The sequence below is a fragment of the Oncorhynchus masou genome, chromosome 22 (genome assembly GCF_036934945.1).
Source record: "Oncorhynchus masou masou isolate Uvic2021 chromosome 22, UVic_Omas_1.1, whole genome shotgun sequence".
NCBI classification, from domain to species: domain Eukaryota; kingdom Metazoa; phylum Chordata; class Actinopteri; order Salmoniformes; family Salmonidae; genus Oncorhynchus; species Oncorhynchus masou.
In genome coordinates this window covers 54,957,057-55,029,145 of record NC_088233.1, presented here as the reverse complement: position 1 = coordinate 55,029,145, position 72,089 = coordinate 54,957,057, and the positions used below count along the sequence as shown (strand labels likewise).

At 42.2% G+C, this 72,089-nt stretch overlaps 1 protein-coding gene across 3 annotated transcripts; it reads right to left on the bottom strand.

The window, feature by feature from the left end:
- Nucleotides 1-20,171: 20,171 nt before the first annotated feature.
- On the bottom strand, nucleotides 20,172-58,299 carry LOC135509712 (LHFPL tetraspan subfamily member 6 protein-like). 3 transcript variants are annotated; one of them, XM_064930591.1, is made up of 5 exons: nucleotides 58,020-58,299; nucleotides 52,878-52,932; nucleotides 49,543-50,103; nucleotides 22,418-22,516; nucleotides 20,172-22,270 (listed from the first exon to the last, which is right to left on the bottom strand). In XM_064930591.1, exons 3-5 carry the CDS (start codon nucleotides 49,925-49,927, stop codon nucleotides 22,152-22,154), a joined length of 603 nt encoding a protein of 200 aa, XP_064786663.1. In that variant the 5' UTR covers nucleotides 49,928-50,103; nucleotides 52,878-52,932; nucleotides 58,020-58,299; the 3' UTR covers nucleotides 20,172-22,151. The 3 variants fall into 3 exon arrangements, with proteins under 3 accessions (XP_064786663.1, XP_064786662.1, XP_064786664.1); XM_064930590.1 differs by lacking the exon at nucleotides 52,878-52,932; XM_064930592.1 differs by lacking the exons at nucleotides 20,172-22,270; nucleotides 52,878-52,932 and having other exon boundaries at nucleotides 22,280-22,516.
- Nucleotides 58,300-72,089: the final 13,790 nt, after the last annotated feature.

The following is a 72,089-nucleotide window of genomic DNA, read 5'->3' as shown; positions in this document are numbered from 1 at the left end:
CAGGAAACCTACTGATCGTAACAGTTTGTTGAGGGCTGATAGTTGTCACCCACTTCCCTTGAAAAATAGTTTGCCCTTCAGCCAATTCTGTCGAATCAAAAGAATTTGCAAAAAACAATCTGATTTTGACAGAAATATGGCTGAGACGCAAAGAAAGTTCAAGGAGAGGGGCTACAAGAATGATCAGATTAATATTGCCATTGAGAAAATTCAAAACAAAACGAGACATGACCTTTTTCAAGGTCAGTCTCGCAAAAAGACGCATTCTTGCGTTCTAACTACCCGCTATTCAAAGTGCTCTGAACAAATTAAGGGAATTGTTCACAAACATTGGCACATCCAAAACTCCGATGATAGTCTCGGTAATGTGTTTTCGGACCTTCCCTTGGTCGTATTCTCGCGGGGCAGAAATCTCAGAGACCAATTGGTAAACTCTGATTTACCACCCTAAGATATTCCTGAACAACGTCTATTTGCGCCCCTACTGGATGAAAATTACAAATGTAATGGCTGTGCTCAATGCAATGGCACTTATAAATGTAGATCCTTCAAACACCCACAAACAGGGATATCAATTGTCACGCCCTGGTCTCAGTATTTTGTGTTTTCTTTCTTTATTTGGTCAGGCCAGGGTGTGACATGGGTTTTGGTATGTGGTGTGTTTTTGTCTTGGGGTGTTTCACAGGTATTGGGATTGTAGCTTAGTGGGGTTTTCTAGCTTAGTCTATGGCTGTCTGAAGTGGTTCTCAATCAGAGGCAGGTGTTTATCGTTGTCTCCGATTGGGAACCATATTTAGGCAGCCGTATTCTTTGAGTGTGTAGTGGGTGATTGTCCTTGTTCCTGTTCTGTGTTACTTTGCACCAGTATAGGCTGTTTTCAGTTTTCGTGTTACGTTTATTGTTTTTTTTGTATTTGATTCGTGTTTACTTTGTTTCATTAAACATGAATCGCAGTAGCCACGCCGCATTTTGGTCCGACTCTCTTTCGCATGAAGAAAACCGTTACATCGATCCCAATAAAAGGTGTTATTACGTGCTCCACTAATGCAGTTATTTATCTTATAACTTGTCCTTGTGGTAAAAAGTATGTGGGTAAAACAAAGCGCGAATTAAAAGTACGTATCTCAGAGCATCGTAGCACCATTAGGTGTAAAAACTTTACTTATCCAGTTGCGGCCCACTTCTTGGAGGCAGAGGCCACTCGATTTCGTCTCTGCGTTATATTGGCATCGAACATGTCACCCTCTCTAGGAGAGGGGGTGACCTTGATAATGTATTGTTAAAACGAGAGGCTGCCTGGATCTTTAAATTAAAGACCCTTGTGCCCTTCGGTCTCAACGTAGACTTTGATCTGAAGCCATTCTTGTGATTATTGTGACTTTGCCATTGTAATTGTTTGTAAACTTGTATAGTCAAATTAATCTATGATCGTATGCTATCCATTTGTTTGTATGCTGTTCTTTGTATGACATTTTAATATTTGATTCTTAACCAATGATATTAGGCCACTCCTGGCCATGATTACAGACACCTGTGTCTTTTGACACTATATAAACGAGTCATCCCTTCGTGTTTGTGATTATACCCTGATGAAGACAGCTTGGCTGTCAACGTTGGTATTACATTTTTGCATCTGAGCTCCTAGAGTGTGCGGCTCTATTTTATTTTCAAGTTTCTACTTCGCTAGCCAGCACCTCGTCTTAATAGTTGTGCGTTTCTTTTCTTCTTCTAGATCGTTCTGTGTAATAGCTGCCTGGAGAAGCAAACTTGTTTGCGTATACTCTGTCTCTCACTTTTCTCACAGTAGAGCTTCACTGAGGTGTGAGATCAGTTATGTCCAAAACAGCCTCATTTACTGTTTTTTTGAGGGACTCTTTGTCTGTGTACGACTGTCTCTCTCTCTGTATGTGTGATTCTCACTATCTGTGTTTTTATGGAGGAGCAATCTGCCCAGTCTCTGTTGCCATAGTAAGCGCCATCCATCCCCAGTCTGTTTATACCCATCAACACTGAGAGACCGTGGGCACTGGCTGTAGGTTCTGGAAGGCCTGTGCAACAGAACATAGTGCAGATGGCCCTCTGTGTCTGTGATGACATGGGATGGCCACAGAGTATTAGGCTTTTAATTACAACACCAGATTACATTTTTGGACTTTTGATGACAACAATGAGGTACAAAGTTTAACCGGCCTGGTATTCGTCGATCGGATTCAAGTCCGGGCTCTGGCTGGGCTACTCAAGGAGATTCAGAGACTTGCCCCGAAGCCACTCATTCATTGTCTTGGCTGTGTACATAGGGCCGTTGTCCTGTTTGAAGGTGACAGTCATGAGCGCTCTGGAGCAGGTTTTCATCAAGGATCTCTCCTTACTTTGCTAGGTTCATCTTTCCCTCGATCCTGACTAGTCTCCCTGCCGCTGAGAAACATCCCCACTACATGATGCTCAAACCCCCATGCTTCACCATAGGGTTGGTGCCAGGTTTCCTCCAGACATGATGCTTGGCATTCAGGCCAAAGAGTTCAAACTTGGTTTCTCATGGGCTGAGAGTCCTTTAGGAGCCTTTTGGCAAACTCCAAGCAGGCTGTCATGTGCCTTTTACTGAGTGGCTTCTGTCTGGCCATTCTACCATAAAGGCCTGATTGGTGGAGTGCTGCAGAAATTGTTGTCCTTCTGGAAGGTTCTCCAGAGGAACTTTGAGCTCTGTCAGAGTGACCATCCGGTTCTTGGTCACCTCCCTGACCAATGCCCTTCTCCCCGATTGCTCAGTTTGACCGGGCGGCCAGCTCTAGGAAGAGTCTTGGGGGTTCCAAACTTCTTCCATTTAAGAATGGAGACCACTGTGTTCTTGGGGACCCTCAATGGTGCCTTCCCCAGATCTGTGCCTTGACACAATCCTGTCTCCAGCTCTACGGACAATTCCTTCGATCTCATGCCTTGGTTTTTGCACTGATGTACACTGTTAACTGTGGGACATTATATAGACAGGTGTGTGCCTTTCCAAATCATGTCCAATCAATTGAATTTACCTCAGGTAGACTCCAGTCAAGTTCTAGAAATGGAAACAGGATGCACCTCGGGTGTCATAGCAAAGGGTCTAAATACTTATGTAAATAAGGTATTTCTGTTGAAATTTTTAATGCATTTGATAATTTCTAAACCTGTTTTCACTTTCTCATCATGGGGTATTGCATGTAGACTGTTGAGGGAAAATATTTAATCCATTTTAGTATAAGGCTGTAACGTGAAAAAGTCAAGGGGCCTGAATACGTTCCGAAGGCATTATGTGACAGTAAAACAAAAACTCAGCAAAAAATGTCCTGTCACTGCCAGCTGCGTTTAGTTTCAGCAAACTTAACATGTGTAAATATTTGTATGAACATAAGATTCAACAACTGAGAGATAAACTGCACAAGTTCCACAGATATGTGACTAGCAGAAATGGAATAATGTGTCCCTGAACAAAGGGGAGGTCAAAATCAAAAGTAACAGTCAGTATCTGGTGTGGCCACCAACTGCATTAAGTACTGCAGTGCATCTCCTCTTCATGGACTGCACCAGATTTTCCAGTTCTTGCTGTGAGATGTTACCCCACTCTTCCACCAAGGCACCTGCAAGTTCCCGGACATTTCTGTGGGGAATGGCCCTAGCCCTCACCCTCCGATCCAACAGGTCCCAGGCATGCTCAATGGGATTGAGATCCGGGCTCTTCGCTGGCCCATGACAGAACACTGACATTCCTGTCTTGCAGAAAATCACGCACAGAAAGAGCTGTATGACTGGTGGCATTGTCATGCTGGAGGGTCATGTCAGGATGAGCTTGTAGGAAGGGTACCACATGAGGGAGGAGGATGTCTTCCCTGTAACCGCAGTGTTGAGATTGCCTGCAATGACAAGCTCAGTCCGATGAAGCTGTGACACACTGCCCCAGACCATGACGGACCCTCCACCTCCAAATCGATCCCACTCCAGAGTACAGGCCTCGGTGTAATGCTCATTCTGTTGACGATAAAGGTGAATCCGACCATCACCCCTGGTGAGACAAAACCGTGAATCGTTAGTGAGGGGCACTTTTTGCCAGTCCTGTCTGGTCCAGCATGGTGGGTTTGTGCCCATTGGCAACGTTGTTGCCGGTGATGTCTGGTGAGGACAAGCCCTCAGTCCAGCCTCTCTCAGCCTATTGCAGACAGAGTGAGAACTGATGGAGGGATTGTGCATTCCTGGTGTAACTCGGGCAGTAGTTCTTGCCATCCTGTACATGTCCCGCAGGTGTGATGTTCGGATGTACCAATCCTGTGCAGGTGTTACACGTGGTCTGCCACTGCAAGGACGATCAGCTGTCCATCCTGCCTCCCTGTAGCGCTGTCTTAGGCATCTCACAGTACAGACATTGCAATTTATTGCCCTGGCCACATCTGCAGTCCTCATGCCTCCTTGCAGCATGCCGAAGGCACACTCACGGAGATGAGCAGAGACCCTGGGCATCTTTCTTTTAGTGTTTTTCAGTCAGGACACTAAAGAGGACTTTCTAAGTTTTCAGAACTGTGACGTTAATTGCCTACCGTCTGTAAGCTGTTAGTGTCTTAATGACCGTTCCACAGGTGCACGTTCATTGTTTATGGTTCATTTAAACCCTTTACAATGAAGATCTGTGAAGTTATTTGGATTTTTACGAATTTTCTTTGAATGAGAGGGTCCTGAAAAAGGGACGTTTCTTTTTTTGCTGAGTTTGTGTCTTACTCACAAATCAGAATTTTCACTTCATTTTCATGACGTTCAGACAATAATACTGATCAGTTCATGTGTAAGTCCTCATCCCTTGGGCACATGCCTCTCTACCTTAAATTGATGGATTTTGTTGGGGATTTATTTATGTAACTGATGCACCAGTGTGTCAATCGATTCTAAGATGTTAAAGTATTTTATCCCCTTCACAAATATAATTATTAGTGCAATATTTAATTCATGAGAAAATAGGCCGACTGTTTTAGTTTTCATTCTTATGGTTAATATCTGCCAGTTAATCACTAAACTACCCATGCTGCATAAATAATGAGCAGATGCCATTATACCCTCATTAACACAAGTCTCCTGTGCAGATTTTTCTGTCAAACACATAATCACTTCACCACTTACATTATCTCACATAGCATCCTATTTCAGAGTGCAGACAGCTCACAAATGTAATTTCCTTTGGTAGATTAAACATTCAACAACATCCCCAGCAATTCCTCAATTATACATTAATTCCCCATCTCCTCACGTCCTCAGGCCAACACTGCAGGTATCTAGCCTCTGTGGAGAATGGTGAGAAATAGGGAGGAGGTGGGGTGAAACGTGAGGGAAAGTGTGATGAAATAGTTGGCTGTTGGTGTAACATACGCTGGGAGTCAGGAAGCAGGTCCAGGCGGTGAGCATAATAAAGAATCAATTCTGATGAACAAACATGAGAAGCATACAGAAAGAGGAAACAATACTACCTAATGACTGATGTCAACTGAGGGCTAAATAAAGGGGGCGTAATCTCAGAGTAAATTATGACCAGGTGTGCTTAATGATGGGGAGCAGGTTTTTGTAATAATAGTTGCCAGGGCTAGTGCTTTTCAGCTCCCTTTTTTTGTATCCTGAAAAACTCCCCACTCCTCAACGATTTCAAGCATGCCCATAACCTGATGCAGCCACCACTATGCTTGAAAATATGGAGAGTGGTACTCAGTGATGTGTTGTAATGTATTTGCCCCAAACATAACACTTGGTATTCAGGACAAAAAGTAGTGCTGAGTGGTTAACCGAAATGTTTGGGTTTTTTTGTTCATGAAACCACTAATTGACCGACATTGGTTCAATTATTTGAATTCCATTTTGTTCGGTTTTCTTCTCTGAGCTCGATGTGCAGTTTCTGTAAGGGTGCAGTACCAGTCAAAAAGTTTGGACACACCTACTCATTCAAGGGTTTCTCTTGAAATCTGACTATTTTCTACATTGTAGAATAATAGTGAAGACATCAAACTATGAAATGACACATATGGAATCATGTAGTAACCAAAAAATTATATATTTGAGATGATTCAAAGTAGCCCCTCTTTGCCTTGACAGCTTTGCACATTTTTGCCAATATCTCAACCAGCTTCACAAAGTACTCACCTGGAATGCATTTCACTTAACAGGTGTGCCTTGTTAAAATTTAATTTGTGGAATTTCCTTCCTCCTTGATGTGTTTGTTGAGTTGTGACAAGGTAGGGGTGGTATACAGACGATCGCTCTCGATTTGGTGAAAGACCAAGTCCATATTATGGCAAGAAAAGCTCAAATAAGCAAAGAGAAACAACAATAAATCATTACTTTAAGACATGAAGGTCAGTCAATCTGGAGAATTTCAAGAACTTTGGAGTTTCAGTCGCAAAGTGCAGTCGCAAAAAACATCAAGCGCTATGATGAAACTGGCTGTCAGAAGGACCACCACAGGAAAGAAAAACCTAGAGTTACCTCTGCTGCAGAGGAAACGTTCATTAGAGTTGCAAGCCTCAGATATTGCAGCCCAAATGCTTCATGGAGTTCAAGTAACAGACACATCTCAACATCAACTGTTTAGGGGAGACTGTGTGAATCAGTCCTTCATGGTCGAATTGCTGCAAAAAAAAACACTACTAAAGGAAACCAATAAGAAGAGACTTGCTTGGGCCAAGAAACACGATCAATGGACATTACACCGGTGGAAATCTGTCCTTTATAAGTCCAAATTTGAGATTTTTGGTTTCAACTGCCGTGTCTTTGTGAGACGCAGAGTAGGTGAACGGATGACCTCTGCATGTGTGGTTCCCACCGTGAAGCATGGAAGAGGTGTGATGGTGTGGGAATGATTTGCTGGTGACACTGTTGGGGATTTATTTAGAATTCAAGGCACACTTAACCAGATTGGCTACCACAGAATTCTGCAGCGATACGTCATCCCATCTGGTTTGTGCCTTGTCCCACTATCATTTGTTTTTCAACAGGACAATGACCCAACACACCACCAGGCTGTGTAAGGGCTATTTGACGAGGAAGGAGAGTGATGGAGTGCTGCATCAGATTACCTGGGCTCCACAATCACCTGACCTCAACCCAATTGAGATGGTTTGGGATGAGTTGGGCCTCAGAGTGAAGGAAAAGCAGACAAGTGCTCAGAAAATGTGACTCACCACCTGGCTTTGGTCTTAATTCAAATGTTTCTACATATCTTTTTTTTACATAGGATAAAAGTAGAGACTCACAGCTACAACATGGGATATCATACACTGCATTTTTGAGGAACAATGGGAAAGTGATTTTACTTGATAATTGTAAACTCACTTTTCAGAAAAGGGCCTTTAATTGTTTTGGTACCTACTAGAGAGCTCTACTTTGTCTACACCCATTCAGCATTGTTCACAGCCTCTTAAGCCAGCCCCACCCATCTCTTTTTAAGGATTCACATGTGAGGTCATGTGCCTAACAGTGAGTAGTGTAGTAACGATTAAGACAAATTGGTAGTTGCCTACAATAGGTAAACAAAGTGTCCAGATAAAAATATTTCTAAAATAAATGGCACTTACCCAGATACACTTGTCTAAATTAATGGGTCATGTGAAATAAATGCTTTAACCCACATCAGTGGTGAAAAAAATACTAAATTGTCATACTTGAGTAAATGTATAAATCATTTCAAATTCCTTATATTAAACCAGATGGCACAATTGTATTTTGTTTTTTAAAAATAGCCAGGGGTACAATATACTTAAGTATCAAAAGTTAAAATATAAACCACAACTTCCTTTTATATTAAGCAAACCAGACAGCACAATTGTATTTTTAATTTTTATTGATTGATAGCCAGGGGCACACTCCAACACTCAGACATAATTTACAAAGGAAGCAATTGTGTTTAGTGAGTCTGCCAGATCAAAGGCAGTATGGATGACCAGGGATGTTCTCTTGATAAGTGTTTGAATTGGACAATTTTCCAGTCAAACTGTAACAAGTAGTTTTGGGTGTCAAGGAAAATGTATGGAGTTAAAAGTACATTATTTTCTTACGAGTGAAGTGAAGGTTGCCACAGATAGTAATGTACAGATACTACTTAAGTAGTACATTTAAAGTATTTTTTTTACTTAAGTACTTTATATCACTGCCCAAATGTCTTCACACCAGTACATTACCATACTTTATATACTGTTACACATGCACCTATCACATAGTATTCCATAAGTGAGGTGCACATGTACAGTACATAAACAGATGCATGCGCCATATATTTAAGTGGTGGACACGGTCACATGATATTTTTGTGGTATGTCACAATATCATGTTACGACCACACATATCTATATTAATTTTATATATCAATATTTTGCTATGTCTTGCTAAGTGGATGGTCTCTACAGAAGGTGTAAACGGTCCAGCCAAATGGTTACTTGGATAGTAGCAATATCCGATAGTGTCAATATGAATAAAATATACAGTATGTACAAGAACAATAATGATATCCGTGATAGACAAGGTAGTTATATGCATACAATCAGGGGTAAAGTGGCTGAGCAGCAGGACAAAAGAAATGGTGTGTGTGAGGAGAGAGTCGTGAATCGGGGCACTGCATATAGTGCTGATGACTGGTCCGTATAGCCATGCATGAACAAGGGAATCTATATTCAGAGAGCCTGTTTCTGTCCTGCCCTTGACTTTGGTGCAGGGCATGTGATATCCATAGATTCTTCATAGCAAAACTCCATGATCTTGGACAAAAAGATAGTTTGTCTAGCTGTGTCCAGTCCAGGTGCTGCTTTTACAGGCAGAGAGGAAGGATGTCAGCGTTGTGCAGCAGCTGAAACCTGGTCCCGACAGACCGAATGCTTCTTGGCGACAACACCAGGCTCCAGAGCATCGACGCTGTAAAACAGGGAACAACAACAACAGTCAGAAGACATTACAAACCTGCATAACATCAATTCACCTCCCAAGTTTAGATTTAAAAAAGAACCTCATGCAATGCAACAAATGTTTTTCACCTGAAATGCTTGATCTGTGGCAGCTCTCTTTTTGATGGTGGATTAGAGTCATGCGTGTTCTACTGATTCATTCTGAAAGACAAATTCCAGAGAAATATTTTAGCATTATTATACAATAGATGCGAAATGTCATTCTGAAATAACATCACCACACACAGTTCATACAGGTAATGGTAGCTACTGTAGCTAGCCAGCCATCTAACGTCAGCTGGCTAGCTAACAGCAAGCTTTAACTAGCAGTACAAAGCGATCGTCATAGGTTCAATGTTAGCTAGCTAACATTAGGCTATAACTAGCAATGCAAAATGGCATTCTGAGAGAACGTCACTAACGTTACACACATTTCATACACATAAGTTAATGTTAGCTGGCAAGCCAGCCATCTAACCTCAGCTAACGTTAACTAGCCAGCAGCAAGCTTTAACTTGGGGTCTTTTGTTTAGACAGGTCACGTTAACGTTAGCTAGGTAGCTAAAGGAACTATAATCCCAATCCATAGAGTAACGTTACTAGCAATACAAACCGATTGTCATAGCTAGCTAAAGTTAACCATATAACGTTAGGTTCATTGTTAGTTAGCAAGCCAGCGATCAAACTCCAGCTGACTTGCTAACGGCGAGCTTTAGCTTGCAATGAAAACAACTTTCCGACCAAATTAGGAATGTATAATATCTGTAGCTAGATTCTTACCTGTATACATGGATGAACGCTTCGCGGCAGACTGCAACCTCTTTTATCAGACATCCTGTGTTTCCGTTTAGTTTGCACAGCTTGTTTGGCCCGTTGTGTTCCACTGATTTCAAAACGTGTTATGCAATGAGAGTCAGCATTGCATAGACTACATTCTGGACGACGATCGTGCTTTCACAACTTTTTCCCACTGTCCTTTGTCGATAGTGCCTGATAAATTCAGGGCAGCAATGGTTTCATTTCTCCATGGCTATAATAACCTTTAGGAAAAACAACTGCAGTACAAGCAGCTCAAAAAATAAATGTTTACATTCAAAAAGGCTCTCCTGTGAAGTCTTGACTTGCGACATATGGCTAGTTTCCTGACTCGGTTCACATGTGAGAACTCCTTCAAGACTGTTGGAAAACCATTCCAGGTGAAGCTGGTTGAGAGATTGCCAAGAGTGTGCAAAGCTGTCAAGACAGGAAATGTGGTAATTGACTACAATGAACATAATCCATTGTGTGTCTGTTTAAACTTGACTAGTCTGTGTGGCGCACTGTCTAGTCTGTTTGGCGCAATGTTGCTTAACAAGGCTAAAAATACATGATGTAATGCCGTGTTCACATTGGTAGTTTGAAGTGACTCATCCTATTTATTTGCATATCCGATTAGAATCTGTTATTTTTCCTGCAGTCTGAACAGCCAAAAAGCACATGGAACCGGATATTCCAAGACATAATTCTAATCACCTTCATATGGGTGCTGGAAAAATGTATATTTCAGGGGATGCAGCAGCAGCACCCTCAGCACCCCTTCTTCCCATTGCTATGCCACCACCAATCAGCCTACACCACTGCGCGCACACACTGCATTACTATGACAACTAGTGTAGCCTTGTCAGCAAATGACTGTCTGAACACACACATTAGATTTGGTCACTTGTAACAACTGTTTGGACAATCAGTAGTCCAAATGGATATGAAAAATGGATTTGAGCATTACGGCCTTCAATTTGAACAAGGCTTAAGTGATTGATAATTGGGGTTCAGCAGTCATGAAAGTATTCATTGGAACTACTAAAATTGTGATTTTTGCTACACAGCATAGGCAGCAGCTCCTATAGAGATGAGATGATGACTTGGAATTAAATAATAAAGTCATCAAATAAAACAAATATATATTTGGGGGGAGGTTCTACTAAGCTATATGGAATTGTTTTAAGAAGTTCATAACAAGGATCATTTTGCTATTTGATTTTTAATTTTAAGACTTGTTGAAGTATCCAAAAAATGATCTAAACAAAATTTGATAAAATGTTTTTGGCCTTATTGCTATTATCCCATTAAAACACATTGAATAACAGATTCACTTCATGGAACAACAAATAGTCCCCCCCCCCCCCAAAAAAAAGTTTGTTTGTTCTGAAGTGTATGTTCTATATCTTAGAGATATAAGAAAGATCAGGAAACATGTTTTTTTTAAGTACTTAACCCATTATTTTTGGCATCCAATAGTCTCCATATATACAACGTGGCCATTTAAAGTTTTCAACTGGTACCTGCGGACATTCAGATAATTCTTGCGAGGCCTGTGTGTAGCCAAAACTCTTCGGACACTACAGATAGAAGTTGGCAGATCGTCTGTATCAAGACACTTGTGGGGGTCGTAGAACAAAACAGAACACCATCGTTTTCATGGAGTCTCATCTTTCCATAAAGAGGTCATAATAGTGTGTTAGCCAAACTGTTAGGACGCTACAGATTTTGTGAGAAGACCGATTTTAGGGATATCTCATTGTCTGACAAACACTCCTCCAGCTCTGTCACCTTTCACTGCCGATATGACATAGGGGGACGCAACAAGTGCGACATTGGCAGATGCGGTGGATTGAGACGCATCTAATGCAAAAAAACCCAGATTAAACTGAAAGGTTTTTATGGGGATTTTTTTATGCTAATTCAATTTTCACGGGGGTGGTAATCGACCTTATGGCTTATGTACACTAGCACACAGTAAATTGCCATGTGCCGCTTTGGCCACCCAGCGTGCTGGACAAATATGTCCAGCATATAGAAGCAGTTCGATTAAGCATCAAGAATTCAGCATGGCAAGTTTGTATGAAGGTATTTTTATTAACTTCTCTAGGGTAGGGGGCAGCATTGGGAATTTTGGATGAAAAGCGTGCCCAAATTAAACTGCCTGCTAATCAGCCATAAAAGCCAGAATATACATATAATTAGTATATTTGGATAGAACATACTCTGAAGTTTCTAAAACTGTTTGAGTGATGTCTGTGAGTATAACAGAACTCATATGGCAGGCAAAATATCCAACCAGGAAGTGGGAAATCTGAGGTTTGTAGTTTTTCAACTCTTTTCCTATTGAATACACAGTGTCTATGGGGTCGTATTGCACTTCCTAAGGCTTCCACTAGATGTCAACAGTCTTTAGAAACTTGTTTGAGGCTTCTACTGTGAAGTGGGGGCGAATGAGAGGGGAAGAAGTCAGAGGTCTGCCAGAGAGGCATGAGCTGACCATGTGTGTTCACGTGATGGTTAGCTTGCATTCCAATGCAGTTCTACAGACAAAGGAACTCTCCGGTTGGAACATTATTGAAGATTTATGTTAAAAACATCCTAAAGATTGATTCTATACATGGTGTTTGACATGTTTCTACGGAATGTAACGGAACATTTTGACTTTTCGTCTGCACCTAGTGATCGTGCCTCATGAATTTTGATTACTGGGCTAAACGTGCGAACAAAAAGGTGGACTTTGTCGAACAAATCAAACATTTATTGTGGAACTGGGATTCCTGGGAGTGCATTCTGATGAAGATCATCAAAGGTAAGTAAATATTTATAATGCTATTTATTACTTCTGTTGACTACACAACATGGTGGATATCTGTTTGAGTTGTTTTGGTCTCTGAGCGCTGTACTCAGACTATTGCATGGTGTGCTTTTTCCGTAAAGTTTTTTTGAAATCTGACACAACGGTTGCATTAAGGAGAAGTGGATCTAAAATTCCATGCATAACAGTTGTATCTTTTAGCAATGTTTATTATGGTTATTTCTGTAAATTGATTTCTGCAAAATCACCGGATGTTTTTGAACTACTGAACATAACGCGCCAATGTAAACTCAGATTTTTGGATATAAATATGAACTTTACCGAACAAAACATACATGTATTGTGTAATATGAAGTCCTATGAGTGTCATCTGATGAAGATCATCAAAGGTTAGTGATTCATTTTATCTCCATTTCTGCTTTTTGTGGCTCCTCTCTTTGGCTGGAAAAATGGCTGTGTTTTTCTGTGACTTGGCTCTGACCTAACAATCGTTTGGTGTGCTTTCGTCATAAAGCCTTTTTGAAATCGGACACTGTGGCTAGATTTACAACATGTGTATCTTTAAAATGGTGTAAAATACTTAAAGGATTTAATTTAATTTAATTATGGGATTTCTGTTGTTGATTTCTGAGCTGGTTACATTTTCATCCACAATAAAATATAATATTTGTTCTGTGGTTGAACTCAAATGTGCTGGTTGATAAATGTTTGAAAAGGACATTTTGTTGTATGGGAAGCTCTGCTCAATCCAAGATTACAACCAACCCCAAAAATGGAGGCAGGTGGGAGGGGGAAAGGAACTGGTATGTTGTAAATGGCTATTGTAGCTGGAAATGGCAGATTTGTTATGGAATATCTAAGTAGGTGTACAGAGGCCCATTATCAGCAACCATCACTCCTGTGTTCCAATAGTACGTTGTTAGCTAATCCAAGTTCATCATTTTAAAATGCATTTCTTTTTGCAATTATGTTAGCACAGTTAAACTGTTGGCCTGATTAAAGCAATTTAACTCGCCTTCTTGAGTAACTGGAGCATCAGCATTTGTAGGTTCGATTACAGGCTCAAAATAGCCAGAAGCAAATAACTTTCTTCTGAAACTCATCAGTCTATTCTTGTTCTGAGAAATGAAGGCTATTCCATGCGAGAAATTGTCAAGAAACTGAAGACCTCGTACAAAGCTGTGTACTACACAGAACAGCGCAATCTTACTCTAACAAGAATAGCTAAACGGTTCCATTTTTCTTTCATCAGACCAGAGGACATTTCTCAAAAAAGTTTGATCTTTGTCCCCATGTGCAGTTGCAAACCGTAGTCTGGCTGTTGTATGGCGGGTTTGGAGCAGGAGCTTCTTCCTTTGCTGAGCGGCCTTTCAGGTTATGTCGATATAGGTCTCGTTTCACTGTGGATATAGATACTTTTGTACCGGTTTCCTCCAGCATCTTCACCCAGTCCTTTGCTGTTGTTCTGGGATTGATTTGCACTTTTCGCATCTCTAGGAGACAGAATGTGTCTCCTTTTGAGTTGTATGACGGCTGCGTGGTCCATGGTGTTTATACTTGCGTACCATTGTTTGTACAGATGAACATGGTACCTTCAGGCGTTTGGAAATTGCTCCCAAGGATGAACCAGACTTGCGGGTTCTACATTTCTTTTCTGAAGTCATGGCTGATTTCCTTTGATTTTCCCATGATGTCAAGCAAAGATGCACTGAGTTTGAAGGTAGGCCTTGAAATACATCCACAGGGACACCTCCAATTGACTCAAAGGATGTAAATTAGCCTATCAGAAGCTTCTAAAGCAATGACATACTTTTCTGGAATTTTATAAGCTGTTTAAAGTCACAGTCAAAACTTCTGACCCACTGGAATTGTGATGCAGTGAATTTTAAGCGAAATAATCTGTCTGTTAACAATTGTTGGAAAAATGACTTGTGTCATGCACATTCATGCACACACTTTCGACTTCAACTGTATATATCACTACGTCAGGATATTTAAGCCTCCATATATCCACTAATTCCAATATGTCGATGACATTCGTGATTTCCTTAAGTGCCTGAGGGTGGTAGTTTGTAGTGTGATTTCCTTTTGAATCCGGCGTCGTTTTGCGTATCAATTCATAAACCATGTGCCATGGAATGGGTACATTGAAAATCTCTTCCCAACTATTTTGCAATTTATATGGCACAGCTGTCAGTTTTTTGTTACTTAAATTAAATTGGTATATGTTTTTATTTATCACACTTTTTTTAACCATTTATGTTCTTTAATCGAGGGCCAACATACTTTTCCTCTTCTACTTGCCTCTTCCATTTCTGCGGTAATCCTGCAATTAATTGGCTGTAATTTTGGGTGGAGCAGACATTTCCATATGTCTGCATTTGCTGTATGTGTGACATAACTCCACCGGTCCTATTTATGATATCATTCACTAAAATTATACCTTTAAAAAAAAAATCTTTGAAAAAAATGCTTTTTTATCAATTAGTATTTTTGAGTTTAACCACAATATTTGGTGTATTATTTGTTCTGTCTTTTCAGGTGGATTAACCTGAAATTACAACCAACTTTCTAAGGCTTGTTTAAAAAATAACAATATTTCGGAGATTATTTCCTTTTCAAACAACCAAAAGGGAGCAGGTGTAATCTGAATAAAGGGAAAAAGTCCCTTCTTGAACATAGGATGAGACATTCTTACCAATTTACTAGAGAACCAATTTGGATTTAAGTATAACTTTTGTATGACTTATGCCTTTAGTGAGAGGTCTAATGCTTTAATATTTAATCATTTCTGCCCCCCAGAATTCATATTCGTTATATAAATAGGCCCTTTTAATTTTGTCTTCCTTGCCGTTCCAAATAAAATTGAGTCTTTTTCATTTAAAAAAAGCAGGTCACTATGTGTAGGCAAAACCATAAGCAAATAGGTAAACTGTGATATGACTAAAGAGTTAATCAGGGTGATTTTTCCACAAATAGACGGGTATTTTCCTTTCCATGGTAGCAAGATCTTATCTATTTTTGCTAACTTTCTATACAAATTTATTGGAGTGAGATCATTTCTTTCTTTTGGGATTTGTGTACTGAGTATCCCCACATCTCCATCAGACCATTTAATTGGTAAACTACATGGTAATGTAAAATTAGCATTTTTTTGGTGATCCAATATGTAATATAGTAAGTACATTTATCATAATTTGGTTTTAATCCAGAGAGGATAGCAAAAGTATTGAGATCCTCTATGAAGCCGTGGAGAGATTCTAATTGTGGTTTTAAAAGAAAACATGAATCATCAGGATACAATGACACCTTAGTTTTTAAGCCACAGATTTCTAATCCCTTAATATTATTGTTTAATCTAATTTTAACAGCTAACATTTCAATGGCAATAATAAATAGATATGCCGACAGTGGACAACCTTGTTATACTCCTCTAGACAGTTTTAAACTTTCTGAGATATAGCCATTATTTAAAAGTTTACACCTAGGTTTACTATACATAATTTTAACCCATTTTATAAGCAATTCCCCAAAATTTAAATATTCTAGGCATTTATATGTAAACTCCAGTCATACTTTATCAAAAGCATTTTCAAAATCAGCTATGTAAACCAGGTCTGGCGTCCTCGATATTTCATAGTATTCTATTGTTTCTAGTACTTGTCTTATATTATCTCCAATGTATCGTCCATGTAAAAAACCTGTCTGATTAGGATGAATAATATCTGACAATACTTTATAAATTCTATGCGCCTAGCATTTTGCTAGGATTTTTGCATCACAACACTGAAGTGTAAGAGGTCTCCAATTTTTTTTATGGACTCTTCCAGTCTGCCAGACACTTCCAGATCCGCCAGTCAGCCAGACTCTTCCAGATCCGCCAGTCTGTCAGACTCTTCCAGATCCGCCAGTCTGCCAGACCCTTCCAGACTCTTCCAGATCCGCCAGTCAGCCAGACTCTTCCAGATCCGCCAGTCAGCCAGGATCTGCCAGATCCTTCCTCCTCTCCTGTGCTGCCGGAGTCTCCCGCCTGTCCGGCGCTGCTGCCGGAGTCTCCCGCCTGTTCCGGCGCTGCTGCCGGAGTCTCCCACCTGTTCCGGCGCTGCTGCCGGAGTCTTCCAGATCTGTCCCAGCGCTGCTTCCAGATCCGCCTGTCCCAGGCGCTGCTGCCAGTCTCTTCCAGATCCGGCGCTGCTCGGAGTCTCCCGCCTGTTCCGGCGCTCTGCCGGAGTCTCCCGCCTGTTCCGGCGCTGCTGCCGGAGTCTCCCGCCTGTTCCGGCGCTGCTGCCGGAGTCTCCCGCCTGTTCCGGCGCTGCTGCCGGAGTCTCCCGCCTGTTCCGGCGCTGCTGCCGGAGTCTCCCGCCTGTTCCGGCGCTGCTGCCGGAGTCTCCCGCCTGTTCCGGCTCTGCTGCCGGAGTCTCCCGCCTGTCCGGCGCTGCTGCCGGAGTCTGAAGAGCCCCTCTGTCCCGAGCTGCCCCTCTGTCCCGTGTTATTAAGTAGGGTTGCCGTGGCTAGGAGGTCACGGAAGCGGACAAGGTGGGGGAAGACTAAGGTGAAGTGGGGGCCACGTCCAGCACCAAAGCCGCCACCGCGGACAGATGCCCACCCAGACCCTCCCCGATGGGTTCAGGTTTTGCGGCCGGGGTCCGCACCTTGGGGGGGTACTGTCACACCCTGACCATAGTTTACTTTGTATGTTTTGGTTGGTAAGGGTGTGATCTGAGTGGGCATTCTATGTTGGATGTCTTGTTTGTCTATTTCTATGTCTGGCCTGATATGATTCTCAATCAGAGGCATTTGTTAGTCATTGTCTCTGATTGGGAACCATATTTAGATAGCCTGGGTTTCACTGTGTGTTTGTGGGTGATTGTTCCTGTCTCTGTGTTTTGCACCAGATAGGACTGTTTTAGGTTTTTCGCACGTTTGTTGTTTTGTTAGTTTATTTGTGTACAGTTTCTTTATTAGTAAAATGAAGTAAAATGAATAACAACCACGCTGCATTTTGGTCCGCTCCTCCTACAGACGAAAGCCGTGACACATCCTCTATTGTCCCTAACATCTTTTACTCCTTCGCAACAGTTGTGGGATACACACATACACACACACACTCATACACACTCAACACTTTCCCCCCACACAACCATAGGCTCACATTCTCAACAGTTGTGCCATCCCAGAGCCCAACTCAAGAAAGGTCTTGATTTACAAATGCATTTACAGTTGCAGCTGTATGCAGGCCGCAAGACCGTGCAAAAAAATGGGCAGAAATGGAGAGATTTTATTAACCATTGTCACGCCCTAGATGATGGAGGTCAAATGTACCCCTTTTCCCTGAAACACCCACAACACGGTTCCCCGTATTGACCATATTTCCAAGCATCTCCATGCAGTCAGACTTTTGATTTTGTGACACCAGGGCCACAATAATATACCCCCTCTCTAAATGTCCGAGTGTGACCCCCTCCCCATGGGTTACTGCAGCTAGTAATGCCAGCACTGCCACTGCCTGGGTGGGGGCACCCCACCGGAATCCCCACTGGCTAGGTACAAGGTCATCAAGGTTCTCATGAGCAGCTTTGAGAATTTCCATGTACAGTATGCTCTCCCTTTAGGGGGCTTTGGCTTTGCAGGACCAACCCTGCCAAGCAGGCTCAGAATCTTGAGGGGGCAGTGCTGTTCTTGGTCTCTGACCTCATTTTGGCTGCATACAGACCGCTTACAGCAGGCACATAAAACAGTTAGGGACTTCTCCTTAGTATCTGGGTCATTCATGTGGGTGTCTAGGGTATAGGGTTTTGGACCGTTCCATCAATTTAGCATCATAAATAAATAAATTAGAAATAAATGATTTTTAAAATGTAGTTCCCCATGATAGGACAATAAATAAATTATACATTTAATTTATCTTAGAACAGTTCCACCATGATAGGACAATAAATAAATAAGACGTATAATTCATTATAAAAAGTATATCTATCAACTGAACAATATTGAATGCTCTCTCATACCCCCGCTCACAGCAATACATTGGTTCTGGGATATTTCATTTCTCACTCAACGCCACACTTTCCCAAACATAACAAAAAATAAATAATTATAAACACACACCACACCATCCACACATTCTGTGCTTACTGAGTTTTTATCTTCACCATGTTGAATTAATGCTTGTGTGTTCCAATTAGTTATATTTGAAGATATATAGAAAAGCTATATTTCTTATTGTATTGTTACAATCCATAACCAGGCTAAAATTGTGTTTCATTATTTTCCTCGTCTATGAGGACATCGTAATTTTTAAAATAGCCATGGAGTAGTCTTTGTGTCTCTGAACAACTGGTTATCAATATATAGTTATCGACGACGAGAGCTACTCGTTTCCCTTTTAATCTATTTTCTTTGAAAATTGGATACAGAACTTTACGCCGTTCTGCAATTTCCTTCGGGAACTGATCATCCATGCCGATTTTGGTCCCAGCAAGTATTTTACCCAGACTTTTAACCATTATTTTATCTTTAAAGGAAGAAAATCTGCCAACGATTGGGCGTTCATATCTTTGCCCTCTCTGTCCGAAGCGGTGTACAGAGATCTTAGTTGCACATTTTACATCTAACTAAGATGATTGGTGCAGTATTTCTCAAGTGAAAAAAATGACAAAAATTATTTGGCTCTTGTTGAATGACAACAAACACTTAATTGAACAATTCCTACTATTGAGGAATCCCTACTGTTGACCAATCACCAAGGAAGGGGCGTAGACTTTGGCTTGCCTCGAGAAGTTTTGAGGTGTGCACAAACAAACAAAAACTTGCCGAAGACCAAATGAACAAAAACTTCCCAAAATGTTGTCATAACATATGCATGAACTGTTCCTACCTGTTTCGGATGGGAAGCATGCGGATGCCTTAATGGTCTGGCAGTGGACCAATGACATTTGGAATTGGTGTGTGTGCATGTGTGTGTGTTAACCCTTACCAATGATTTACCTCCAGCAGCATCTGTTGACAGGTTAACTCCCCTCCCTCCTTGCTGTTCTCTTCATAGTCAATCCTGATGGGTTTTAAAGCCCAAATAACAGCCAGTTTATGTTGTTTGAGCTGACCATCAATAAAGATAAACACGACAGATGGTTTTAACACAGATTAACCAAGCATATCAACTCTTTAGAGACAGCAGGAGTGGTAGAGATACTCTGAATGATTGGCTATGAAAAGCAAACTGACATTTACTCCTGAGGTGCTGACCTGTTGCACCCTCTACAACCACTGTGATTAATATTATTTGACCCTGCTGGTCATTTATGAACATTTTAACATCTTAGCCATGTTCTGTTATAATCTCCACCCGGCACAGCCAGAAGAGGACTGGCCACCCCTCATAGCCTGGTTCCTCTCTGGGTTTCTTCCTAGGTTCCTGCCTTTCTAGGGAGTTTTTCCTAGCCACCGTGCTTCTACACCTGCATTGCTTGCTGTTTGGGGTTTTAGGCTGGGTTTCTGTACAGCACTCTGTGACATCAGCTGATGTAAAAAGGGCTTTATAAATACATTTAATTGATTCACCAATAATCTGAACAGATGAGAAACAAATTGCTGTTAAGGCTTCAAGAAAGACCAATAGTCTCATGCCAAGTGCTTCAAATCAGATTAAGTGGAGCTACAGCTTTAGAACTTCTCCACTTCTGAAAGGTTTGTGAATATTTATTAAGACTTTAAAGTAACGATATATTTACAGGGTCAAATCTATTGTTTCATTCAAATGTAATGCTATATAATACAATATACTGTACATCATACACACACAAAAACACAAACATATGACAGACATACATTAAGGGACTTCAACATTCCCTGTTTTATAGCTATACTGTAAATAGTTACTGACATGATAACAGTTAAAAATGATTGCAAGATACCAGTAAGGGTTTATATATTTAAAGGGGTGCTGAACTTTTGGCCTCGTTATTCGGTTTGGACATTAAGAAATGCAGCAGTCATGACTGAAGCCAAACAAGAGTTGTTTTGGAGTGGTGGTTTAATGTGGGTGTCTCATGTGTGTATAATCATTCTGCCACAACAGTACACAGTCACTCAACCTTCTAGATAACTTGAAACAGTCAACCAGGTCTCGAGTCTTCAAGTCTAGGTTAGCTAGTGCAAGCAAACTTATTTCACCAATTAGCTACAGCTCACTGGTGTGACAAAGTTTGTTTGACATGGTTTGACATTGGATAGCCTCTCTGGCTCTAGTTAGGGACAAATAAATGACACAACGTATTGTCATGTTGCACATCTTTTAGCTTTTTTAGAATTTCTCCAATTTATAGTTGGTTTGAGATTTTTAAGTCATTGAAATTGAGCTTTTGACCTTTTAAACTATTGTCCCAGGTACATTGTGTCATTTACTGATGGTCCCTAACCAGCCCCATAGGGATATTGAATGTCAAACCAAATTGAACATTGCATCAGGTTGCGTGCAGCTGCGCTCCAAATTGATGATTACTTGGGTGCTGCCAGCTGTGGGCAGAATTTAAATAAACCCAACCCAAGGAAAACTCTTACTGTACCCTTCATTATGTGACATACAAGCTTTCCTATAATCTTGCAAATCTCCCTTTTGGACAAGACTGACTTTATGACCAAAATTATCCAATTTACACTTGGTAGTACATTTTGACGCTACAATAAATGTTTCGGACTCATATCGACGCCATGAGAATTTGCTTTTTACGGGTCTTTAAGGCAATACTAGGGCAATGTGGGGGTACATAACATATTTATTAAATACAGGATGTAAAATACAATAACAAAGTAATATCAAAAGTATAGTAATTTAATATATCTTTACCACTGGTTGTGCCAGTTACCACAAAGTTATAGTACAGGGACATGACAGAATAGAATAGGAGGAGGAATAGAGAAGCAACCATACAACCCAAGGAAAATAGAGACAGAAACAGATGTTGTTCTTGCTGTCAATGAATACAAAGTATGTAGACTCCACTCTTTTGAAATGCTCTGTTGGACAATGGAGTGTCATTGCGAATGTATTGTGTTGTGTTATATTATTTTCTGCCTTAGTACCAAATGCACCACAAGGTAGTCCGCTCTGCTTCAATTATGATGACAGAGTGCATAACTAGCATATGGCATACAGGCTGTGTTCAAGAGCATCAAAATTGTGATGTTCCATGGGTAAATTGTGACTGACTGATCTACAAATAATATTGAGTAGTTATTTATGATGGTGATTTGTAGATCAGTCTCCACTCGCCTTTAAAGTCAACTGCAATGTCGAATGCGCCCATAGACACTGTCCCCCTGATATTATCCTTTGCTCTGAGTCTCTTCAATTGCCATTGATGACGGGTGTTGGGGGAGGTGGTCATCATGGTGTCTGTGGCTGTCCCGCCTTGATGACATCAGTAGGTGTACTGCTTCTGTCTCTTCCCAGCGAAGCAGACCATCCAGGTGCATAACATCCTGGTCTCGGTGGCTGTCCCGCCTTGATGACATCAGTAGGGGTATTGCTTCTGTCTCTTCCCAGCGAAGCAGGCCATCCAGGTGCATAACATCCTGGTCTCGGTGGCTGTCCCGCCTTGATGACATCAGTAGGGGTACTGCTTCTGTCTCTTCCCAGCGAAGCAGGCCATCCAGGTGCATAACATCATGGCTGCTGATGCCCCTGCTCCGGTACAGTAGAACGCCCAGCCAATCTCACAAGAACCTGGACGCAGACACAGACACAAACACAGCGAATTTGAATCTGAGCCAACATACCATAATATGAGCTGTGACCAATTTGAATGACTTGTTGATTATCAACTTGTGACTTGAATATGATGGTGTTCTTGTGTGGATGTTTGACCCATACCAAGCTCAAACTGGTTGGACCTATTGCTGCAGGTCTGTCGAACTTCGTCACTGTCCCAACCTAAAGGGTAGAGCGCACACCCCGACCCAATCAGCAACGCTGTACAGAGAGAGAGAGAGAGGGAGGGAGAAAATCATTAGAAATGCTTTACAGCATACATGTGCTAAGCTAAGTCATAACAAACTCATACAGTACATAATACAGTGAACAGTGCAGCTTGCATTATTCAAAACCACTTTTGATGTACTGAAGCTAGAAAGATACCACAAAAGATAACATTCCTGAGATGGCACTTTCACGAAGAGCTTACATATGTCACCTCATTTTATCACCCTTCATTTTGTAATGAGACACCCGAGCACCAGCAGACACACGTACACACACAGACACACGCACACACTGGGTTCCCATCATCATCCCTCTCCCCTGGGAACTCTCTCGCTCATATTGATCTCATTCACTGACCTGAAACCTTAAGTTAATCATGTTTTAAACTTTCCATCTCAAAGCTGACTGTCCCTTTCCCCCTCACTTCATGCAGTAACATTTTCTAAATTTCATCTCAAATTTAGTCTATGTTAGCTCCCAGAAGAAGCGCTGACCAGGTATTCTCAGACTTCTATAATAGACTTCTAAGATGTCTATGTTAGCTCCCAGAAGAAGCGCTGACCAGGTATTCTCAGACTTCTATAATAGACTTCTAAGATGTCTATGTTAGTTCCCAGAAGAAGCGCTGACCATGTATTCTCAGACTTCTATAATAGACTTCTAAGATGTCTATGTTAGCTCTCAGAAGAAGCGCTGACCAGGTATTCTCAGACTTCTATAATAGACTTCTAAGATGTCTATGTTAGCTCTCAGAAGAAGCGCTGACCAGGTATTCTCAGACTTCTATAATAGATTTCTAAGATGTCTATGTTAGCTCTCAGAAGAAGCGCTGACCAGGTATTCTCAGACTTCTATAATAGATTTCTAAGATGTCTATGTTAGCTCTCAGAAGAAGCGCTGACCAGGTATTCTCAGACCTGTTGCGCAGCATCTCACTGCCTTCCTGAAGACAAACAATGTATACGAAATGCTTCAGTCTGGTTTTAGACCCCTTCATAGCACTGAGACTGCACTTGTGAAGGTGGTAAATGAGCTTTAATGGCATCAGACCGAGGCTCTGCATCTGTCCTTGTGCTCCTAGACCTTAGTGCTGCTTTTGATACCATCGATCACCACATTATTTTGGAGAGATTGTAAACCAAAATTGGTCTACACGGACAAGTTCTGGCCTGGTTTAGATCTTATCTGTCGGAAAGATATCAGTTTGTCTCTGTGAATGGTTTGTCCTCTGACAAATCAACTGTAAATGTCGGTGTTCCTCAAGGTTCCGTTTTCACTATATATTTTTACCTCTTGGGGATGTCATTCGAAAATATAATGTTAACTTTCACTGCTATGCAGATGACACACAGCTGTACATTTCAATGAAACATGGTGAAGCCCCAAAATTGCCCTCGCTAGAAGCCTGTGTTTCAGACATAAGGAAGTGGATGGCTGCAAACTTTCTACTTTTAAACTCAGACAAAACAGAGATGATTGTTCTAGGTCCCAAGAATCAAAGAGATCTTCTGTTGAATCTGACAATTAATCGTAATGGTTGTACAGTCGTCTCAAATAAAACTGTGAAGGACCTCGGCGTTACTCTGGACCCTGATCTCTCTTTTGAAGAACATACAGTGCCTTGCGAAAGTATTCGGCCCCTTGAACTTTGCGACCTTTTGCCACATTTCAGGCTTCAAACATAAAGATATAAAACTGTATTTTTTTGTGAAGAATCAACAACAAGTGGGACACAATCATGAAGTGCAACAACATTTATTGGATATTTCAAACTTTTTTAACAAATCAAAAACTGAAAAATTGGGCGTGCAAAATTATTCAGCCCCCTTAAGTTAATACTTTGCAGCGCCACCTTTTGCTGCGATTACAGCTGTAAGTCGTTTGGGGTATGTCTCTATCAGTTTTTCACATCGAGAGACTGAAATTTTTTCCCATTCCTCCTTGCAAAACAGCTCGAGCTCAGTGAGGTTGGATGGAGAGCATTTGTGAACAGCAGTTTTCAGCTCTTTCCACAGATTCTCGATTGGATTCAGGTCTGGACTTTGACTTGGCCATTCTAACACCTGGATATGTTTATTTTTGAACCATTCCATTGTAGATTTTGCTTTATGTTTTGGATCATTGTCTTGTTGGAAGACAAATCTCCGTCCCAGTCACAGGTCTTTTGCAGACTCCATCAGGTTTTCTTCCAGAATGGTCCTGTATTTGGCTCCATCCATCTTCCCATCAATTTTAACCATCTTCCCTGTCCCTGCTGAAGAAAAGCAGGCCCAAACCATGATGCTGCCACCACCATGTTTGACAGTGGGTATGGTGTGTTCAGGGTGATGAGCTGTGTTGCTTTTACGCCAAACATAACGTTTTGCATTGTTGCCAAAAAGTTCAATTTTGGTTTCATTTGACCAGAGCACCTTCTTCCACATGTTTGGTGTGTCTCCCACGTGGCTTGTGGCAAACTTTAAATTAAACTTTTTATGGAAATCTTTAAGAAATGGCTTTCTTCTTGCCACTCTTCCATAAAGGCCAGATTTGTGCAATATACGACTGATATGGACAGAGTCTCCGACCTCAGCTGTAGATCTCTGCAGTTCATCCAGAGTGATCATGAGCCTCTTGGCTGCATCTCTTATCAGTCTTCTCCTTGTATGAGCTGAAAGTTTAGATGGACGGCCAGGTCTTGGTAGATTTGCAGTGGTCTGATACTCCTTCCATTTCAATATTATCGCTTGCACAGTGCTCCTTGGGATGTTTAAAGCTTGGGAAATCTTTTTGTATCCAAATCCAGCTTTAAACTTCTTCACAACAGTATCTCGGACCTGCCTGGTGTGTTCCTTGTTCTTCATGATGCTCTCTGCGCATTTAACGGACCTCTGAGACTATCACAGTGCAGGTGCATTTATACGGAGACTTGATTACACACAAGTGGATTGTATTTATCATCATTAGTCATTTAGGTCAACATTGGATCATTCACAGATCCTCACTGAACTTCTGGAGAGAGTTTGCTGCACTGAAAGTAAATGGGCTGAATAATTTTGCACGCCCAATTTTTCAGTTTTTGATTTGTTAAAAAGGTTTGAAATATCCAATAAAATGTCGTTCCACTTCATGATTGTGTCCCACTTGTTGTTGATTCTTCACAAAAAAATACAGTTTTATATCTTCATGTGTGAAGCCTGAAATGTGGCAAAAGGTCGCAGAGTTCAAGGGGGCCGAATACTTTCACAAGGCACTGTATCAAGACTGTTTCAAGGACATATTTTTTCCATTTACGTAACATTGCAAAAATCAGAAACTTTTTCCAAAAATTATGCAGAAAAATTAATCCATGCTTTTGTTACTCTAGGTTAGACTACTGCAATGCTCTACTTTCTGGCTACCCGGATAAAGCACTAAATAAACTTCAGTTAGTGCTAAATACGGCTGCTAGAATCCTGACTAGAACCCAAAAAATTGATCATATTACTCCAGTGTTAGCCTTCCTACACTGGCTTCCTGTCAAGACAAGGGCTGATTTGAAGGTTTTACTGCTTACCTTTACTGCTTATGCTTTGTAGCATTACATGGGCTTGCTCCTACCGGTCTTTCCGATTTGGTCCTGCCGTACATACCTACACATATGCTACAGTCACAAGACACAGGCCTCCTAAATGTCCCTAGAATTTCTAAGCAAACAGCTGGAGGCAGGGCTTTCTCCTATAGAGCTCCATTTTTATGGAATGGTCTGCCTACCCATGTGAGAGACGCAAACTCGGTCTCAACCTTTTAAGTCTTTACTGAAGACTCATCTCTTCAGTGGGTCATATGATTGAGTGTAGTCTGGCCCAGGAGTGTGAAGGTGAACGGAAAGGCTCTGGAGCAACGAACCGCCCTTGCTGTCTCTGCCTGGCCGGTTCCCCTCTTTCCACTGGGATTCTCTGCCTCTAACCCTAATACAGGGGCTGAGTCACTGGCTTACTGGTGCTATTTCATGCCGTCCCTAGGAGGGGTGTGTCACTTGAGTGGGTTGAGTCAATGATGCGATCTTTCAGTCCGGGTTGGCGTCCCCCCCCCCTGGGTTCGTGCCATGTCAGAGATCTTCGTGGGCTATACTCGGCCTTGTATCAGGATAGTAAATTGGTGGTTGAAGATATCCCTCTCGTGGAGTGGGGGCTGTGCTTTGGCAAAGTGGGTGGGGTTATATCCTGCCTGTTCGGACGGAGCCACAGTGTCTCCTGACCCCTCCTGTCTCAGCCTCCAGTATTTATGCTGCAATAGTTTGTGTCAGGGGGCTAGGGTCAGTCTGTTATATCTGGAGTATTTATCCTGTCTTATCCTGTGTGAATTTAAGTATGCTCTCTCTAATTCTCTTTTTTTCCTTCTCTCAGAAGACCTGAGCCCTAGGACAATGCCTCAGGTCAACCTGGCCTGATGACTCCTTGCTGTCCCCAATCAACCTGGCCGTGCTGCTGCTCTAATTAACTGTTCTGCCTGCAGCTATGGAACCCTGACCTGTTCACCGGATATGCTACCTTGTCCCAGACCTGCTGATTTAAACTCGCTAGAGACAGAAGGAGTGGTTGAGATACTCTGAATGATCGGCAATGAAAAGCCAAATGACATTTACTCCTGAGGTGCTGACCTGTTGCACCCTCTACAACCACTGTGATTATTATTATTTGACCCTGCTGGTCATCTATGAAGAATTGAACATCTTGGCCATGTTCTGTTATAATGTCCACCTGGCCCAGCCAGAAGAGGACTGGCCACCCCTCATAGCCTGGTTCCTCTCTAGGTTTCTTCCTAGGTTCTGGCCTTTCTAGGGAGTTTTTCCTAGCCACTGTGCTTCTACACCTGCATTGCTTCCTGCTTGGGGTTTTAGGCTGGGTTTCTGTACAGCACTTTGTGACATCAGCTGATGTAAGAAGGGCTTTCTAAATACATTTGATTGATTGATTGAGAAGGGTAAGTTCACAATCCAGTCTGGTTGCAGCCGTAACTAGACCTTATTTGTATGCCTAGCAATCACAACTATACATTGTTTGAGACACACTTTTATAAGTCTCAGTCACAAACAGCTCCAAAGATCTGTGGTGGACTGTGTTAAACAGGATGCTAGTCTATTCCCAATCTACACACACACACACACGTAGGCATGTGCCCAACACATACACACGCACTCCGTCCTGCTCACATGGAAATGCTGGACACAACTACAGCACAGCGTCCCATGCCATGACAGACATTCCTGCCAGGCCCAGCCACTTCACAGATAAAGAGGTAAACAAGTCATAGATAGGCTCCCTTCAGTTATACCTAGAGATTGTAAATGCTCTACAACAGATCTGTTTGTGGTTCAGTGACAGACCCCAATATAACCAGTGTCACTGTATGTTACTCCTTCCCTCTTCTTTTTCATGGCCCATTGGGACATGGAGATGTGGCTACAACAGTTCATAATATGCTTTAATAATGCAGTTTATTAATATTAATTATTAATATCTTTAATATGCAGTTTATTATATGCGTTTTAAGAGTAGGTTGCTCTGTTTGTGACAACATCCACAGTGGGTTTGTTCCTGTGCTTGGCGAGGTCTGTGTCTCTGTGTAAGGGGAGGTCTGTGTCGCCTACACCACCGACAAGTCTCAACTCATCAGAATGATATGTAGGTTTAATCCTTTTTCCACTTTCAAAGCCAATAAAACACTCAGGATGAAATTAAATTCACATTAAAAAAAAAAACGCTCATAGGTTCAACATGTAATTACACTGAACAAAAAAAGGTGCGCAACATGTAAAGTGTTGGTCCCATGGGTCATGAGCTGAAATAGAAGATCCCAGAAATGTTCCATATGCACAAAAAGCTTATTTCTCTCAGATGTTGTGCACAAAATGTGTTTACATTGCAGTTAGTGAGCATTTCTCCTTTGTCAAGACAATTAATCAGCCTGACAGGTGTGGCATATCAATAATCATATTAAACAGCATGATCATTACACAGGTGCACCTTGTGCTGGGGACCATAAAAGGACACACTTAAAATGTTCAGTTTCATAACAAAACACATTGCCACAGATGTCTCAAGTTTTCAGGGAGCCTGCAATTGGCATGCTGACTGCAGGAATGTCAACCAGAGCTTTTGCCAGATTATTGATTGGTCATTTTTCTACCATCTACCAATGTTGTTTTAAAGAATTTGGCAGTACGTCCAACCGGCCTCACAACCGCAGAACACGTGTATGGTGTTGTGTGGGTGAGCGGTTTGCTGATGTCAATGTTGTGAACAGAGTGCCACATGGTGGCGTTGGGGTTATGGTTTGGGCAGGCATAAGCTACAGACAACGAACACAATTGCATTTTATTTATGAAATTTATTGAAATTTGAAATCACAGAAATACCGTGACTGTGAGGAGTGCGTACTGGTGGCAGAGAGGTCAGGCGCAGGAGAGCAAAGACTGTTACAACGGCACAGTTTAATAATCAAAATCACTGAACAAAACGAACGAATGAAATATATATATATATATATAACACACACGATGGGACAAAAACCCTTCGCACGCCAGACATAACGTGCATAAGCACTTACAACAAACAATTCCGGACAAAGACATGGGGGAAACAGGGGGTTAAATACACAATGTAATTATGGAATTGGAACCAGATGTGTGGGAAGACAAGACAAAACAAATGGAAAATTCAAAGGTGGATCGGCGATGGCTAGAAGGCCGGCGACACCGACCGCCGCCCGAACAAGGAGAGGGCCCGACCTCGGCGGAAGTCGTGGCAGCGACGAGATCCTGAGGTATGTGACCAGCATATCTGTATTCCCAGTCATATGAAATCCATAGATTTATTTAAATTGACTGATTCCCTCATATGAACTGTAACACAGTAAAATCTTTGAAATTGTTGCGTTTATATTTTTGTTCATGGATCTACAGTGCTTTCAGAAAGTTTTCATAAATCATTGTGTTACAGCCTGAATTCAAAATGGATTCAATTCACCCATCTACACACAATATCCCATAATGACAAAGTGAAAACATGTTTCTAGACATTTTTGTACATTTATTGAAAATTAAATACAGAAATCTAATTTACATAAGTATTCATACCACTGAGTCAATACTTTGTAGAAGAGCCTTTGGCAGCGAATATAGTTGTGAGTCTTTGAGTAATTCTCTAAGAGCTTTCCATACCTGGATTGTGCCATTTATTATTTTCAGAATTCTTCAAGCTCTGTCTAATTGGTTGTTGATCATTGCTAGACAACCCTTTTTTGGTCTTGCCATAGATTTTCATGTAGGTTTAAGTCAAAACTGTAACTCGGCCACTCAGGAACTTTCACTGTTTCTTGGTAAGAAACTCCAGCGTAGATTTAGCTTTGTGGTTTAGATTATTGTCCTGCTGAAAGGTGAATTAATCGCAGTGTCTGTGAAAAGCAGACTGAACCAGGTTTTCCTCTAGAATTTTGCCTGTGCTTAGCTCCATTACATGTCTTTATACTGAAAAACTCCCCAGTCATCCTATTACAAGTATACCCATAACATGACGCAGCCACCACTATGCTTGTAAAAACGAATTAATGTGTTGTATTGTATTTGCCCCAAACATAACATTTTGTATTCAGGACAAAAACTGAATTGCTTTGCCACATTTTTTAAAGTAGTATCTTTTAGTGTTTTGAAATAAGTTTATTTCTTCTTTTCACTCTGTCAATTAGGTTAGTATTGTGGAGTAACTACAATTTTGTTGACTCATTCTCAGTTTTCTCCTATCACAGCCATTAAAAACTCTGTAACTGTTTTAAAGTCACCACTGTCCTCATGGTGTTAATCCCTGAGCGGTTTCCTTCCTCTCCGGCAACTGAGTTAGGAAGGACACCTGTATCTTTGAAGTGATGGGGTGCATTGATAGACCATCCACAGAGTCATGTAAAACTTCACCATGCTCAAAGGGATATTTGAAAAACCTCCCTGGTCTTCATGGTTGAACCTGTGTTTGAAATTCATTGCTCGACTGAGGGACATTACAGATCATAGTGTTTAATATTATGATTATTAAACACTATTTTTGCACACAGACCATGTCCATGCAACTTATGCGACTTGTTAAGCACATTGTACCCCTGAACGTATTAGGCTTAACATAACAAAGGGGTTGAATACTTATTGACTCAAGACATTTAAGCCTTTTATTTTTATTAAACATAATTCCACTTTGACATTGTGGGGTATTGTGTGTAGGTCAGAGACCCAAAATCTTATTTTAATCTAGATAGATGTAGGCTTGATTCATGAATTATATTTTGCAAACACCAAGACAAAACAGTTCTCTCATCTACGGTATGGTCTTGGTTATCTTGGAGCTTACCTCTCTGCTGCAGCAGTCAGAGCATGCCAAGCGCTCCTCGTCTATCTCCTGACTGTGGATGCAGGCCCCACATCCTAACCCTGCTGGCCTGACTGCGCAGGAAGCAGAGGACCGGGGGAAAGAGACCGGCTCAGATAGATAAATATTAATCCCCCCTTCCCTCGCCTCGTCAGTGTTGAGGCATGAAAGAGACAGCAAGGGAGCAGGCAGACCATATGGTCACAGAGGAGCAGCCAGCCAAAGCCTGCAGAGGTTCTATTGCCTGCCACATGAACACCCTATTCCCTTTAATTCCCTAAATAGAGGGCCATTTGGGACGAGCCCAGGGACTCACGACTTCAACACCTATAACACCAGAGAGACTATACTCGGAACTCTACCGCAGCTCTGTGAAGAAAGGAGCAGAGAGGGGGTTTAATCCTACAAATCCGACTATTGCAGACATCAACAGTATAGTAGTCAGTGTGCTAGCTGTATTTATGTTATGTTATATTCATTTGTTCCCGGTGTATGTAAACGTGTTCACTACCAAACCACAATGGAGATATTTGTGAGAGACAAAAAAGAGTTTGACTGTGTCCTTGTTCTACTGGAAACCAAAAACAGTGTCAGAGAGAGGAGACGAGTTGGAGATGATAACTTCAGTATGTACTGCTAATATGGTGTTTATAGAGTAGGAGTTGAGCGAGTGAGTGACAGGGGTGTGTAATGATGCAGGAAAGGAATGTAGTGTGAAGTTATACAGATTACAGTGAGGCTGTGACTATGGTAATAGAGGCGGGGCTGGATTCGATACGTGTGAGAGGGAATGGGGAAATTAGGTCAAAACTGACTGAACTTCTGAGCAGCAGCAGCACTACAGAGCACAGCATGTGTTGATGTCCTATATACTACAAATCTCTGAAGTGCCATAGGCCACAAAACAACAGATGAAATATTGCCAGGAGCATATTCTGTGCTTCGATCTGGCACTGTATAAGACTTCTTATACTATCATATGGTGATGGTATCCGTTCTACTAAAGCAAGAGCATTGCTTACAGTATAAATCTTGCTTTATCTCTCTGTGTACACAACACTGACCTAACACTGAGGCCAGGATTCAATACGATCGTGCATTGTCAACAATAAAAGGCAATGTTCCTGTGTTTGGGGAGACTGCATTCAAGGTAAACATTGCAGATGTCAACTCCAACGGTGCGGTCATATATAATCCCGGCCTAAATACCTACCACTGAATAAAATGTTGCAGGTTTAATAGTGGTGGAGTATAATAGAAGTTGTGCCTCAGTCGGTCTGGTATTCCTAACTCCTCTCACTCAGCTCCTACAGATGCTTTATTCAAGAAACCCTCTGCATGGATTATTCATTATTTTTCCTCTGGATATGTGTCTTAGTCTTATTATTATTTATTTCCCCTTGTCTGAATTGACATATCACCCATCGCGGTGCCTTTCTCCATCGTGGTGCCTTTCTTTAGTAGCAGCAATCCCTATACTCATTTGACGTTGGTATTGTCTCCACTGAGTATTTTGTCTGTAGTTCCAGCTTGGGTTTTAATCATACTAAAGGCTTAGCGAACTATATATCAAAAATCTTACATTCCCTCTCTCCCACATCCACTCCTTTGCCTTGGAGACACTGAACAACACACTGCTAATTCCCTGGATTCTGTGATCACAGATTGCTTTTCTCTAAGTATGGCCAATTATAACAAAGGGAAATCTTTGAGTTATAATTGGTCTCCTCCTATTTTGGATGAAATCAAAATCAAATCAAAGTTTATTGGGCACAGATTTGCAGATTTTACTGCAGGTGCAGCGATCTAAAACAATGCACAAATAATCCCCAAAAATGCAAATGAAATTAAGAAATACGAGGACGAGCAATGCCAGAGTCCAGAATATATAAATATACAGTGCCTTGCGAAAGTATTCGGCCCCCTTGAACTTTGCGACCTTTTGCCACATTTCAGGCTTCAAACATAAAGATATAAAACTGTATTTTTTTGTGAAGAATCAACAACAAGTGGGACACAATCATGAAGTGGAACGACATTTATTGGATATTTCAAACGTTTTTAACAAATCAAAAACTGAAAAATTGGGCGTGCAAAATTATTCAGCCCCTTTACTTTCAGTGCAGCAAACTCTCTCCAGAAGTTCAGTGAGGATCTCTGAATGATCCAATGTTGACCTAAATGACTAATGATGATAAATACAATCCACCTGTGTGTAATCAAGTCTCCGTATAAATGCACCTGCACTGTGATAGTCTCAGAGGTCAGTGGAAAGCGCAGAGAGCATCATGAAGAACAAGGAACACACCAGGCAGGTCCAAGATACTGTTGTGAAGAAGTTTAAAGCCGGATTTGGATACAAAAAGATTTCCCAAGCTTTAAACATCCCAAGGAGCACTGTGCAAGCGATAATATTGAAATGGAAGGAGTATCAGACCACTGCAAATCTACCAAGACCTGGCCATCCCTCTAAACTTTCAGCTCATACAAGGAGAAGACTGATCAGAGATGCAGCCAAGAGGCCCATGATCACTCTGGATGAACTGCAGAGATCTACAGCTGAGGTGGGAGACTCTGTCCATAGGACAACAATCAGTCGTATATTGCACAAATCTGGCCTTTATGGAAGAGTGGCAAGAAGAAAGACATTTCTTAAATATATCCATAAAAAGTGTCGTTTAAATTTGGCCACAAGCCACCTGGGAGACACACCAAACATGTGGAAGAAGGTGCTCTGGTCAGATGAAACCAAAATTGAACTTTTTGGCAACAATGCAAAACGTTATGTTTGGCGTAAAAGCAACACAGCTCATCACCCTGAACACACCATACCCACTGTCAAACATGGTGGTGGCAGCATCATGGTTTAGGCCCGCTTTTCTTCAGCAGGGACAGGGAAGATGGTTAAAATTAATGGGAAGATGGATGGAGCCAAATACAGGACCATTCTGGAAGAAAACCTGATGGAGTCTGCAAAAGACCTGAGACTGGGACGGAGATTTGTCTTCCAACAAGACAATGATCCAAAACATAAAGCAAAATCTACAATGGAATGGTTCAAAAATAAACATATCCAGGTGTTAGAATGGCCAAGTCAAAGTCCAGACCTGAATCCAATCGAGAATCTGTGGAAAGAACTGAAAACTGCTGTTCACAAATGCTCTCCATCAACCTCACTGAGCTCGAGCTGTTCTGCAAGGAGGAATGAGAAAAAATGTCAGTCTCTCGATGTGCAAAACTGATAGAGACATACCCCAAGCGACTTACAGCTGTAATCGCAGCAAAAGGTGGCGATACAAAGTATTAACTTAAGGGGGCTGAATAATTTTGCACACCCAATTTTTCAGGTTTTGATTTGTTAAAAAATTTGAAAATCCAATAAATGTCATTCCACTTCATGATTGTGTCCCACTTGTTGTTGATTCTTCACAAAAAATACAGTTTTATATCTTTATGATTGAAGCCTGAAATGTGGCAAAAGGTCGCAAAGTTCAAGGGGGCCGAAAACTTTCGCAAGGCACTGTATATACACTACCGTTCAAAGGTTTGGGGGTCACTTAAAAATGTCCTTGTTATTGAAAGAAAAGAAAACATTTGGTCCATTAAAATATCAAATAGATTAGAAATACAGTGTAGACATTGGTAATGTTGTAAATGACTATTGTAGCTGGAAATTGATTATTTTTAATCAAATATCTACATAGGCATACAGAGGCCCATTATCAGCAACCATCACTCCTGTGTTCCAATGGCACGTTGTGTTAGCTAATCCAAATGTATCATTTTAAAAGGCAAATTCATCATTAGAAAACCATTTCGCAATTATGTTAGCACAGTTAAACTGTTGTCCTTCTTTTGACTAGTTGAGTATCTAGAGCATCAGCATTTATGGGTTCGATTAGAGGCTCAAAATGGCCAGAAACAAAGTACTTTCTTCTGAAACTCGTCAGACGATTCTTGTTCTGAGAAATGAAGGCTATTCCATGTGAGAAATTGCCAATAAACTGAAGGTCTTCGTACAACGCTGTGTACTACTCTCTTCACAGAGCAGTGAAAACTGGCTCTAGCCAGAATAAAAAAAAGAGTGGGAGGCCCCGGTGCATAACTGAGCAAGGGGACAAGTACATTAGAGTGTCTAGTTTGAGAAACAGAAGCCTCACAAGACCTCAACTGGCAGCTTCACCCACAAAACACCAGTCTCAAAGTCAACAGTGAAGAGGCGACTCCGGGATGCGGGCCTTCTAGGCAGAGTTGCAAAGAAAAAGCCATATCTCAGACTGGCCAATAAAAAGAAAAGATTAAGATGGTCAAAAGAACACAGACACTGGACAGAGGAAGATTGGAAAAAAAGTGTTATGGACAGACAAATCTAAGTTTGAGGTGTTCGGGATCACAAAGAAAAACATTTGTGAGACGCAGAAAAAAAATAAAAGATGGCGTGCTTGACGCTATCTGTCAAGCATGGTGGAAGCAATTTTATGGCCATGTGATTTGATGGGGGTGCTTTGGTGGTGGTAAAGTGGGAGATTTGAACAGGGTAAAAGGGATCTTGAAGAAGGAAGGCTATCACTCACTATCATTTGCAAATGCCATGCCCTGTGGAAGGTGCATAATTGGAGCCAATTTCCTCCTACAACAGGACAATGACCCAAAGCACAGCTCCAAACTATGCAATAACTATTTAGGGAAGAAGCAGTCAGCTGGTATTCCGTCTATAATGGAGTGGCCAGCACAGTCACTGGATCTCAACCCTATGTTTACATCTGCTCCTGCCACGCCCTCTACTTCTCATCCTGTGTATCCCTAACCTGCCACCACTCCCCCAGTACTCTCTCCCCGTGTGTGTGTGTGTGTGTGGAGACAGGTGTACTGGAGGCAGAGCAGATCCCCATCAGCTGCAACCTCTTCCATAGTCAAGACCTCTACAAATACTCAGCCCTGCTTCTTCCATGCAGCCAGATCGTAACCTCTGCTCGGTCAGTCTGCGTTTTTAGCCGTTTGTTCATGCTTCGATCATGTTTTCGTGTTATGCCTGGTTTCCCTTGCCTGATGCTGTTTTCCTCTCTGCCACAGTTCTGCCCGCTCTGACTTTGGCCCCCGTCTCCAGTCCCATGTCTCATCAGTCCTGCTACTCTGTCCTGGACCCTCCACTCCACTGCGTCCTTGGATTCCTTTCCGGACCTGATTACCCAGTCCCAACTCTCCTTGCTCCAGCCTCAGCACCTGGCTTCCTGCAACCTGCCCGGCCTTACCCTGGCCTGCACCCCATCTTCCACCTGTGTTTCAATAAATACCTTGGTTACCTCATCCCAATCTCCTCATCTGCTCTTGGGTTCACCTGTTCTGCTCCGCGTGACACCCTATTGAGCTGTTGTGGGAGCAGCTTGACCTTATGCTACGTAAGAAGTGCCCATCAAGCCAATCCAACTTGTGGGAAGTGCTTCAGGGGGCATGAAGTGAAATCTCTTCAGATTACCTCAACAAATTGACAACTAGAATGCCAAAGGTCTGCAAGGCTGTTATTGCTGCAAATTGAGGATTCTTTGATGAAAGCAAAGTTTGAAGGACACAATTATTATTTCAATTAAAAATCATTATTTATAACCTTGTCAATGTCTTGACTATATTTCCTATTAATTTTGCAATTAATTTCATATATTCTGTATACCACCCCTATCTTGTCACAACACAGCTGATTGGCTCAAATGCATTAAGGAAAGAAATTCCACAAATTAACTTTTAACAAGGCACACCTGATCATTGGAATGCATTCCATGAAGCTGGTTAAGATAATGACAAGTGTGAAAAGCTGTAATCAAGGCAAAGTTTGGATACTTAGAAGAATCTCAAAATAATGTTTGCATTTGTTTACAACTTTTTTAGTTACATCATTTCATACATAGTTTTGATGTCTTCACTATTCACAACTGAGTGCATAGAACATAAAAATCATCTGTCCTCAGTTGCAACACTCACTACCGAGTTCAAAACTGCCTATTGAAGCAACGAAAGCACAAGAACTGTTCGTTGGGAGCTTCATGGAATGGGTTTCCATGGCCGAGCAACCGCACACAAGTCTAAGATCACCATGCCAAGCGTCGGCTGGAGTGGTGTAAAGCTCGCTGCAATTGGACTGAAAAGTGGGAATTATTTCTCTGGAGTTGTGAATTATGCTTCACCATCTGGCAGGACAATGGACAATTCTGGGTTTGGCGGATGCCAGGAGAACGCTACCTGCCCCCATGCATAGCGCAGTTGTCAAATAAGAATGGAGCTGCAGGGGATGGCTGCTGTTTTACAAGCTCCTGACCTAACACATTTCAGGTAAGACCTAGATGCCGAAGTAACAACAGTTTATTAATCCAAAAGGGGCAGGCAAAGGACAGGTCAAGGGCAGGCAGGGGTCAGTAATCCAGATAGGTGGGGCAAAGGTACAGGACAGCAGCCCGGCTCGGGGCAGGCGTAAAAGGTCAACAACGGGAAAACTAGGAAACAGGAACAATCGAGAGACAGAAACAGAGGGGAAAATGCTGGTAGGCTTGACAAAACAAAACGAACTGCCAACAGAAAAACAGAGCACAGGTATAAATACACAGGGGATAATGGGGACAATGGGCGACACCTGGAGGGGGGTGGAGAATCACAAAGACAGGTGAAACAGATCAGGGAGTGATATAACCAACTTTGCTATTTTGTTAAATTTTTTCACATAGTTTGTAACGCATTTTGTACATAAATGTTGTTGCTACCGTCTCTTATGACGGAAAAGAGCTTCTGGACATCAGAACAGAGATTACTCCCATCGAACTGGATGAAGATTTTTTATTTCATGAGTCCAACGCAAAGGTATACTGCTTCCTGGAGTCTAGGCCCAAATCCCCTTCATTCGCGTGAAGAAAAGACAAAAACACAGGAGGCAGAGATCTGGGTGACTTGTGAGAATTTGTCGGCATGAGTAAATCACCACTACCCTTTGTATTATTGGCCAACGTGCAATCATTGGAAAACAAACTGGACATTCTACGATTAAAACTATCCAACCAACGGGACATTAAAACTGTAATCTCTTGTGTTTCACTGACACTTTCCCAAACGACGATAGGGATTATATAGAGCGGGCTAGCTTATCCGTGTTTCGGCAGGACAGAGCTGCTAAGTCTGTTAAAATGTGGGGTGGGGGTGTGTGTCTATTTGTCAATAACTGCTGGAGCGTGATGTCTAATATTTAAAAAAGTCGAGGTATTGCTCACCTGAGGTAGAATACCTCATGATAAGCTGTGGAACACATTATCTACCAAGAAAGTTCTCATCTATATTATTCGTAGCTGTCTATATACCACCACAAACCGATGCTGGCACTAAGACCGCAATCATGAGCTGTATAAGGCCATGTGCAAACAAGAAAATGCTATTCCAGAAGCAGGGCTCCTAGTAGCTGGGGATTTTAATGCAGGAAAACTTAAATCCTTTTTACCTAATGTCACATGTGCAACCAGAGGGGGAAAGAAATAAAATAAAAAAACTCTAGACTACCGTTACTCAACACACAGACACATACAAAGCTCTCCCTCGCCCTCCATTTGGCAAATATGACCATAATTATATCCTCTTGATTTCTGAATACAAGCAAAAACTAAAGCAGGAAGTAAGTGACTCACTCAGTACGGAAGTGGTCATATGAAGCGGATGCTACGCTACAGGACAGTTGTGCTAGCACAGACTGGAATATGTTCCGGGATTGATCCAATGGCATTGAGTGTACCACCTCAGTCACCAGCTTCATTAATAAGTCCATTGACGACGTCGTCCCCACAGTGATCGTACATACATTTCCCAACCAGAAGCCAAGGATTACAGGCAACATCTGCATCGAAGTAAAGGCTAGAGCTGCCGCTTTCAAGGAGCGGGATACTAATCTGGTAGCGTGAAAGAAATACCGCTATGCCCTCAGTAGAACCATCAAATAGGAAAAGCGTCAGTACAAGACTAAGACTGAATCCTACTACACCGGCTCGTGACACTCGAACGTGGCTGGGCTTGTAAACTATTACGAACCACAAAGGGAAAGCCAGCCACGAGCTGCCCAGTGATGCATCCTATCAGATGAGCTAAATGCCTTTTATGCTCACTTTTAGGCAAGCAACACTGAAGCATGCACGAGAGCACCAGCTCAGGTCCGGATGACTGTGTGATTACGCTCTCCGCAGCTGATGTGAGCAAGACCTTTAAACAGGTCAACATTCACAAAGCCTCAGGGACAGATGAATTACCAGGACGTGTACTCAAAGCATGTGTGGACACACTGGCAAGTTTTTTCACTGACATTTTCAACCTCTCCCTGGCCGAGTCTGTAATACCTTCATGTTTCAAACAGACCACCATAGTCCCTGTGCCCAAGAAAGCAAAGGTAACCTGCCTAAAAGATTACCGCCCCGTAGCACTCACGTTGGTCGACATGAAGTCCTTTAAAAGGCTGGTCATGGCTCATATCAACACCCTAGACCCACTCCAATTCACAAACCGCCCCAACAGATCCACAGATGACTCAATTGCACTCCACACTGCCCTTTCCCACCTGGACAAAAGAAACACCTACGTGAGAATGCTATTCATTGACTACAACTCACCGTTTAACACCATAGTGCCCTCAAAGCTCATCAATAAGCTAAGGACCCTGGGACTAAACACCTTCCTCTGCAACTGGATCCTGTACATCCTGGATGGGCCGCCCCCAGGTGGTAAGAGTAGGCAACACCACAGCTGATTCACAACACTGGAGCCCCTCAGGGGTGCGTGCTTGGCCCACTACTGTACTCCCTGTTCACCCACGACTGCGTGGCCAAGCATGCCTCCAACACCATCATCAAGTTTGCTGATGACAACAGTGATGATCACCGACAACAATGAGACAGCCTATAGGGATGAGGTCAGAGACCTGGTGGTGTTGTGCCAGGACAACCTCTCAATGTGAGCAAGACAAAGGAGCTGATCGTGGACTACAGTAAAATGAGGGTCGAACAGGCCACCATTAACATCAACGGGACTGAAGTGGAGTGGGTCGAGAGTTAAGTTCCCTGGTGTCCGCATCACCAACAAACTATCATGGTCCAAACACACCAAGAGAGTCGTGAAGAGGGCACGGCAACACATTTTCCCCTTCAGGAGACTGAAAAGATTTGGCATGGGTCCCCATCTCCTCAAATTTCTACAGCTTTACCGTCGAGAGCACCCTGACCGGTTGCATCACCACCTAGTATGGCAACTGCTCGGCATCTGACCATAAGGTGCTACAGAGGGTAGTGCGTACAGTTCAGTACATCACTGTGGCCAGGTTTCCTGACATCTAGGACTTATATACTAGGCGGTGTCAGAGAAATCCCCCCCCCCCAAAATTGGTAAAAGACTCCAGTCACGCAAGTCGTAGACTGTTCTCTCTGCTACCGCACGGCAAGCGGTACCGGAAAGCCAAGTCTAGAACCAAAAGGCTCCTTAACAGCTTCTACCCCCAAGCAATAAGACTGCTGAACAACGAAACTAATCAAATGGCCACCCAGATTATTTACATTGACCCCCCCCCCCTCACATTACAAATGACCTTGACTAACCTGTACTCCTGCACATTGACTCACTACCGGTGCACCCTGTATATAGCCTCGTTATTGTTAAGTACATTTCTTGTGTTACTTTCAATTTTTACTATAATTTAATAAATATTTTATTACCTCTTTCTTGAACTGCATTATTGTTTAAGGGATTGTAAGTAAGCATTTCACGGTAAGGTCTACCTGTTGTATTCGGCGCATGTGACAAATAAAATTAGATTTGAACTGTAAAGTTTGGTGTAGGAGGGATAATGGTCCAGGGTTGTTTTGCATTGTTCGTGCTAGGCCCCTTAGTTCCAGTGAAGGGAAATCTTAACACTACAGCATACAATGACATTCTAGACGACTCTTCGCGTCTAACTTGATGGCAAAAGTTTACAATGAGTGGACAAAACATTAGGAACACCTGCACTTTCCATGACAGACTGACCAGGTGAATCCAGGTCAAAGCTATGATCCCTTATTGATGCCTACTTTAAATCCACTTCAATCAGTGTAGATGAAGGGGAGGAGGCAGGTTAAAGAGGGATTTTTAAGCCTTGAGACAATTGAAACATGGATTGTGTGTGTGCTATTCAGAGGGTGAATGGGCAAGACAAAATATTGAAGTGCCTTTGAACGGGGTATGGTAGTAGGTGCAGGCGCACCGGTTTGAGTGTGTCAAGAGCGCTGCTGGGTTTTTCACACTCGACAGTTTCCAGTGTGTATCAAGAATGGTCCAACACCCAAAGGACATCCAGCCAACTTGACACAAGTGCAGGAAGCATTGGAGTCAACATGGGCCAGCATCCGTGTGGAACACTTGACACCTTGTAGACTCCATGCCTCTGCTCTTTCATCATCCCATATTCCCTGCATGGTCAGGGGAGTTCAGTGAAGGAGAGGCGATGGACACAAACAGGATCGGGGGAGTGCTTCATATGTTGATTGTAAGATCAACGTTCAGTCCATTATAATTTCGCTTGGAGGAGAAAGTCTTGAGCTGCAGGAGAAAGCAGGAGAAAGCACGTAATAAAGAGGAGCGACTAAGAAAAAGTGAGTGGTTGACTTATGGTTGTAGGTTTGAGAGTGAGTGAGGGATATAAATTGTGTGGGATTAGAACGACTGCAAAAGAAGAGCTTTAGAGGAAATCAGAAGTGGGAGAAGAAACAATAGGAAGACACACAGCAAGTGTGTGCCATGTTTGTGTTAACGTCTGTGTTGTTTGTGGTGACTGTGTGGGTTCAGAGCCATATGTTCTGCCAGGTTGTCATGGTGGCACCCGTCCATTTGGCCTTCTAGAGCACCTAAACCAATGACCACACAGAACAGCACAGTAGTCGACCGTCCCACCCCTACACCACCGACAGCACCCTGACCACACAGTAAAGAACAGCAGACAGCCACCAACCCAGCTGTTATAACCAAGGAGAAGAAAACATCTACCGGGGTTGGCTTCTAAACTCAGGACAGTATGTGCAGCAGCAGTGTTGACAGACAGACAGACAGGCAGGCAAGTAGACTCACAGGCAGATAGACGAGATGAACATTAGGAAATATAGGCATTTTACAGCTGTTAATTATGCATCGAACCTGCTCTGCATATTTAACCACCTGACTGAGAGTCAGTGATTTACTTACTACAGATTGAATATGTATCTATGTCTAAATTACTGTTCTACTGTGTGTGTGTGTGTGTGTGTGTGTGTGTGTGTGTGTGTGTGTTTGGGGTCAGGATTATGAATGATGTCTGAGACTAACCTCGCTTTCTGAGACTAATTTTGGCAGCTACAGTGATCAACTTTGTCTGTATCCGTAAGCTATAATGAAAGCCAAAGAATTATAAAAGCCAATATAATGAAAGCAAATTAATTTTCCGTAGGCGGTTGGTCAGACGAGGCAATACCTCTGTTCTCCAGCCTCACAGACGTGACAAAGGAGACTGTTGCAGAGCTTTCAAAGGTCTCTGGGCTGCATCCAGCCTGCCTGTACTGTGCCCCTGAACTCAACAGGCTGGCACCAATTTTGTACACATTTGTCTTTCTCTCTGGAATGAACCCTTTTACTGTGCATTTTACCTGTTAAGATTGTTCTAAACTTCCCAAGTTGTGATGTTTGTTTTACTATCTACAAGAAACTGGAATTTATGCAAATTGTGATGATGCAATATAAGAAAATCTGAGAATCTCCCATTTCCATGATTGCTACAAGTTGGCCTCATTGCTGATGTTTTCATATAAAGACTTGATAAAAGGATGGATTGGAATCTACCCTATTTGTGTTGCGGTGATATCTTCAAACAGTAATGCTACAGTAATTCAGCTCAGGAATGTGGGTATTAGCAAATGCAAGATGTTGTCTGTGGGATATGTTCAGATTAAACAGATCCACAATGGCTAAATCACAGGGATATAAAAACCTGTAATGGAAGATCTTATCAGCACAGCAGATCCGTTTGTTCTTGCCAGCTGAACTGCAAAGCTGAATATTTTCTGGATGTGGTATTGTGAGTGTACCCATAGCTACATCAGCTTTCCTTGCACACATTAATGAATTGACAAGATCTCACGTCGGATAGTGAAAATGAGAGCAGCCAACCAACCAGACCAGCATACTGAAGCTCACCCTAAACACTTGAGCATGGCCTGCCCTCACTTCCTCACAGCTTAGGAAGCAAAAGAAAGAAAAAGAAACAAATCACAGCAAAATATCTACTTAATTCTTATCAAAAACATCATTATACATGTAAATAATGTTCTGATTTTTTTCAAACCAAAATACAGTTATGTAGAATATTCTGTATAACAAAAATATACTTTTTTCCTAAGCAGAATCCACATATTTATATACATTTTTCATAGAAAAATTATTTTTGGGAGAATACACACAATATAGCACTATGTGCACATTCAGATGGTAGCTGGTTTCTGTATTACAGTTCTACTAATTACTTCTACCACTTGACCTATAAGGTCAAGATCACTCCACCCTCTGAGGATACCATAAATCATAGTTGGTGGCAGCATCACGCTGTGGAGATGTTTTTCAGTGGCAGGGACTGGGAGACTAGTCAGGATTGAGGGAAAGACGAACGGAGCAAAGTACAGAGAGATCCTTGATGAAAACCTGCTCCGGAGCAGTCAGCACCTCAAACTGGGGTGAAGGTTCACCTTCCAACAGTACAACTACCCTAAGCACACAGCCAAGACAACACAGAAGTGGCTTCGGGACAAGTCTCTGAATGTCCTTGAGTGGTCCAGCCAGAACCCGAACTCGATTCAACATCTCTGGAAAGACCTTTAAATAGCTGTGCAGCAGGACTCCCCATCCAACCTGACAACGCTTGAGAGCATCTGCAGAGAAGAATAGGAGAAACACCCCAAATACAGGTGTGTTGAGCTTGTAGCGTCATACCAAAGAAGACTCGAGGCTGCAATCGCTGGCAAAGGTGTTTCCACAAAGTACTGAGTAGAGGGTCCAAATACTTATGTAAATGTGATATTCGTTTTTTTATATACATTAGCAAAAATGTCTAAAAACCTGTTAGGTTTGTCATTATGGGGTATTGTGTGTAGATCGCTGAGGGGAAAAAACTATTTAATCCAATTTAGAATGAGGCTGTGACGTAACAAAATGTGGAAAAAGTCAAGGGGTCTGAACACCTTCCGAATGCACTGTAATGTATTAAGAACAAGTTGATTGACAACATCATGAAAGATTGGAAGAATTGAATAAACCACCTTTGGGCTATGATAAAAAAATATTCCTCTTGGTTCAAAATTGCCCCAGTCGGTAGTTTGAACATTAATGCATAGGGTCAGCATACGCAGCTCTCCTTTGCCTAGCTTGAAGTAACTTTATTTGAGCCGATTTCATATTTTGCGCATGCTTATTGCCTAAACATGTTGTGTGGGTATTGCCCTGGGGTAAACTGTGTACATTTGGGTGTCTCCATAACTTGGTGGGCCCTTTGAACAGAACAAAGCTAGATAGTGAGCAAAAAAACAACACCAAAAACAACACCAAACAATTTACCTGATAAATGGACACTTTTGCACCTGAAACAATTTTCCAAGTTTAAATAACATAACACCTTGTTTGCAACATCAGAGTGGAAGAGTGGTAGATTAAAGATGGGTGGTGAGAATGAGAAGAAAGGAATTATATTCTTTCTGAAGTGGATCGGGAGAACCGAGTGGTTGCAATTTGCGAACGACCAGGGGACCTAGAGAAAGTGAGTTCCCACATTTCACCTTCTACTGACAATTCAAGGTTGTGGTACTTTGAATGAGATTTGAATCACATGTATTGTTCAGGAGTGGCATGGAAGGGTTCGTAAGGAATTGATGTTGAGTTGAAACCGTGTCTTAGCACATTGATAATGATGACCACTGGTTTGGGATATAGCCTGGCTATTGATAAAGCATCATCTCGTCATGTTGAAAAGGTGTGTGTCCAGTAGGAGAGTGGTATTGTTTTTCTGACTACTTCATGACAGAATACATCCAAATGTCCATCGACTAGGTGCTTGTTCGAGGTCAATACGGCTGTGTACTCGCCTCACGGACAAATAACAGGCAAGAGCACCTGTCAAGCTGCACTCAGCTCTGCTCACCCTGTTATATAGACAAACAGGATATTTGAATTACACGGTGGAGAAAGAGGGTCAATTAACCAAACACTGGCACTGGAAACATTTGATCCGTTGCCACAGCACATTGGGCATATCAATTATTTAAACTATTTCCTCGAATAGGCTATTAGGCCTTGTATAAAAAAACATTATACAAATAAATGACCTATAGCTTTTACTATAGCTATTCCTGGGATTTCACAAAAAAAGATATGGCCTATTGCAGAGAGGCTTGCATAGTCTATAGCCCGGGGGTAGGGAACACTGTTCCTGAAGTGCCACAGGTCCTGCAGGATTTTGTTCCAACTAGGCACCACACCTGAGCTACAGAGCTAATTGATCAGTTCAGTGATTGACTGAATTCAACACACCTGTTCTTCCAGGTTGGTTAATCAAAAACATGAAGAGCCTGCTTGGCACTCCAGGACCAGGGCTGCCGACCCTTGACATAGCCAGTTGCGCAAGGGAACAGCTGGAAGAGAGTCTTGTGATGTGTAGCCAAAGTAAGAAGTTAAAAATGAGCTAGATATTTGGGATATGGGATAAATATCAATATTTGCCAGTCAAAATGCAAGAAACATAGTGAACAGATTATGAAATGGAAGATCTGCAGTGCGTTCCTCCAGGCGCGTGGTCACCGGGCGCTCAAAGCTCTACCATTGATTAGACCTAGGGCTCCGTTTTTTTATTTGGGATATAACAATGATGAATGTATTATTGTTATCAAGTGAGTACGCAATTATTGTCCATAGGCTGTATAATGCAGTGATATAGGCTATTCTGAGTAACCACTCAAACGTCCTGTTTTGTATCATGCCAAATTAACTACATAGGCCGACAACCTAGGCCTGATTACGCAACCATTTGGATCAGTTTGGGTCTATTCTCGACATAAAAAAAAAAGGTCCAGAAAGGTACATTAGCAGACCACTTAAATGATGTATTCTGTCTGGCTGTAGCCCAGTGTTAAGATTGACTTATAGGAAAATAAATGCTCCATGCCCGTTCTTAATGCTGTAGACTATTTTACATTCAGCAAGCAAGAGGAAGTGACTCTCATCCAATGGGCTATTAGTAGACTAAAGACAATATGTCTAAATAAGTGTCCAACAAACTTTAGCATTTTCCTGGAAGTCCAAAAGAGGAATAATTTGGTCAGCGGAGGGGCCATCTGCGTAATTGCGCAACAGAACAAAGACAGACGGGCTCGAGATGTAGCCTTATAGCCTAGAAGCGGGTGCATATAAGGCCATAATTTACAAGCTCAATGTTAGGCTTAATACTGCAGTGAATATATCCAGTCTATTTTAAACAGTGAAATTATTAATATTTTTATCAGATAAGGAAATCATAGCTAGCCTACACTATGTGCACTCCGAGGCTGCGCTGAGTGCGCTCCCTCCCAGTCCCCAGGTACCAGCTGAAAAGCTACCCTATTGTTCCAGGTTTTTAGGCCCAAGACATGTATCCTACCTAGGCTACAATAACACATTGTACTGAAGAATGGTATTATTGTTTGTAGCCTACAAGGTCAAGGCACATTAGCAGGCCGGTAATATGGTGTATTTGTTCAGGATGTATCAGCAAACAAAAACATGCTAATATAGGGATTACTCGTTGCATTATCAGCGAGATAGTGGAGGAAGTTGTATCCATAGTTTCTGCGTTTCACTTCTTTGCTTTAAAAGCATTTAAAAATGAGGTGGATAGGTTTCTTCTTGTGGAAGAAAAATGACAGTTTACTCCCAAACTCATTTTCAAACAACTAGAAATCCTTATATTAGCATGTTTCTTAGCTGATTCATCCTGAACAAAATGCCCAATCAGGCAGGCTATATGCTATAATGCATAGGCTGTCATTTGCATAGAATAAAATAGACTTTTTAGAGCTACTCTGAGTGTATTTGTGAGTAAATCTGGCCTCAACGCACATCACTGGCATGTAAGAACCAGTGCATGGACCAGAGAACAGAATTTAGGATGACAGTCTCTCAGCAGCAACTTCAATTTTCACTGAGGTGTGAAGTGAGAGGTGTGAATTTCCTTGAATACAATAATGGCAGCAGAGCACCAAAAGCCTACTTCCCCCTCCCAAAGGATGAGGCCTCACACCACTATGCAGAGGCCATAAAAGTACAGTTACCCTCTGTCAAGAGAGAGGGTATTAACCCAGAATACTGGACATTGAGGACACCGAGACAGACTGTCAACCTGTACAAGTCTGGAACAGTAATGTGAAGGGAAACCTCAGACCTTTATTTTCAGCAGGCTTTTCACAGGATCAGAGAGAGAGTGCTACCTATATCTCCCCCAATAGAATCCCTATACTTTAATGACAACAGTTTCTACAGCCTAGAGGGGAGATCAACCATCTCCAGGCCCAGGGACATGTACCAGTCTGTGGTGATCTAAATGCAAAAACTGGACAAGAACCTGACACTCAGTACACAGGGGGATAGAAACCTACCTGGGAGGTGACAGCATTTCCTCCCCAATATGTCACAACTATGAAAAAATAAAAACGGTCACAACTCCTGCAGCTCTGTCGCACGATGGGTCTGTACATAGTCAATGGTAGGCGTCGAGGGGACTCCTACGGTAGGTACACCTATAGCTCATCTATTTGCCTTAGTACTGTAGACTACTTTATCACCGACCACAACTCAGTCTCTCAGGGCGTTCACATTTAGCCAACAAACACCCCTATCAGACCACAATACAATATAATAATGAATATATAAACTATAATAATCACAATCTACTTGAACAGAGCAATACTTATGAAGCATCAAAGCCGAACAAACTGCATGCTGCTAAGAAATGCTATAGATGGAAGGAGGGTATTGTAGAAGCCTACCAAAAAATGATTGGCCAACAACAAATCCAATTCCTCCTAGACAACTTCCTGGGCAAAATATGTCACTGTAATAGTTAAGGTGTAAATTTAGCAGAAGGAAGCATGAACAGTATATTTGACCTAACAGCTAACATATCAAATTTAAATTCAAGCATAAAACCTAAGAAAACTAAACAACAATGCCAAATGGTAGAAAGAAGAGGAAGGGAAGGTCTGCTAAGGTACATAATAGTACATTTTGGTAGATAGAAGGTGCTCTTTGGTAAAAGGGGTAAATTGGTCATCAAAAAGAAGGGAGGACCAAGGCACTCTTCATATAATTAATTAAAATGCCTTTATTAGTACGGCATGTTTTTTTTTTAAACCGGCGCGTTCCGGCTGCATGGCCTTCGTCAGGGAGTACAAAAAATAAGAAAGGCAATGTCCTCTTTTGAACAGCTTTTCCAATTAGCCCTAATTGAAAGAGGGAGTGGTTACAAAATTGATTGGACACATCTAGTAAGAAATACTATACACGTTAAAATGTGAAATACTGTAGCGGTCTTATCATAAAAATACAACTCCAAGCTAGAAGTATCAGAACACTAAAAAGGTAGTTCTAACCTTAAATATGACTGGGAGAAATGTCAAGAATAAGAAAGCTAAATATTCCATAGTACACAGCAAAACATGAACAACAGTCTAAACATAGCTCAGGGAAATTAAGCAAAATGTCCACGAGATGACAGAAAATGGACCCATCATGACCCTATAGGAAGGGATAGAAATCCATACCTTCACTTAAACCCGGGTACTTAGTGGCCTGTAGTTTGTAAATCCAAACACTTTCCCTTTGGTTTAATTGTTTAAGACGGTCCCCTTTTCTAATAGAGGCCAGAATATAATCAATACACCCCCCCCCCATACATTTTGAAGGCTGAAACAACTAAATGTGGAATAAATCAAGGGATATGAATACTTTGATGGCACTGTATGTACCAAAGACATGTTAAATCAGCTTTGTGTTTTTCTTCCATGTGTAATATGTGGTAGTCTATGTATTATACAACGGCACAATCATTATTTAAATTATATATATTTTTTAAGAGCAGATCATGACTGCCGGTGTGACATTAATACTGTCACCTCAACACTCCAGGGTTCCTCCAGAAACCCATTGCTACATTGAACCATTAATGGATCCACCAAGAACCCTTCAACTAACTGAAGGTGCAAATATGAACCATTAACTGGCAATGGATCCTTGAGGATCTCCAGCGATTCTTGAGTCGACATTAATTCTAAGAGGGTACTCATTCTTTCAGCAAAACAAAAAAATCCCATGACTGAAATTTAATTTAATCTCAGATTGATTGTCTGTGGGGCCAAGTTAACATAAGAGATGGTAGCAGCAACATTGGGTACAACAAAAAACAAACAAAAAAACTATTTGGATAACTTTAACCCGCGCTCATCCATCCATCTATCCCCGACCAACCCACCCATTCCTCCACCAATCCATCCATCACTATCCAATTTTCAAATCACTTAAAAAGCAACAGCAGGCTGTGACTTGATGATTTTAACTTACCCCCCAAAAACTGGATGCCCCCAGCCACACGTCCAATGGTCCTGGAGATGAGATCAGATAAGCAGAATCCCATGAGGGCTGTGAGTGCCACCAGGAGCAACAGGCCACAGCCCAACCCGATTATCACCGTACAAATCCTCCATTCCAGACTAGGGATGCCCTGGAACGAGGCGTAGCGTCCACACTGCTCCAGCATCACCGTGGCCTGGCGAGCCTCATCACGCACCGGGTACGAGCACCTCCGGAAGGTCCCGAAGGAGACCGGTTTACCCATCTGGGACCCTAGGAGCCAGTAGGGCATGAAGAAACCCACGCAAGAGGCCGCCGCACACAGGAAGGAGAGCAGGGCCCACACCACCCCCGCACTCGTTAGGCTAGAAGCCATATCTCAGAATCTCAGTGACCAGCCACAACGATGACCACCCAATTTTAACTTTTGTTTTTTTCCTTCTCAGAAGTTCATTGCTTTTTATATGGACATCAGCAGCTGTTGTTGATGGATAATATCCAGGTTAAAACCAGCAGTGTTCCTCGTCCCACCTCTTCTCTGTGTGGTGATCCCTGGTGAGAAAGCGAAAGATAGAGAGAAAAGAAAGGGAGATGGTGAAAGAGTGAGAGGGAAAGAGAGAACGAGAGAGAGAGAGAGAAAGAGAGAGAGAAGAGAGAGGCAGTTGAATATATGAGGTTCAGACAGGAATGACAACTGTACTGCCACTGGATACATGCAGGTGTCCGGTTTGGAGCGTGAAGTAATTTAACTCTGCTGGTCGAATACTGCATAGCAACCGAGCAGTGCCAAAAGCCCTGGTCTGCCCTAGAAAATGTTTGTAAATAAATTAAGATCACCAGAACAATTTTGACCTCTAAAATTAGTGCATTATGATTAAGTTCAATCCCACACTGAATTATTTTAACATTCGCTAAAAATGTAGATATTTAAATAAATAGGGATCCATTAAGAACTACAACATTTGTTGTCACACAGGACCACGTGCTGACAGGCCAACCAGATATGAATTATATCAGCTTTAACATTTTAAGTTACGCCCCCGCAAAGCCAATATAATTTCCCAGTGAGAGGCTAGTTAAGGATCATATCACCTCCACCCACACAGACATTGTCGTGAAGAAGCTGCAACAGCACCTTTTCAACCGAAGGAAGCTGAATACATTTGGCTTGGCCCCTAAGACCCTCGTACAGGTGGACCATTAAGAGCATCCTGTCAGGCTGTATCGCCGCCTGGTATGGCAACTGCACCGCCCGCAACCGCAGGGCACTCCAGAGGGTGGTGCGGTCTGCCCAACGCATCACCGGGGGCACACTGCCTGCCCTACAAGACACCTACAGCACCCGATGTCAAAGAAATGTCAAAACGATCACCAAGAACATTAACCACCCGAGCCACTGCCTGTTCACCCCGCTATCATACAGAAGGTGAGGTCAGTACAGGTGCATCAAAGCTGGGATCGAGAGACTGAAAAACAGCTTCAATCTGAAGGCCATCAGACTGTGAAATAGCCATCGCTAGCCGGCCTCCACCCAGTACCCTGCCCTGAACTTAGTCACCGTCACTAGCTGGCTACCACCCAGCCACTCAACCCTGCACCTTAGAAGCTGATGTCCTACGTACATAGAATCACTGGTCACTTTAAATGCTTACATAGTGTTTTACTCATTTCCTACTCTTCTATCCTAGATATTCTACAGATATAATATTTAGTATATCCGCATACTGTCCATAATGTGTATAAATCATCACGTGTATATATATTTATACTCCGGAAACCAACATTGATCGTCCTAATATTTCTTAATTCCATCCTTTGACTTTTAGATCTGTGTGTATTGCTGTGAATTGCTAGGTATTACTGCACTGCTGGAGCTAGGAACACAAGCAATTTGCTGCACCCACAATATCATCTGTTAAATATGTGTATGCGACCAATACAACTTCATTTGATTTGCATTGCCATTTCGATATAAATGTAGAGTTACCACCCATGACTGCATTTGTTAGTGACAGAGATACGACTGTTGAATTCGTAAATGTGAGTGAACAAGAATAGCTGGACACAGTTTGACAGTGACACAGACATGGTGCATGAGACAACACTTTCCGGGAGTGGAGAAAGCAAGTTGGAAGCCCTTGCTGCGATCATGTGCAACATGGGGATGACAACTTTTCCTGAAAAAAAGACAACGAGAGAGTACATGGACTCTAGAACATGCAGTTGTGGAAAAGTGCTTAAGAACGAGAGGGCTGAAAATGTACCAAGGACAGTGACACAGACATGTGCATGAGACAAAACGGGAGTAGATTTGGGACCCATGCCAAAAAATGACATGCACAGCGAAACAACCAACCAGGCAAGAGAGGGAGATAGCGGCAATAATAGAATACCTGAGGAGACTAAAGAAAAGGTAAACAGCAGCAGAGGAAGAAGAGGAGAGCAGAGCTACAAGGGACTACAAGACACACTATGACAGCAACAATGCAGCCTGAGGTGTGCTGAAAACCACTGCAGGAACACGAGGGAGAGAGCTCAGAAAAGGGCAGAAATGTAACCCCTACAAGTTCACAAACAAACTACTAGGGGACAAAGAAGAGTAGAAGACGGCAATGCCCCAAGAGGGACCACCAGGAGGAATTTGACATGATGGAACCTGGACTGATAGAAGTGAAAGACATCATGAGAATGGCACGGGCAGAGTCAGCACCAGGACTAGGAGGGATCCCATACCAAGTGTACAAGAACTGCCCAAGACTACCAACAAGGCTCTGTAAGCTGTTGAGGGTTGTGTGGAAGAAAGAAAGAAAGAGGCGGAGGGCTTGAAGTCAGCAGAGGGATGATTCATCCCAAAGGAGGAGTCCTCACAAATCTCAAAGCTTCTCTTGAATGTGGAGGGAAATATTTTCTTTGCCATCGTAGGAAGAAGAATGACCAACTTCATGCTGGACAACAAGTACCGGTATACATTAGTGCAGAAGGGAGGAATCCTGGGAATATAAGGGTGCCTAGAACACACAAGTGCACGAACACGGATCATTACAGAGGCATTAGAGAACAAAGGACGCCTACAAGTAGCTGTCCTGTGGCTTGATCTTTCAAATTAAATCACATTTTATGTCACTTTTTTCATAAACAAGAGGTGTTGACTAACAATGCAGTGACAGAACTGGTCAGGAGCCCGCTATCCACTACATTGCCATCTGTACCAACACATGTGGCATTGTTTGTAACTTCTTTTTTAAACTTCTTTTGTACCCAATGTTGCTGCTACCCTCTCTTATGACCGAAAATAACATCTGGACATCAGAACAGCAATTACTCACCAGGAACGGGCAGAAACTTTTTTCCCCTTCTGATGAGCTTGACGTGAAGGACATACTGCTTTCCCCGGAACAGGTGCAAATCCCCATCATTTGCGTGAAGAGAAGTTGGAGAAAAAGAGGACGAATGAAGATTAAACTACAAATGGGGCATTAAAAATTGTAATATCTTATGCTTCACGTGGCTGAACGATGATGTATCAGCAGGATAGCTGAGTCTGGTAAGACAAGGGGGGCAGACTATCTATATTTCTAAACAACAGCTGGTGCACGATATCTAAGGAAGTGTCTAGGTTTTGCTCGACTTATCATAGAGTATCTCATGATAAGCTGTGGACCACACTATCACCTAGAGAGTTTTCATCTGTATTTATCGAAGCTTTCTACATACCACCACAGACCGATGCTGGCACTATGACCGCACTCAATGAGCTGAAATACGCGATAAGCAAACAGGAAAATGCACATCCAGAGGCGGTGCTCCTAGTGGCCGGGGACATGAATGCAGGGAAAATAAATCAGTTAACAAATTTCTATCAGCATGTTAAATGTGCAACTAGAGGGAAAAAAACAGTGACGGACCACCAACTCTCCACACACAGAGACGCATGCAAAACTCTCCCTTGCCCTCCATAATTATATCCTCCTGATTCCTGCTTACAAGCAAAAATTAAAGCAGGAAGCACCAATGACTTGGTCAATAAAAAAGTGCTCAGATCAAAAGCTACAGGACTGTTTTGCTAGCATGTTCCAGAATATGTTCCAGGATTCTTCCTATGGCATTGAGGAGTTTAACACATTGATGAAGCCAATGACTGATAAGTGCCTCGATGACGTCGTCCCCACAGTGACTGTATGTACATACCCTAACCAGAAGCCATGGATTACAGGCAACATCCGCACTGAGCTAAAGGCTAGAGCTGCTTTCAAGGAACGGGACTCTAACCCGGAAGCTTATACGGAATCCCGATACGCCCTCTGACCAACCTTCAAATAGGCAAAGCGTCAACACAGGGCTCATAATAAATCGTACTACACTGGCTGCGACGCTCGTCGGATGAAGCATGGCTTGTAAAACCATTACAGACTATAAAGGGAAGCACAGCCAAGAGCTGCCCAGTTACACGAGCCTACCAGACAAGTAAAACTACTATGCTCGCTTCGAGGCAAATAACACTGAAACAAGCATAAGAGCATTAGCTGTTCCGGACGACTGTGTGATCACGCTCTCCTCAGGTGAGTAAAACCTTTAAACAGGTCAACATTCACAAGGCCAGACGGATTACCAGGATGTGATGAGCTGACCAACTGGCAAGTGTCTTCACTGATCTTTTCAACCTCTCCTTGTCCGAGTCTGTAATACCAGCATGGTTTAAGCAGAACACCATAGTGTTCTTGGGCACAGGGACAAAGGTAACCTGCCTAAATGAAGTGCTTTTGAAAGGCTGGTAATGGTTCACATCAACACCATTACCCTAGAAAACCTAGACCCACTCCAATTTGCATGCCGCCCTAACAGATCCACAGATGATCTCTATTGCATTTCACACTGCCCTTTCCCACCTGGACAAAAGGAACACCTAGGTGAGAATGCTATTCATTGACAACAGCTCAGCGTTCAACACCATAGTGCCCTCAAAGCTCATCAATAAGCTAAGGATCCTGGGACTAAACACCTCCCTCTGCAACTGGATCCTGGACTTCCTAACGGGCCGCCCCCAGGTGGTAAGGGTGGGTAACAACAAATCCGCCACACTGATCCTCAACACAGGAGCCCCTCATTGGTGAGTGCGCAGTCCCCTCCAACACCATCATTAAGTTTGCAGATGACAACATTGGTAAGCCTGATCAACAACAAGACATCCTATAGGGAGGAGTTCAGAGACCTGGCTGTGTAATGCCAGGACAACAACCTCTCCCTCAACGTGATAAAGACAAAGGAGATGATTGTGGACTACAGGAGAAGGAGGACCGAGCACACCCCCACTCTCATCGACAGGGCTGTAGTGGAGCAAGTTGAGAGCTTCAATTTCCTTGCTGTCCACATCACCAACAAACTAACATTGTCCAAGCACACCAAGACAGTCGTGAAGAGGGCACAACAACACCTATTCCCCCTCAGGAGACTGATAAGATTTGGCATGGGTCCTCAGATCCTCAAAAAGTTATACAGCTGTACCATCGAGAGACTGGTTGCATCGATGCCTGGTATGCAACTACACTACAGAGTAGTGTAGCCAAACGTCCTGCCATCCAGGACCTATATACCAGGCAATGTCAAAGGAATGCCCTAAGACACCAGCAACCCTAGTCATAGACTGTTCTCTCTGCTAACGCACGGCAAGTGATACCGGAGCACCAAGTCTAGGTCCAAGTGGCTTCTAAACAGCTTCTATCCCCACACCATGTGACTCCTGAACATATAATCAAAATGGCTACCCAGACTAGCCTCTTTTACACCGCTGCTGCTCTGTTATCTATGCATAGTCACTTTAATAACTCGCACATTGACTCTATACCGGTATCCCCTGTGTATAGTCTCACTATTGTTATTTTATATTTTTTTAACTTCATTGTTGGTTAGGGGCTTGTAAGTAAGCATTTCACTATAAGGTCTACTACACCTGTTATATTCGTGTGACTAATACAATTTGATTTGAAATAGGTAACTATAACAACGAAAAATAACCTGTGCCGTCCTACGGGACGACTTTGACGAGTTCATGATGAGACTCATTGTCGGGGACTACACCCCCAATTTGCAGAGGTTGGAGGTGGGGATTGTCACCAGGTGTACAATATCTGTCCATTTTTGCTGCAGCAATCCATTTCCTTGTGAAGTCAGCTGAAAGACCAAGCAGAGGACCCACCATGAAGTCCAAGGTACGGCAACCAAGATGGATGCTTGAAGATCCCAAAAAAAATCGTCACGTGGGCTAGGATGACCTTTAAACCAAGCAAATCACAAAGCCTGGTACTGAAAAAAGGCAAAGTGGACGACAGCAGCGGTTCAAGTTGGAATGGCAGCGAATTCCACCGCTGACAGAAAAACTAGTCATGAGCCTAGGGAAGTGCTTTGACAACTCTGACACAGAAAGTGTTGAAAGGCCAACTGACCAGGCAAATGAATGGATGCAGAGGGTGGGAAAAGTGGTGTCCCATGAAAGTGCAAAGCCTGGTGCTACCAGCTTGGAAGTCTGTCCAAACTACTCTTGCTCCTCCTGGTGTATACGAAATCCCAATGACAACGGTGGAATCAATAGAAAGGAAGATCAGTGGTTACCTGAGAAGAAGGCTTGGTGTACCCCAGAGTTTCAGTAACAAGCCTTTACAGCAGGGGTAAAAAGCTCAGCTTTCAGTCTGAGGCCTGCCGGTGGAATTGCAGGTGACCAAAGCAAGGCAGGTCCTAATGCTACGGGAATGCAAGGACGGGAAAGTAAGGAAAACTGGGATTGAGGGCCGCACTGGGAGGAAGTGGTCAGCAACATCAGCAGTGAAGAGTTGGAAGCAAGACTACACCACAAAGACATTGTCAAAACCGTGGCCTTAGGATGCCTGGGTATTGGCTGTGTGAAACAGGTGTCCTGGACTAGAGCAAGTACATGGAAGAGAAGGGACCTCAGGCTGACAGAGATACGGTACATGGTGGAGGAGGGAGGGCAAACCATTGCAGTTGGGCTGAGGCAGCAGGGCAAGTTGACATGCGGAGAAGGAGCCAGGGAGAGGAAAATAATAAGGGCTGACATCTAGATGATAGGACCAGCAGAATAAAGTTTGTTTTCCGCAGCATGTACGATGTATTACCAAGCCTGACAAACCTTGTTGTGTGGGTACTAAAACAAGACCCAAACTGCGCTTTGTGTGAAAGATCAGCCAACCTCGAGCACATACTATAATCCTGCAGGAAAGCACTGATGGACAGTACTGGTAGAGACACGACAAGGTCCTGACAGCAATAACATCCCAGCTGGAGGACGCAGCCAAAAAGATCAGGCCAAAACAGAAAGGACCAGGCTTCATCCATTTTTCAGTAGTGAGGAACAATCAGCTGGCACCCCATGAAAGTTGCGGACTGGGCGTTACGAGCTGACCTCGGAAGACGCCTAATCTTCCACCAGAACATCATTAACACATCACTCAGACCAGACCTGCTGATCTGGTTGAGGAGCACAAAGAACACCATCATGCCCGAGCTGACAGATCCATGGGAAGGAGAGGATTTAGAAAGTCTGAGAGGAAGCTGTTGAAGTACCTGGTAGTGGACGAATGCAGAGACAAATGTTTATCCGTGGAGGTTGGGGCAAGAGGCTTCCCAGACCAGTCTCAGTGCAAGGCACTAAGTATCTTCGGAGGAAAGGGAGCACAGAGGAATAGGATATGTTGTACAATTGGGCAGGAGGCAGAGAGGACATCACAATGGGTGTGGCTGAAGAGGGAGGAGCAGTGGTTAAACCAACCTGGCTCAGATCAACCCGATCGCGTCGGACAGTGTAGTGAGAAGCCCCAAAACACCTAATGAAGAGGGGACCTTACCTGAGGATTAGCCAAGAGCAGCATACTCGCTGTCTGCAGGTAAAATATTAGTGTTTAAGTTCATTTTTTAAGTGTTTCACTTTTGCCTTCCACTTTTGACATTAGAGTATTTTGTGTAGATACATTTTTTTATACATTTTTTATACAATTAAATCCATTTCAACCCCACTTTTTTCCCACTTTGCAACACTACAAAATGAATTAAAAGTCATGGGGTGTGAATACTTTCTGAAGGCACAATATAGCGCCATTTAATAATGCAAGTAGCAAATCTTGACAAAGTCAATGTGCCCTTCATTTCAAAGGGTGGTGAATTTTATGAGATGTAATTAACACAAGTAATAATTATAATACATTACTACATAATTATAATACTGCATATGGGCTATACAATTTAGACGAGCTAAGCATGACTAATAATAACCCAAGGCAATCATATGGATATTATTTTTATGTAATGGCCTGACAAGTCTGCAGTGTTTGATTCCTTATCAGAAGTTGATATGACAATCAGTACCCCTCATGCATAGGTGCTTATTTTCGAGGCTAACAGACAGTGTTTGGCATTCTGTTCAAGTAATGCAAGGTAAAAAGATTTTTTTGAAATCTTACGTTTAAATTCCTCAACGTTATCCCAAACGGCAGATGATAGCTGAATGTAAAAGTTCAATGGAGTTGATGAAGAGCCGAGCAAAAATAAAGCTCTCCTTTATCGCAAAAATATCCATGACAAACTCCCTCAGTTAAACAACTGAAGTTAGGATAGGGACCAATAACGGAAAATACCTTTATCGCAACAAACAGAGTAACATTCGGAATGACGAACGCTTGATAAAAACAATTCTGTGAGAATGAGTAGGGGAGAGAGGAACCTTCAATATGCGAATCTCCGCCCAGTGGGTTGGTTCCGGTGATATCTATAAACCCTGAATTGCTTATTATGTAATGTCCAATGAGAGGCTTTCAAGCCACTGGCCGCCATATTGGTACTCCCCAGGAAGCGTAGTCCTCAATTGGAATGAAAGGAATTCTAAATTATTTTAATAAAAACAAACGTATTTAGGTATGTATTTGTTGTAGTTTGGAGAGTAACATTAGTACTCTGTAAAAATAAGTGCTTTAAGGAATATGTTTTTATATTTTTATGTATTTAACATTTGTATGTTTAGTTCACATAATATAAATTAAAAGTGTGCATTAAGGTGTCTGTAAAAGAATATACCTGGCAAAACGAATGTAGACATTTAATAAATGCATTTCTATAGCTTCTAAAATATTTTTTTACTACAGTATCAAAATGGAGTATCAAAATGGCTGCATGGTGGCTTCAATACAGCACCCCTGTATGTATTCTATGGTTAATACATATCAATTTTTTAAAGTGCGCAAATTCTCTGCCTGGCTGCAAACTGGTTCTGTAATCTAACCACGGAAAAGGGTTTTGTAAAACCATGGTGCACATTCTGCTTGGGTAAATACACTGCTACAGATGTAGGATCTTAATTTGACCACCCCATTGCAGGATAACTTTTCTGTAGGCCTGTTTAAAACGTGTAGTGTGTTTGAGGTATAAAAAAGCCTCGGGAAGTTTGTAATTTTCACTTAGAAATAATAGACATGTTTTTGCCTTGAGAAAAATGTATCAACCCCTATAAAATGTCCATTAATTATAATCTACATAATAATTCACAATTCCTGTTGCTGCAGGATTATTTTTCTGCTGTAGCAAACTGGCTCAAATTAAGATCCTACAGCTGCACTTGTTCTTAGGATAATACAAATAATAATAAGACCTCTTATAATAACATGTTCTTATGAATTACAAAGAGCCTTCCACTCCCCGCAATAACCATAGTTTTATATTGGCTCAATGAATGCAAAATATTTTTGCAAGCTAGCGTTAAAATTTACCTTAAATTGATGTAGCCAAGGTAGTATAAATTAGTATAACTTGCTAGTTTCCAGTGCTGGAAAAAGTACTCAATGACTTGAACAGTGGTGGGAAAAGTACTCAATTGTCATACTTGAGTAAAAGTAAAGATACCTTAATTAATAGAAAATGACTCAACTAAAAGCGAAAGTCACCCAGTAAAATTAGTAAAAGTCTAAAAGTATTTGGTTTTAAATATACTTGAGTATCAAAAGTAAATGTAATTTCTAAAATGTACAAAAGTAAAAGTACAAGTATAAACCATTTCATATTCCTTATATTAAGCAAACCAGACGGCACAATTTAATTTTTTGTATTTATTGGCGGATTAACAGCTAGTAATGCCTCTGCCGAGCCGCTTGATTACTTCCCCACCCCGTGTCTGGAAGAAACTTAACTCAACGCAAAGGACCACAAACCACTGAAGTGAACAACTGTGAGTATTTGTTTTGTACTAAGGGATTGTGCTGAGTAAAGATGTAACAATTCACCGGTCCTTATACTCCCCGATTGAAATGTTGAAGATCGGAGTGCATCGCTTCACAAACACCAAATATAGTATGCATCTTATTTATATTACATAATGTTTTCTTTACGAAAAACACCTTGCATCTTACGTGACAGCGTACACGTACTCTCCTCTCCTTCTATCATAGGTTGTCTAGTCAAGCTGCACACTACCCAGCTTTACATGCTGACCAACCTGAGTTTGACAACATTTTCTTTTAGGCTTTATTAGTTCGATAATTTGCCAGGTTATTGTTGTCTATGCCCTCTGGAAAGATAGCGCCGGAGGGAATGGCTTCCGTTTTATTGGCTCTTAACCAACCGTGCTATTTTGTTTGTTTTTTCGCATTGTTTGTAACTTATTTTGTACATAATGTTGCTACTACCGTCTCTTATGACCGAAAAGAGCTTCTGGACATCTGAACAGCGATTACACAACTTGAATTGGACAAATAATTTTTCTTTAATGAGTCGGACAAGAGGGATTTACTCCAAACACCCGAACAGGCCCTAATTCCTGTCATTCCGGGGAGAAAGAGACAGAGGTTTCACGGAAGGAGATCGGGGTGCCTTGTGAGGATCCGGTGACGAGTGGCTAATCTGCCTTTGCCATCGGTACTATTGGCCAATGTAGAATCACTGGGCAATAAAGTGGACAAATTAAAAGCATGTAAATACTACCAACGGGACATTAAAAACTGTAATATCTTATGTTTCATTGAGCCGTGGCTGAACAACAACATGAATAACATACAGCTGGTGGGTTATACATTGTATCGGCAGGATAGAACAGCAGTCTCTGGTAAGACAAGGTGTGGCAGTTTATGTATATTTGTAAACAACAGCTGGTGCACGAAATCTAAGGACGTCTTGAGGTTTTGCTCGCCTGAGGTAGTATCTCATGATATGCTGTAGACCACACTATCTACCTAGAGAGATTTTTTTTAAATCTATATTCTTCATAACTATCAATTTACCACCACAAACTGATACTGGCACTAAGACACGCACTCAATGGGCTGTATACGGCCATAAGCTGACAGGAAAATGTGACCTTGTTTTAAAACAATATGTGTAACAATGTTAGCTGTGTTGCCACTGCAGACTTTTAATGTTATGTATCAATGCACTGGTATGCATTGGTGTATGATTGAGTAAGCTAAAATGCACAAACTAGACTTTAGTACATTACAGTATAGCACAATAAAGTACAGTATACATTACTGCATGCTAATTTAATGTACTTTATTATGCTAACTGTACTGTACTATACAAATTAAAAGACCATTTCAGTATTTAGAACCCTAATCATATAAATGCCATGTTATAAAAGGATGAAGACCCTTTTTTGAAATATCACTAGGTTTTGAGTAACTATCTGCAGCAGCAGTTGTCTTCCTGAGCATCTTCCTGGGATGGAAATAGCAACAAAGGCTCCAAAAACACACAAATACCTACTTTTACAAGCTGCAAAGTTCTCGTTACCATGGTGCAGGTCTGTAGATCTTGTAGAAATGAACATCTTGTAATTCTAAACATAATCTGCATTGATCTGTGGTGGTGAGTGTTTGAATGAGGCATTGATGCGAGAAAGCAGTCTTGTTCAGGTCATTTAAATACATCCGGGTACCTCAAGCACACTGGTAAAAACACTGGAGTTGCAGTAATTAACATTTACCAACAGATGGCATCACTGTGCCATAACACTATGCCTTTTATAAAATAGGACCGGAGCTGTCAATTCACTAACTAAACAAACCTAGTAATAATTTACAACATGAAGACTTGAGGTTTTCTTCACGTATCAACTTATTCACATTTTGACAGTCTCTTCACTTTCCCCCATTTTTTATATCTATGTCTGTCAAAAATCCCTATTGGGAAACCTACAGATGAAGTACTTTTGGTGGCTGAGATAGACGCCTGCAGCGTGAAAACACAGGGGGCTTGTCTGCGAGGACTGTGAGTTCCCGCACAGGCATGTCACCTGACACTCTAAGGGGAGTACTGATGGGCGCGGCCGACCTGTGATCCCCTGGCTCTTCGCCCAGTGCCTCATGTGACTTGCTGGGGTTCCGTCCTTTGTCCTGCAACCATCAGGGCCTGCGACAGGTCAACCCTGTCACAACGTTACAGGGATCCATTCACTTTGACCAAGCAGGAGCATGGTGCAACTTTCTGTACACAGGATCCGAGTCTCCAGAGGCCCGTCCGGTCCCCTGGCAGTGGCTTCATCCGCACTGTTTCACCCACCCTGAGCTCAGGTAAGTCTTTTGCTGATTTGTCGTAGATGAACTTGGAGACCTGTCTTCTGTGATGTAGCTTCACCAGCACGTCTGTCACCCCACAGGGCCCCAGGAGAGTGTTGGCTACTGGCAGAGCTGCTTTTAAGCACCGTGCCCTGAGGCACTGTGCCGGGCTGCTAGCCAAGCCTTCTGTTGGGTTATTGCGCCACTGCAGGATTGCTTTCCAGGCATCTTTGCCCTTTCGCAGAGCCTTTTTTTGCAGAGGTTCTTTGCGATTTTGACTGCTGACTCCGCCTTCCCATTAGCTTTTGGGTGTCGTGGCGATGAGGTGACTTGCACAAATTCTCATTCTACAGCAAATGTTTGGAACTCAAATCCAGAGAATTGGGCTCCATTATCTGAAATTAGACTATCTGTCTGGCCATAGTGGGCAAACTGAGCCTTGCAGCGTTTGATTGTTGTCTCTGCTGAGAAGTCGGGGAAGAGGTCAATCTCCCAGAAGTCTGAGTAATGATCAACTACCAGCAGAAAGTCTTTGCCACTGTGCTGGAAGAGATCGAGACTTACTATCTGCCAGGGGTGCATCAGTAGCTCGTGGGACATCATCGTCTCTCTCTGTTACTCAAAGGCACATTCACTACAGCTATTGACATAGTCTTTGATTTCACTCTGCATTCCTGGCCAATACAGTGTGTCATATGCTTGTCTGTAACAGGCATCACCCCCTATGTGACTTGAGTGCACGCGCGCGCCAACATCTCAGGGTGCAGAGACCAGGGAATAACGAATCTCTGATCCTTGAATATTACTCAGTTTTGAACACTGAGCTCCTCTTTGACTGGCCAATAGACTGGCCAATATTCTCTGACGACTAGAGCATTTTCTTCTCTGCAGTCGGGCCAGCCCATCAGAATCACAGACCTCAATGCCTGGAGGTGCTCGTCCCTGTCTGTGTGCTGTCTGATTTGTATAAGGCGCTGGTCCGTAACATTGAGGTCGTCAGCCTGGTTGATGTGTTCAACATCCACTTGCTCTGTTTGTAAGCTGCACACTGTGTGTTGTTCAGACATGATGCGCGTGTGTGTGCCTGATGCAGTAGCCCTGCTGAGCGTGTCACTCACATACATCTTTGGCCCTGGCTAATACACCACCTTGAAGTTGTAGCTTTGTAGGGCCTGCTCTGCAGTTTTTTCGGGGCATTCAGGAGAGGCTTGCTGAATATAGCAATAAGGGGCTTGTGATCTGTCTCTGTGGTAATATTGACACGCCCGCACAGGTAGTGGAGGAAACGTTGGCATGCAAACACAATGCTGAGGCACTCTTTCTCTATCTGGGGATAGTTCTGCTCCGAGTGAGTGCCCTAGAGGCGAATGCCACAGGCTGGCCCTCCTGACAGGTTTTTATGTCAGATGGGGTGTTGCATTGCCAAGACAGCGTTCACTTTCTCAGGATCCAGCTTCAATCCGGTGGAGGACAAGATGTGCCCATGAAAGTGACTCAAATTGCAGTTCCTATGCGTTCCACTAGATGTCAACAGTCTTTAGAAATTGTTTCAGGCTTGTATTCTGATAAATGAGGGAGTAAGACCAGTCTAAATGAGTGGAACCTTGTCGTGTCACAGAGCTTTTTCATGTGCAATCCCAAGAGAGTCCCTTTCTTGTTTACCTTTTATATTGACAACGTTATTGTCCGGTTGAAATATTATAGATCATTTAGGCTAAAAACAACCTGAGGATTGATTATAAAAATTGTTTGACATGTTTCTGCTGGGCTATGTTCTCAAATAATCGTAAGGTATGCTTTCGCCATAAAGCATTTTTAAAATCAGCCACCGGAGTTGGATTCACAAGAAGTGAATCTATAAAATCTGTTTTGCTTTCTGAATTTTTATGAGTGTTTCTGTATTTGAATTTGGCGCTCTGCAAACTCACTGGATGTTGGCCAGGTGGGACGCTAGAGTGGGACGCTAGTTGGGACGCTAGGTGGGACGCTAGTTTCAGCTTGGTGCTACTCTGAGTGAGTTTGTCTCTGGGCGCGAGCCTCCTTTTGTCTTTAAGGCTCATAGCATTACACGTGGCCCCCAAATCTAGCTGTGGTCTATTATTAAGTAGTATACTGACAAACCACTTTTTTCCTTGTGCCCCTATGCACTCGCTAGCATATACTGTACATCCTTAGTGCTATTGTTGCCTTCATCTGTATTTGTTTCAATTGAGTGCACTTTACCCTCTTTTCTCTTGCTTTTCATGCAGACCCTTGTGAAGTGATTAGCTGTACCACAGAATTAGCATATTTTCCCATAGGCTGGGCAGTGTTCTTTTCCCCGTCCATGAGAAATACCATAATATCTGCACGTATTGGGGTTGTCTACTGCAGAGTTGACTGTATTATTAGCATTAGCTGTGTCAAAGGGGAATTTCTTTACTGGCAATGTAGCATTGACATTGTCAATATGTTGCCTTTCTCGCTCTATGGACCTTATCCGTATATCAGTAAGCTCTGCTGCACAGCATGTCTCCACTGCCAAGACCAGTCTCAGGTCCCGTTTTCTCAGCAAACGTCTGCGCGTGCCATCATCAGCTATACCAAGCACTATCTTATCTCTGATCAGTTCATCTCTTAAAGCACCATATTCACATGTAGCTGCCTTTTCCCTTAGCCTGGTGATGAAGCTGTCAATGGACTCCCGTCCTCAAGGTTTGCAACAACTGAAAACATAACGCTCGTAGATAACGGCTTAAAGTAATGTTGAAGAGCATCAAGAATAACTGTTGCGTTACCTTGCTGAGATGCTGTTAGGTTCAGGTTGTGTTTGTATTCGACTCTCATTATAGACCTCAAAGTGACAGCCACTACATCATCGTCCTTTTCAAGAAGTCCTGTTGCATTGTCCTCGTATTCCAGTTTGTGCTCCAAACTCCACTGAGCTTCATAATGGCTCGAGGGGGAATGTTCGCTGCCATGTCTAACCGGTGCTAACAACACTGAAGCTAACTGCAAACTAAGCTCAGCAAAAAAAAAATCCCTTTTTCAGGACCCTGTCTTTCAAAGATAATTCTTAAAATTCCAATTAACTGAACAGATATTCATTGTGAAGGGTTTAAACACTGTTTCCCATGCTTGTTCAATGAACCATAAACAATTAATGAACATGCACCTGTGGAACGGTTGTTAAGACACTAACAGCTTACAGAAGGGAATCCAAATTAGAGCATGACAGACGTAGGTTTACAATGTTGAGAAATAAGGTGATGAAAGAAATCAGACAGGCCAAGGCAAACTTTTTTATTAACATAAATTGATCTGGGAGAATCTAAAAAAGTTAACAGGGAAAGACCACAGTAACACTGCAAAAAGACTAAAAATCATGGTGAATAACAATCTAACACAGGATGCAGTCGAAATAGCAATAACCTTCCATTTCTACTTTATTGACTCTGCCAGGGTATTGACACAGAACCCCTCCGCTGGTTTCTTGGCCTCAGTGCTAGTGAATGTATGAATGTGAATGACACTCAACCTGTCTTCATCATAAGGGAGGTTTCTGAGTCAAAGGTGAACAAGGTGATTAGCTCACTAAAGAACTCTAAAGCCAAAGATGTGTTTGGGCTGGACTCTACCTTTCTTAAAAACTACAAAGAGTCACTCATTGGCCCCATTACTAAGGTCACCAACACATCTGTTGGTCTGGGGGTGTTTCCAAGGGTATGGAAGTCGGCCATAATAAAGGCCATCTTTAAATCGGGCGACCCTGCTGACGTGAGTAACTACAGGCCCATTAGTATACTACCTGTGGTGTCAAAGGTTGTTGAAAAGTGTGTAGCAGAACAAATGATTGCCCACCTCAACAACAGCCCCTTCACATTACACTCCATGCAGTTTGGCTTCAGAGCGAAACACTCCACAGAAACGGCCAAGTCCAAGATGGACAAAGGGGGCATTGTTGGGGCTGTGTTTCTGGACCTGAGGAAGGCTTTTGATACTGTTAACCATGAGATTCTTATCACAAAATTATCCAAGTTCAACTTTTCCCCCGATGCCTTGAGATGGATGAAGTCATACCTTGAAGTCAAAACTCAGTTTGTCAGAGTGAGCAATGAGCTGTCGCCCACTCTTAGCTATGATGTGGGCGTGCCCCAAGGGTCAATACTGGGGCCCCTCCAGTTCAGCATGTACATTAATGATCTGTCTTCTGTCTGTACTGGGTCTGATGTTCAAATGTATGCAGATGATACTGTTATATATGTGCATGCAAAGAGCTAACAACAAGCTGCACAGGAACTCACTACTGTAATGGTCCAGGTTACAAAGTGCACCACGTATCACACTTTCACAAAATGCATGAAGACATGGCTAAAGGTCAATCAGATTTGTGAACATAATCCCTAGCTGTGTATTGCCGCTTTCTATGTTGTCTGTAGCTTGTGAGGTGTGGAAACACTTTGTTGCTTTTATGAATTTTGTCTTGCTGCATTTTGTTCTGTCTGTATGCTATGTCTTGCTTGTCCTATGTTGCTCTGTGTGTGCTCACTGCTCAATGATTGTCTATATCGTAATTGTTTTTAATAACCTGCCCAGGGACTGCGGTTGAAAATTAGCCGGCTGGCTAAAACCGGCACTTTTACTGAAACGTTGATTGATGTGCACTGTCCCTGTAAAAATAAAATAAACTCAAATAAACTAAATTAAGGTCACAGTTATGAAAACTTAGGACACTAAGGAGGCCTTTCTACTGACTCTGAAAAACACCAAAAGAAAGATGCCCAGGGTCCCTGCTCATCTGCGTGAACGTGCCTTAGGCATGCGGCAAGGAGACATGAGGACTGCAGATGTGGCCAGGGTAATAGGGTGGGCAGCTGATCTTCCTCACACTGGCAGACCACGTGTAACAACACCTGCACAGGATTGGTACATCCAAACATCACACCTGCTGGACAGGCACAGGATGGCAATAACAACTGCCCGAGTTACACCAGGAATGCACAATCCTTCCATCAGTGCTCAGACTGTCTGCAATAGGCTGAGAGTGGCTGGACTAAGGGTTTGTAGGCCTGTTGTAAGGCAGGTCCTCACCAGACATCACAGGCAACAATGTTGCCTATGGGCACAAAGGAATGTCAGTGCTCTGCCATGGCCAGCGAAGAGCCCGGATCTCAATCCCATTGAGCACATCTGGGACCTGTTGGATCGGAGGGTGAGGGCTAGGGCCATTCCCCCCAGAAATGTCTGGGAACTTGCAGGTGCCTTGGTAGAAGAGTGGGGTAATGTTTAACAGCAAGAACTGACAAATCTGGTGCAGTCCATGAGGAGGAGATTCACTGCAGTACTAAATGCAGCTGGTGGCCACACCAGATACGGATTGTTACTTTTGATTTGGACTCCACCCCTTAGTTCAGGGACACATTATTCAATTTCTGTTGTTCAGTTTATGTCTCAGTTGATGAATCTTGTTATGGTCATACAAATATTTACACATGTTAGGTTTGCTGAAAATAAATGCAGTTGATGGTGAGAGGACTTTTCTTTTTTTGCTGAGTTTAGCAAACTTACTCTAGCTAAGGTCAAGTCTGGCTAATTTTTCTCAAGGAAGCATTTTTTGGGGGAAACCAGACCAGTTCACTCTAATTTGCAGAAATCATGGTTCGTTATCCTACTCTCTAACACGATGTTTGGATGTTAAATAATGAGACAGGGGCATTGATGCGAGTAAGCAGTCTTGTTTAGTACATTGCAATACTATACATCCGGGTATCTCAAGCACACCGGTAAAAACACTGGAGTTGCAGTGATTAACATTTACCAACAGATGGCATCACTATGCCAGTAAGTTTTGTCGTCTTGTGACAATATCTGACATACATGTTTGAACATGAACGTGCAAAGTCTCAAATGACACCATTGTTTCCTACAACATATACAGACCTGCACCATGATAATGAGATCTTTGCAGCTTGTAAAGTACATATGTGTGAGTTTTTCAATTAAACCTTTGTTCGTGTTGCCAACGTACACCAAATTTCCAGAAGATGCTCAAGAAGACGAATGCTGCTTCAGGTAAGTTACTCAACCTAGTGATATTTCTTTTTAGTGTATAACATGGCGTTTATATTATGAATACAGATTAGTGTCCTAAATACTGAAATTGTGCTTCAACTGCTGTAATTTGATTTCACAACTTGTGAATCAGATTGTTACTTGGTCCTGTCGGGACCAACCAAATGTGGGTGTGTAGCTCAAGAATATTCACATTGTAGTTTTATCATTGTATGTACTATCTTTTGCTTGTGGATAAAATGTAAAAATCGCAGGTCAACCCTGTCTATATTGTTGTCGATTTTTTTTTTTCCACAAGGGGATCTAGCCCAGAGAAAGTGTCTCTTGAAATTTGTGGCCTTTCTTATGGCAGTACAGCCTTGTTCCAACTAAAATCAGGGAACCTTTGCTGAGTTGTTGGCTAAAATAAGTTTACAAGGTGGGTCAATTCTGTCTGAGTTACGGCTGCCACATCTGGGCCATAGTGCACTTTGATGGGCCTACTGTTAATCGAAAGATAGTATTTTTGTAACGGTTTTAAAAATGAAATGGAAATGCTAAATAATATATTGTGGTTTTTGTTACTGTTTTGTTGTTTATTGGGCACAATATTTGTTGTACAGTGTAGATTTAAATGAAAGGTTTTACATTTTGATGGTTAATTTTAATAAAGCAATTAATGAAAATGGCTGTTCCTTGTATGTATGCAATTCACACAGGATTCAGAAGTTATCAGAGGAACCATTATTTTATTTGGTCAAGTTTATCTGCTATGGTTGCTGAAAAGGAGTAAAAATGTGCAAAGAACAGTCTCTCATTAAAAGTAATTACGTGTTGATAAATGCATCAAAGGAATATTGTCAAGACCATAGCCTTAACATCTAAATGAAATGTATGCCCTATTAAAGCCTCTAAATACAGGTTATCAAGTCACAACAAGGCCGCCCTTGAATGTCACATCACCGAATACAATGCCATGCCTGGGTGCGTGATTCATCCCCTCTGAATGGACAGCGCTTCAAATGTGGTGCCAGAGGTCATCTGAAACATAGTCAGTGGATAGTCTTTTTGTGATAGTCATAGTCTTTAGTGCTGAATGAAAAGCATCTCTGTCTTGTATTTTCTTTAGGTCATTTACTGTTTTGAAATTAAATTCCCCATTTGTTGACTGTTAGTGAGGGTCGGTTAGTTGGTAGCAAAATTGACCCAAAGTTGCATCCCTAAAACACAACATGCAACAAATACAAAGATTTTACTGCGTTACAGTTCATATAAGGAAATGCATCTGCTGGTCACAGATACCTTTAAAAAAAAGTTGGGGCGTGGATCATAAAACCAGTCATAAAACCAGTCAGTATGTGGTGTGACCACCATTTATTTGCTTCATGGAGCGAAACATCTCCTTCGCATAAAGTTGATCAGGTTGTTGATTGTGGCCTGTGGAATGTTGTTCCACTCCTCTTCAATGGCTGTGTGAAGTTGCTGGATATTGGCAGGAACTGGAACACGCTGTCATACACGTTGATCCAGAGCATCACAAAACATGCTCAATGGGCGACATGTCTGGTGAGTATGCAGGCCATGGAAGAACTTGGACATTTTCAACTTCCAGGAATTGTGTACAGATCTTTGCGACATGGGGCTGTGCATTAAACATGCTGAAACATGAGTTGATGGTGGCGGATGAATGGCACGACAATGGTCCTCAGGATCTCATCACGGGGTATCTCTGTGCATTCAAATTTCCACCAATAAAACGCAATTGTGTTCATTGTCTATCTTTTTTAAATTTAACCTTTATTTAACTAGGCAAGTCAGTTAATTAAGAACAAATGTTTATTTGCAATGATGGCCTACCAAAAGGAAAAGGTCTCCTGTGGGGACTGGGGATTAAAAATAAAAAATATATAGAAATACAGGGCACAACACACATCACACAAGAGAGATAACACTACATAAAGAGAGACATAAGACAACAACATAGCAACACATGGCAACACAGCATGGTAGCACCACAACACGAGAACAACATGGTAGCAACTCATCATGGTAGCAGGACAAAATATGGTACAAATATTATTGGGCACAGACAACAGCACAAAGGGAAAGCAGGTAGAGACAACAATACATCACGCAAAGCAGCCACAACTGTCAGTAAGTGTCCATAATTGAGTCTTTGAATGAAGAGATTGAGATAAAACTATCCAGTTTTAGTGTTTGTTGCAGCTCGTTCCAGTCGCTAGCTGCAGTGAACTGAAAATAGGAGCTACCCAGGGATGTGTGTTCTCTGGGGACCTTTAACAGAATGAGACTGGCAGAATGGACATTGTCTGTGGAGGATGAGGGCTGCAGTAGATATCTCAAATTGGGGGGAGTGAGGCCTAAGAGGGTTTTATACATAAGCATCAATCAATGGGTATTGCGACGGGTATACTGAGATGACCAGTTTACAGAGGAGTATAGAGTGCAGTGATGTGTCCTATAAGGAGCCTTGGTGGCAAATCTGATGGCTGAATGGTAAAGAACATCTAGCCACTCAAGAGCACCCTTTGCTGCCGATCTATAAATTATGTCTCCGTAATCTATCATGAGTAGGACTGTCATCTGAATCAGGGTTAGTTTGGCAGCTGGGGTGAAAGAGGAGTGATTACGATAGAGTAGACCAAGTCGAGATTTAACTTTAGCCTGCAGCTTTGATATGTGCTGAGAGGACTCCCCCCAAGTACCTGTATTAGATGACTACCTCAAGCTCTAAACCCTCAGAGATAGTAATCACACCTGTGGGGAGAGGGGCATTCTTCTTACCAAACCACATGACCTTTGTTTTGGAGGTGTTCAGAACAAGGTTACGGGTAGAAAAAGCTTGTTGGACTCTAAGAAAGCTTTCTAGTAGAGCATTAACACAAAATCCAGGGAGGGACCAACTGAGTTTAAGACTATCATCTGCATACAGATGCATACTTCCAAAGCATACGTCCAAATGGACAATGACCCCAAGCGTACTTCCAAAGCATACGTCCAAATGAACAAATGACCCCAAGCGTACTTCCAAAGCATACGTCCAAATGGACAATGACCCCAAGCGTACTTCCAAAGCATACGTCCAAATGGACAATGACCCCAAGCGTATTTCCAAAGCATACGTCCAAATGGACAATGACCCCAAGCGTACTTCCAAAGCATACGTCCAAATGGACAATGACCCCAAGCGTACTTCCAAAGCATACGTCCAAATGGACAAATGACCCCAAGCGTACTTCCAAAGTTGTGGCAAAATGGCTTAAGGACAACAAAGTCAAGGTATTGGAGTGGCCATCACAAAGCCCTGGCCTCAATCCCATGGAAAATTTGTGGGCAGAACTGAAAAGCGTGTGCAAGCAAGGAGGCCTACAAACCTGACTCCGTTACACCAGCTCTGTCAGGAGGAATGGGCCAAAATTCGAAAACTTATTGTGGGAAGCGTGTGGAAGGCTACCCAAAACGTTTGACCCAAGTTCAACAATTTAAAGGAAATGCTACCAAATACTAATTGAGTGTGTGTAAACTTATGAAATAAATCATTCTCTCTGCTATTATTCTGACATTTCCCATTCTTAAAATAAAGTGGTGATCCAACTGACCTAAGACAATTTGGCTAAGGTGTATGTAAACTTCCAGTTTCAACTGTATGTAGGAGAGAGATGGTTAGTTAGAGAGGACAGAGGGATGCAGAGGGAAGAAATAGCAAGTTAATAGACGCATCCAGGTTGAATATACACAGTATGTACACAGTAAATTAGATGTATTTTGAGAAGCTTTCCCAGACCCAGATTACTGGAATATAAACTACTTTCAATTGAGATTTTCTACTGAGAATGCTTTCTAGTCCAGGTGAATGTTAAATCTAGTCTTGGGAAACTAGACTGTAGGGGAAAGTTGGGTAAGATGAACCAAAGGGTTAAGTTGAGCCACCCTTGTTTCTAGGAA

What these genes read in the sequence shown, in the direction of transcription:
- LOC135509712 (XM_064930591.1), bottom strand. Translation starts at nt 49,927, where the DNA reads ATGGCTTCTAGCCTAACGAGTGCGGGGGTGGTGTGGGCCCTGCTCTCC. An exon ending in GGGCATCCAGTTTTTGGGGG is followed by an intron (nt 22,517 to 49,542) that starts GTAAGTTAAAAT and finishes CTCTCTGTACAG; the next exon opens with CGTTGCTGATTGGGTCGGGG. An exon ending in GTCCAACCAGTTTGAGCTTG is followed by an intron (nt 22,271 to 22,417) that starts GTATGGGTCAAA and finishes GTCTGCGTCCAG; the next exon opens with GTTCTTGTGAGATTGGCTGG.